The following is a 71,673-nucleotide window of genomic DNA, read 5'->3' on the forward strand; positions in this document are numbered from 1 at the left end:
TGAAAGAAAATGACCCCCAAAGGGAGTGGCACTATTAGGAGGTGTGGCCTTGTTGGAGTAGGTTGTAGGCCTTGCTGAAGGAAGTGTGTCACTGTAGGAGCAGGCCTTGAAGTCTCTTTTGCTCAAGCTTCCCTAAGTGTGACACTCAGACCACTTCCTGTTGCCTGCAAGATGTAGGATTCTCCGCTACTTCTCCAGCACCATGTCTGCCTCAAAGTTGCTGTGTCCCACCACGACAACAGGGAACTGAACCTCTGAACTGTAAATGAGCCACCACAGTGAAATGTTTTCCTTTATAAGAGTTGCTGTGGAGCCGGGTGGTAGTGGTGCATGCCTTTAATCCCAGCACTCAGGAGGCAGAGGCAGGTGGATCTCTGAGTTCGAGGCCTGTCGGAGCTACAGAGTGAGTTCCAGGAAAGGCTCCAAAGCTACACAAAGAAACCCTGTCTCAAAAAAAAAAGAAAAAAAAGTTGTGTGGCGATATTATGTTCCCCCAAAATATTGTGCACCCTAATAAACTTATCTGGGGTCAGAGAACAGAACAGCCATTAGATATAGAGGCCAGAAAATGGTGACACACACACCTTTAATCCTAGCATTCCTAAGGCAGAGATCCATCGAGATCTCTGAGTTCAAAGCCACACTGGAATCTGCCAGGCATGGTGACTCACGCCTTTAATCCCAGGAAGTGATGTCAGAAAGCAAAAAGGTATGTATGGCATGAAAACCAGGAACTAGGGCTGGTTAAGCTTTCAGGCTTTGAGCAGCAGTTCAGCTGAGATCCATTTGGATGAGGACACAGAAGCTTCCAGTCTGAGGAAACGAGATCAGCTGAGGAATTGGCAAGGTGAGGTGGCTGTGGCTTGTTCTGCTTCTCTGATCTTCCAGTATTTACCCCAATACCTGGCCCTGGGTTTGTTTTTTATTAATAAGAACTTTTAAGATTTGTGCTACAGAGTTGCTGTAGTCATGGTGTCTCTTCACAGCAATGGAAACCCTAAGACAGCCTGCCTTTTGAAGTTTCAGAGGGAAGCAAAGACTATCCCAGGTCTTTTGCAGGAAAAATCTTTGGTGTCTGGTCAGCTGGGGATGAAGAATCATCTGTGATTAACAAGGAACCAGAACCACTAAAGTGAAACCTTTGCCTTACTGGGACAATGGATGGTAGCCAGGTAAGACATGATAGGTAGTCAAGAAGAGACCAGCATCGTTGAGGTGAAGTCTTCTGGGAAGTGTTTCCTCGGGGTCAGCACACAGAAGCTGTGTTCCAGAGGCAGCCAAGGTTGCACCTCATCCTGGCAGCTGAACTTGGTCATGTAAGAGTCACCCAGGTGTTACAAGTTTTGAAGGCATGAAGGCGTCATGGAGAACAGCTGAGGATTGGCACTGTGTGGCAGGACTGGAGTCCCTGAAGAGAGCCCAGGAGAGGCTATTGGTGAAAGTGCAGCCCAGTTGCAGCAGAGACCCCAGCATTTTGGAGATGCCAGTACCATGGGATGACCACCAAGAACAGCAGCAGCTGTGGAGTGGAGCCAGCCAGAGCCTAGAAGACAAGCTGTGTGTGCTGCAAAGGGCAGAGCCGGAGAAGTGACCCAGGCCCTTTAGAGAAGCCCAGAAGATGGTGAGTGAATCCCAGACACTACTGAACACTGAGGTTTTACACAGTTGGAGTTTGGTTTTGCTTTGTTCAGATTGTGACTGGTTCTTCCCTCTTAAAATGAGAAAATATTTAATTTACTTTTGATGTTACAGGAGCCCACAGTTGGGAGGGTTTGTAAAAGACTTCGGCCTTTTAAAGAGACTGTTTTTTTTTTTTTTGTTTGTTTGTTTTTTGTTTTTTGGTTTTTTTTTTGAGACAGGGTTTCTCTGTGTAACAGCCCTGGCTGTCCTGGAACTTGCTCTGAAAGACCATGCTGGCCTCAAACTCATAGAGAACTGCCTGCCTCTGCCTCCTGAGTGCTGGAATTAAAGGCATGCACCACCATTACCCGACAAGAGACTGAATTTTTAAGTGTTTGAATTTTTTAAGACTGTGGGACTTTAAAAATTGATATTAATGTGTCATCTTGGGGATGAACAAGAAAGGAAAGGCTGTGGCTTAACAGTGGCATGTTTGTGTGTCAAGTTGACAAGGAGTCAATTATGCTGGCTAGTTTCATATCAACTAGACACAAGCTAGAGTTATATGAAAGGAGGGAACCTCAACTGAGAAAATGCTTCCATAATATCCGCCTGTGGGCAAGCCTGTAGGGCATTTCTTAATCAGTTATTGAGTGGAGGAGATCCCAGCCCATTGTGGGCGGTGCCATCCTCGGGTCCTGGATTCTATAAGAAAGCAGGCTGAGCAAGCCATGGGGAACAAGCCAGTAAGCAGCACCCCTCCATGGCCTCTGCATCAACTCCTGCCTCCAGGTTCCTGCCCTGCTTGAGTTCCCGTCCTGGCTTTCTTGGATGATGATGAACAGTGATGTGGAAGTGTAAGCCAGATAAACCCTTTCCTCCCCAGGTTGTTTTGGTCATGGTGTTTCATCACAGCAATAGAAGCCCTAAGATAGGCACAGCCCTTGCCGGTCAGGGAGATATCGTCCAATTGGGAGGACAGTGCCTATGTCAAGAGTAACAAGAGTCCAGTGGCAGCGTCAGGTGTGTGCATGCCACAGGGTACGAGCATGGCTTACAATCCTGAGGAAGGGGGACAGGACATGGGGCTCTTGGGAAGAGATGTGCTACAGTAATCAGTGTGGTTCTGATGACAGAGATGATAACCACTGGTGACCACTGCAATTCAGCCATGCACCACAAGCCATACTGTTCAGTTTAGCAGAGGGAAATGACAGGGCTCAGCGGGACAAAGCTACTGGCCAGCTGGTCCTGGGACACAAGCCCAGGCCCTGGGATCCCTCGGCCCTGGCCTGCCTCAGCCTCTCAGGATTGCGTGGACTTGGAGCTCAGAGGTGAGTGAGACATGGCCTACCCCACAAACTCACAGAGCAGGGTAAGCAAATAGTGGTGTGACAGAGCAGTGAGTTCTGACTTCCCAAGGAGAGCCCCAGGGAGAAGAGAGAGGTGCACTTCTCACCCTGAAGTGGTTACAGGATGCGGAGGGTAGCAGGGAGAGGGCATCTTGAAGAATATGGCATCTGGATGCTTTTGTTTTAAGACGGGTCCCAGTAGCCCAGGCTAGCTTCAAGCTCAGTGTCTAACTAATGATGACCTTAAACCCCTGACCCTCTTGTCTCTGCTTCCCAAATGCTGGGGTGACAGGCATTCACCTGCAGGCCTGGTTTATGTGCTGCTGGGGATTAAATCCACAGTTTCGTGCATGTCAGACAGATACTCTCCCCATTGAGCCACCAGCCCCCGGGTGAAGGAGGGCACGTGAGGCAGCAGAGGCCCCCTGTGCAGGCAGTCCAGCACACAGCAGTCCTGTATTCATAGGGAGCTTGCAGTGAGTGTGTAGAGGAGGATCTGGACCCACACTAAGCAAGAGGCAGGGCCCTGGGGAGCCTGTGTGAGTGACGGAGTGGGAGGGCAGGTCACAGCCTCAGAAGTTCTCTGGTGTAAAGAGGGATGTGAAGAGGTGAGGTAGCTCTCCAGGGCAATGGGTGTTGAAGTCACAAGTACTGGAGGGGACTCCAGGGGGAACACCCCGGGGTGTCATAGTTGCTAAAGGGGCCTCTCAGCTTTGGGGTTCCGATTGTCTGCCCTGTCCAGAGAGTGTATATATTGGCTTTTAGCACTTCTCCTGCCCGGGGCTGTTTGGCAAACAAACCCTGTGTGTCACAGAAAAGGGCCACCTGGCAGAACTTGTCTCAGTCTGGAGGCTGGCCGTCCTCCCTCCCTCCCGACGCCAGTGGCTCCCTTCTTGCTGTTGGCCTCTAGTGGTAGCTATGGCCCCCAGGTCTTCCCTGTGCAGCAGAATGCCACATCATCCCTGCATCTTGGGGTCTTTTCTCAGTACACCTGTCCCTGGGTTAGAACACACCCCAAACCTCATCTAACCTGGACACACCTGCAAAGACTTGAGTTCCTTAATCAGCCCACACCGTAGGGCCCCAGGGGCCAGACCCATCCATCCCTTTTGGAGGGACACAGTTCCTTCTCATCCTGGAAAGGAAATCTACAGGTTGTCTGCACCTCTGTCCTCAGACACGTCAGCACTCCACTGCTGGAGAGACCCCACGTCCAGGTACCTCTCCTCATAACCTCAGACTGTTTGACCCAGAGCAGCAGCCGGAGCCCACACGGCACTGGGGTAAGGCAGGTCTCCTGGGCACGCCTCTCCCTGGGGCTGCGCTCAGGAAGAAGCGCGCTGATGTCAGCACATGCCTGCCACCTTCCTTCCCAGCAGATCTCAACTGTCAGGGAGACGTCACTCTTAGCTCTCGTCCCAGATTTTATTGGCAGCTCCATTGTCAACCCCCAAATCTTTTTCTCTCCGTTGGCATTTTCATCAGGCGAGTCTGGGTGGGAGGAGGAAGCAGAGCCGCCTTTTGGAAATCAGTGGTGCCGGTGCCCCTGGCCTGGGGTCAACAGAGATAGGGGATCCCACATGGCATCCCCGTCTCCAGGAGCAAAGGAGAACAAAAGGCATGGGGTGGAATGTGCCCTGGGGAGGTCCAGAACCCACAGACCGCCAAGCTCTCCTTCAGCCCTCCTCGCTGATATATAGGAGGCAAGGGGATGGGGTGAGAACATGGGCCATGGCATCAGACCCACCCAGGGGTACTTCTCAGCTTGGTGATGGGCACCTCAGGGAAGATCTTCCCCTGTGGTACCTCAGCATACCCATCTACCAAGAGGGAGCAACCAGTACTTCCACTGGCTGAGGCCAAACCTAGGCCAAGCGCTGTCACCCTGTTCAGGCCCCGAACCTGGGAAGGCTGGTACCATCACGCTCAGTATCTTAGTGATGGTGCAACTGAGGCTCAGAAAAGCTCAGCCTCCTGGTCAGGTGACCAGAGAAGAGACAATAACTGGATTTGAACTCGGGCCGTGACATTCCTGGGTGGTCATAAGCCTGCCCTGTAGGGTCCGTAGGAAGAGGTAAGGTAATAAAGTGTCAGTACACACCAGACACACACACACACACACACACACACACACACACACACACACACGAAGAAAAGCCATCTGCTGGGGTGAGCAGGATGGAGCCAAGCTCCTTGGTGGCCACTCTGTGCTGGGCGCCCAATGGAAATCACTGGGTAGGGTTACAGGATGGCACAGGGGCGCCCTTGGGCATGAGGTGAGGTTGGGGGTTGCTCCAAGGCTGAGGAACCCCCTTAGGGGTCGAGTCCTTCTCTGTAGTGGGATCCCAGCTGTGTGATCAGAAAACAAAGACTCAGGCTGTGGCTGGTTCAGGGCTACCGAGGCAGGGGCGGATGCGGAGAGTCTCAATTTTGCAGTGGCTACTTACTGAGTCCAAGTTTCATGGTCTGTACAGTAGGAAAACCAGAAATTCCTCTCCTGGGGTCAAGAGGCCGCCCTGCCTGGGGAGAGAACCAGGCGGTACCTCGGCATCTAGAAAGTTCCTACAGGCCTCAGACTCCAAACCCCTCTGTGGTACAGACGAGGAAACCGAGGCCCCGGGATGAGAAGGAAGGAGAAATTCCTTCCCCAGCCTCCGGACTCCTGGCTGGGCATCCTCCTCCGAGGCCGCTGCCACCTCTCTGTCTTCCGCCATCCGCCGTCCCCCGTCCTCCGGTCCTCCTGCGCCCCTGACCCCCGTGGCTTCCAGAGCCTGGGCCCCAGGCCTGCGGCGAGGAGTGCCACTCTTCCTCTCCCTGGCACCCTGAAGGTTTTGAAAGTTAAAGTGTTACCGTCGGCTTTGTTGTTGCCTAACTACGACAGACAAATTGAGAACGAGTTGTCAAAATGTCAACGCACAACAAATCAACATGCGAAACGAGTCCCCGCGCTCCGCGGTGTATAATTAAACAAAAAATCCCTTTTAGAAATTTCAGCGAGCGTCGGTTCCACTTTATATTTGTCTGTGTGATTAATAAAGGCAGCTAATTTTCAGACTTTAAAAACAGCTAGAAAATAGCTCCTAATTACATATTAGGTTCCTGGCGGCCCCCGCTGTGCTCCGCCGGCATTGGTGGGCCGAAGAATTTGGCAGGGCCTTAATTGCATTCTGAGCGTCATCTAATTTTAGTTAAATGTAATGTAATCAGCAGCAGATGTCTGAAATAAAATATGAATTATGAATATGATGAAATTTCATTCTTGAATAAAAAAGTAATTTGCTATTTAGTTCATTAACGTCTTCGAGGTTTATTAGAGCAGGTAGATGGGGCCCGGCATGCTTATGGATTAAATCGGGGACACCCCCACCCCGGGACAGGAAACTTCATCTGGACACACCCAGTCGTAGTGAGTGAGTGTGGACCTTGAGTTCACATCCTGGTGAGTCAGGGTTTAGGGGTGAGGGGAAACCTCCAGTGTCTCTTAGTCCTATGACACCCCAGTACCCCACTCTCCCTTCTCCTGAGATGGACAAAGTGGAAGGCCACCTCCAGGTGCCACCACATGGGGCTTGGTGACAATGTGGAGCCAGGATCAGTGTCTCAGTCTCTGTCCGAGGGAGGATCCAGGCTCTGCCTCTCACTGAGGTCCGTGTGATTGTGAGCCAGGACCTCAGGTTCCCTTTCCATAAAATGGGATCATCACAGCATCTGTTGGACATTCCAAAGGCATCCAGCGACTAGCAAAGCCTTTTTGGTGTCACCTGCCCTCGGCGCTGTGTGTGTTAGGCAGGGCAGTGGTAAGACATGGCTGTTAAAATACCTGCTTTGTTTGTTCGTGGGACAGCTCGCAACGCGGGGATTGCAAATTCTGTATTGTCTTCCACCCAAGGCCCAGAGAAGCTAAAGAACCCACCTGTAGATACACAGCTGGACACTGTCAAGATGGGGATTTGGTTCCTATACAGTTTGCCCCAGCGCTTCCTGCCACATCCAGCGGGGTACCCCAGGAGCTAAGTTGACAGGTGACAGGGTTCTGGGTTACGGATTCCGGACAGGCTCATCTGGGTGAGGCAGAGGTGAGGCACAGATCGGTGGGAAGGCCGAGCCAAGGGTGGAGTCTGCCTCCTGAAGCTGCTTGGGGCAGGTTGGGAGACACAGCTGCCTCTCTGCCCTCTGTTCGCACCAACCAATAATTCCCTGCAATTATCTGGAGGAGATTAATTAGCAAAGTGCACCATATTGACTCAAGGTTGGCCTCAGCGATCGATAACTTGGGAGAGTCTCGGGGGGTGGTTGGGGGGGGGAGAAAGCAGCAGAACTGGAAAATGGGGGAGGCGGCTCCACTCCAGACTGCTAAGCCTCTGTCTGAGACTCCCGGCTTCGCCCGGCTACCGGGTAGCTCTGAGCACATCTCTTGACTCAGTTTCCTCATATGTAAAATGGGTAGGCAGCTCTAAGCATCTTAGGGCCCCTCACACCCGATTCCCAAGCCTCACCCAGAGAAACCCGAATTCCTGCCAAGAGGGTCCCTGTGAAGGATTGATTGGATTGGTCGGTTTTGGTTGGGAGACAGGATCTGACTCTCGCCCAGGCTGGCTGGAAATGCTAAAACTCATTGTCCTTCCGCTCCCCAGTGCTCTGACAGGAGAACAGGCTCCTTGGGCACGTCAGGTCCCGGGGGTGCCACCATTATGGAAGAAGCTGAAGCCAGGTCTGGTGGAGCAGAAACAAAGCTGCCAAAGCTAGAAGGAGCCAGAGCCACCAGGGTGGCAGTGCCACGGAGCTGTGGTCTCAAAGGACACATCTACTGCCAGGAATACTACACGGAGACAGTGAATGTGGCAGAGTGGGGCAGGGGTACCCCAACTCCCTCCTCGTACCCCTAGCCTCCCGTCAGGTAACCTGGTGCCTGGAGCCACCGTGAAGGTCAGCCTCCTGGGGTCCAGAGCTGACTGGGAGAAGAGAATGGGCGGGCGGGGTGGTAAGAAGAAACCACCACAGACTGGGACTACAGGGGCCCAGGTGTGTAATCCCTGTGCTCTGCAGCTGACAGGAGGATCATGGGTTTGAGGCTAGCCTGGGCTACATAGTAAGGCCTTGTCTCAAAAAAACAGAACCTAGCCAGGCGGTGGTGGCATACACCTTTAATGCCAGCACTCGGGAGGCAGAGCCAGGCGGATCTCTGTGAGTTCAAGGCCAGCCTGGTCTTCAGAGCGAGATCTAGGACAGGCACCAAAACTACACAGAGAAACCCTGTCTCTAAAAAACCAAAACCAACCAAACAAACAAACAAAAAAAACCAGAACCTAAAGTAAGAAGAAAAAACCCCAAATCCCCTGTTGGCAAGAATTGAGGTATTTTTGTGGGTGAGGCTTCTGAGTGGGCACCGGGGTCCTAAACAGGTCCAGGCTTCACTCTGTGTTGTTGACACTTGGGTCTCTCTAAACAGGCACCTGAGTACCAACCCCGAGCTTGCTTGCTCCTGCCCCAGGCCGCGTAGCCCTGGCTCTGAGATTAAACCAGGCTACCCCGGTGAAATACTGAGCACTGTAGGTCTATGCACAGTGCCGACTCTGCCCTGGCCATACTCTTCCTTAGCCTCTGTCACATGACTCGTCCATCTGACAGTCATGGGCCCTTGTCATAGTCAAGGACTAAACTGTGGGGGAAATTGAGGGTCATTTGTCCAGCTGTGAAAATTATCTAAGCATCTTTGGGCTGGAAAGATGCAAGAGCTGCAAGGCAGAGCAGGACCCTGGGCCTGTGAAAGAGGGTTCCGGTCTCAGCAGAGCTGGACCCTGGGCCTGTGAAGGAGGGTTCCGGTCTCTTGAAGCTTTAGCCAGGAGGTATTCACAAGATGGGGTTTCAGGGTTCCGAGTATCTCTCAGCTGCTCCCAGCAGGGAACCCTCCTACACTCGCAGCCTGGGACCCAGGGAGCTGCCCTCGGGATGGGGTGTTGATGTATAAGACCCCTGTGAGCAAGACCACAGCATCCAAGCAGCCCTCAGCCCAGGTCATGGGGAAGACACAGAGGGGTCTAGGAAGGTGGACTTCCTGAGTCCCTGGCTCTCATCTCTCCTCCCAGGAACACTCCATCCAACCTCACACTCCCACCAGAGCCAGAGGGTGCCTGCCGGCCACCCCTCGGCCACTGCTAGGCCCGGGTCAGCTGCCTGTCCCTGCTCTATTCATCAAGGGCACGACAGCTAAAATTCATTTGAAGATGAAGAAAGTGCCTGCTAATCCGTTCTGCAAGACATTGATAGACTCGCTGCTCGGGGAAACTCACACAGCAGTAATGAAATTAGACTGAAACCGCTGGCGGACCACAGGTAATTGCCCTTGTCTGTCACGAGGAATAACATCTCCCAAATCCAACACAATGATTGTTCCACTTGCAGGGATTTCTGTTTCAAAAGAATAAAAGAAAAGCCAGAGAGGCAAGGCCCATGCGGGGGCTGGAGGAGCTATTGCCTGGACAGCTGCCTGGGGTGAGACAAATGCCTGGCTGCTAACCATTGTACCACCCAGCCTGAGCTGGAGGTACTCGGAGGAGGGAGGAAGCCTGGTGACAGTCCCCAGGGAGCCTGCCCAGGGCTCCACCCCTACCTCAGTCTTGATTGCCCCTAGGATTCTGCCCCTCCCCCCTACCAGGGGTGGTCTTGTGTAGAAAATGGGGAGCAGAGAAGTCTCGGGGGTCAGGGTTGCAGCTTTGACAGCCCTGGGTTTTGACAGGACCGACTCTGAATGCGGGGACTGCGGGGCTTGTATGGGAGTGACATTAGCTTGATATTGAGACATCACTTCTGATATGATAGAAGGGACTGTGTGTGTGTGGGGGGGGTTGACTTATGTCTCCCTGAGTCTCGCCCTGGAGAGCGCATAGGGACCATACGTTTCCCAGGCTGTGGGCATGATGCAAGTACCCGTCTGTGTTCTAGCACATGCGTCCTGGAGTGCTCGATGTCCACGGACACTTGAATGTCAGAATGAGAGCATTTCACGGGTTAGCTGAGGTGCAGATATGATGTCAGTAGCATCGGATGATGTCAGGGAACATCTGAATGTCAGCATCAGGCTGTGCACAGAAAGCTTCCGTGTACCCAGACAGGGAGCGAGAAAGTCAGTATCACAGGCTACTAGAGCGTAATTCAGAGGCTAAAAGGAACAACTTCCTCCTCCTCCTCCTCCTCCTCCTCCTCCTCCTCCTCCTCCTCCTCCTCTTCCTCCTCTTCCTCCTCTTTTTCTTCCTCTTCTTCTCATTCTCCTTCTCCTCCTCCTCTTCCCTTTTAATATACAATACAAATGCTCTGTTTAGCAGAAGCAGCCCTGTGGGCCAAGTGGTGGGTATCCAGGACCAAGCAGGAAGCTCAGTGCAGCCTCTGAGTCTATCTTTCCGACTCTAGTGTGGCGAACACATCACCCTCTCCCATGGGGTCTTTCGCATTGTGGATGATGGTTCAGCTGGTGTCGTCCATGAATTCCATCACACCCATGTGCACTGTCCCTACAAACTGTCCTACCCAGCACTTTGGTTATCTTGGCCAGATTAATGGGTTGGCCTGGGATGTGTGGCTCAGAGCAGAAACTCCCATGAACATCTGGCCTGCCCACCAAGGGGCCATTAGTGCCGTGAATCAGCCCTGCCATATATGGGGGTCTTCATTCCTTTCCACCAACAGGGGGCTGTTGAGGGCTTAGTATACCCCAAAACAGGGTGCTGGCAAGGGGGCCAGGCTGCAAGGAAGATAACAGAGTGAACTTTCTGGCAGTTCATGTTAGGAAAAGGAGACTCCCACTGAGGGAAGGATTCAGCGAGAAGTTGATGCTGTGGGATGTTCTGTATGGCATGTGTTGCTAATTAGTCAATAAATAAAACACTGATTGGCCATTGGCTAGGCAGGAAGTGTAGGCGGGACAAGGAGGAGAATAAAGCTGGGAAGTGGAAGACTGAGTCAGAGAGACACTGCCAGCCACCACGATGAGAAACAGCATGTGAAGATGCCGGTAAGCCATGAGCCACGTGGCAAGGTATAGATTTATAGAAATGGATTAATTTAAGCTGTAAGAACAGTTAGCAAGAAGCCTGCCATGGCCATACAGTTTGTAAGCAATATAAGTCTCTGTGTTTGCTTGGTTGGGTCTGACGGCTGTGGGACTGACAGGTGAGAGAGATTTGTCCTGACTGTGGGCCAGGCAGGGAAACTCTAGCTACAAGTTGGCTTCTGGAACGGCGTCTCAAAGAAATGGAAGTATTTTTCTTAGCAGCCTCAGCGAGTACTGGGTCTGGGATTAGAGACATTTGTCCTGAAGTGGGGAGGAAGCCCAAGTAGGTACCAGACATAATGTAGCTTCTGATGAGGTAGGGACAATTTACGAAGGTCCCTTTATCTATCTAAGTTCATTTACCTTTCCTCACACCCCAACTTTCTGGAAGGCTCAGGGTGGATCAGTGGCTCTCAAAGTGGATCCGCACCCCTCCGGGGTCCCGGTTCCTTCTGTGTGTCTGTGGGGTTAAAGCTGCTTTTGTGATACTGCAAAGACATTATCTGGTCTTCCCATTATGTTGATGTTTGCATCAGTGGTGGGAAAGTGATTGACAGGCAATGCAGCTGGACTCAGGAAGCTGGGGGTCATGGACCACAGAGCACTTGAAGGTCAAGAGACATTAGAATTGAGAGTTTGGAGCCAGCCTGGACTACATAGCAAAACCTGTCTCAGTGGGACACGTTATCCTGCCAGCTTGATAGCAGGAACTGAGTAACGGAGAAGTTACAGGAATCAAGTCTTTTCATCCTGGTTGTCCCGGCTCATTTTATGTCAACTTGATACAAGCTAGAGCCATCTGAGAGAATGGAACCTCCATTGAGAAAATGCCTCCATAAAATCCAGCTGTAAGGCATTTTCTTAATCAGTGATTGATGGGGGAGGGTCCAGCCCATGGTGGGTGGGGCCATCCCCAGGCTGGTGGACCTGGGTTCTATAAGAACACAGGCTGAGCAAGCCATGGGGAGCAAGCCAGTGAGCAGCAGCCCTCCATGGCCTCTGCATCAGCTCCTGCCTCCAGGTTCCTGCCCTGTTGGAGTTCCTGTCCTGGCTTCCCGAATGTTGGATTCCAATGTGGAAGTGTGAGCCGAATAAACCCTTTCCTCCCCAACTTGCTTTTGATCATGGTGTTTCATCGCAGCCATAGAAACCCTAACTCAGACACTAGTCGCTGAAGGAGGCCCCTGGTTGGTGAGAAGTGACCAGTTACACGTTTTAAAAACCGAAGCTTCTGGGTGAACAGCTTTTAAATAATTCCTTGTAGGGGAACAGAAATCCCACTCTGCTGGAGAAAAGGGACGAGCTGTTGAGGCGCCCCAGCCACGGTGCCGTTTTGCCTGAGATGCCATTGATACTCAGAACAACAAACCACCTAGCCTCTCCCCGCTGAGTTTTAGCAAAATGAACAAAGTTGCCAGCGACAGCGTTGGACTTTCACGCCAAATCAGAATCTTGGAGAACTTGTATCTGCCATGGCAGGCTTAGCATTCCTACTCGTTTTCCTAAAGATGTATGTGGTGATGTTAGTGAACGTGGCTTCTTTTTTTTTTTTTTTTTTTTTTTTTTTTTGGTTTTTCGAGACAGGGTTTCTCTGTGTAGCTTTGCGCCTTTTCCTGGGACTCACTTGGTAGCCCAGGCTGGCCTCGAACTCACAGAGATCCGCCTGGCTCTGCCTCCCGAGTGCTGGGATTAAAGGCGTGCGCCACCACCGCCCGGCAGTGAATGTGGCTTCTTAAAACTATTATACTGTGGCCTTGGAAGGTAGGTCAGTGGGAAGAAGCACTTGTCACCAAGCTGGGTGGCCTGGGTTTGATCCCCAGCACCCACATGGTAGAAAGAGAGAAACGACTCCCACAAGTTGTCCTCTGACCTCCACAGGCCCCCTCCATAAATGAAATGTAATTTAAATTTTGAAAACATTACCTGGGGAAATAGATCAACATATGGGAGAGCCATAGGCTTCGGTAGACCCGTGATTTTCCCGATGACCAATGCGACTGTTCCGTTCCATATGCAAAACAGATCCAGGGTTTGAACTGAGCAAGAGGCAGAGGTGAGGGATGTGGCTGCATATGTCACCAGCCATTAAGGAGCGGTGGTTTGTGACCCTTGGGTTTAGCGCCATAGAACCTGAGGTCCTTCCTCTTCAGGCTGCGTACGGGGCTCTGGCCTGGTCTCTTCCCGTCCTCCAGCCACATCAGAGCATCTCTCAGCTCCAGTGGACAGCAGATCCAAGAGTCCAGCTGCGTTCCTTCAAACCAGTCGCTAAAGGGAGAGACAGAGTGTAAACCCGTGAGGGACCGCATCTTGCAGGGGCAGAGACGGGGCTGGGACTCAGATCGGACTCCTCTCGAATCAGAAGGGTGATTGTGTCTCCTACCCAGACATCTGGAGGCAGGTTGTTTGGGAAGCACAAAGCTGTCCCCTGACCTCTTTGGCCCTGGGTGGATGGGGGCCCGATCCGGACAAGGAGCAGTCCCTGGGCCTGGCGGGAGACGACCAGGGCGGTTGGCAGTAATGGATTTCAGGGCAGGCGGGTGGCGGCCAGGTGAAAGAGTTCGCCGGCCCCAGCCCCATAATGCCTCCCGCACCAGGTCTGGCACGGGTAATTTACTGCCGACGACAATAACATATTTCACTTCCCGTCGCCCCAATGGAGATTAGTTGTGTTTGAAAGTGGCTGAGTACACAGTCAATTCCGCTTAAACGTTTACACTCAGCCGAGCACAGATAATGCCCCCTCTGAACATGTGTCCAGCCTCCCGCAGCTCGGGGTGGGGCTGGCAGAGTGGGTAGGGGAGTCCCCACCCCAGGAAGAGGCTGCAGCTGCTACCAGCAGACACAGGCCGTGTGGAGGGGAGGGACTGGGGCCTGGAAGCTGAGCAGGGAGCTGGGGCCTCCTTTACCCTTTAGATTGCATTTAAAAAACCACTCAGGAGACACTTCCCTGAGACTGGCCCTGGGTATCTGTGTCATCTTTGGGTGCAGAGAGAGTTAAAAGCTAAGCTTGCTTTGTTTTAAAAGGTTTATTTTATTTTTAATCCGCCCCTCCCGTGTATGTGTGTGTGTGTGTGTGTGTGTGTGTGTGTGTGTGAGAGAGAGAGAGAGAGAGAGAGAGAGAGAGAGAGAGAGAGAGCGCACTAGCTCACACAGGAGCATACGTGCTCCCACAGGTGGCTTCAGAGACCAGAACTGTAGGAGCGCCCAGAGCTAGAGTTACCGGTGGTGGGTGGTCGTGCGCTGCCTGACCTGGGTGCTGGGGACTGAACTCAGGTCCCTGCAAGAGCAGTCTGTGCTCTTAATGCTGAACTGTCTCTCCAGTCCATTGCTTTTTTTCTTTTCTTTTTCTATATATTTTTTTTTTTGAGGGGGGAGTCTTGAGACAGGGTCTCTGTGTAGCTCTGGCTGTCCTGGAAATGGCTCTGTAGACCAGGCTGGCCTTGAACTCACAGAGATCCGCCTGCCTCTGCCTCCTGAATGCTGGGAATTAAAGGTGTGTGCCCCACCACTGCCTAAAAGTTTTTCGTGTATGAGACAAGGTCTTGCTGCATGGCTCAGGCTAGCCTTGAACTCAGAATCTCCTCCTTCACCCTCTAATTACAGAATTTATGGGTGAGCGGCAACATGCCTGCCTCCGAGGTTGTGTTTGATCTGAGATTCCCCAGGAGACAGATTTCGTTTCCAGCCTTCAGAAGAAAGGGACAGAAGGCTGAGGGAGGTTGAGGAAGTTTCTCGAGGTAACACAGCTGGTACCAGATGGAGCCAGAATTTGAACCTAGGGCTGACAAGATTACGGAGTCTCAGGTGGTTCCTGGTGGCTTTGATTCTGCAGCCTTGTGCCCTGGGCTGAGCTGGGTCATAGGTTCAATTCGGCCATGGCCCCTGGTTCCCAGACAATCTCTAAACCTACACGCCTCAGGCTGTCGCGTTCAATGAATCACCAGCTCACATCACGGGTCCCACAGCAGGGCCAGGATGCTGTAGCCTCAGGCCTGGACTTTCTCTTGCCCCTGACCAGTGGGGAGGAGTGGCTGGAGGTTACAATGTCCCAGACTTTCTTCTCCAGCCTGCCCTTGGTACTCAAAGGCTAAGGACCAGGGTGTAGTCAGATGTCTACCTCCTGACCCCGGCTTCTCCTCCCGCTACCAGCAGTATCTGGGACTGGAAGAGCCTAATGCACACTCATGGGGACACCAGACCACTAGGGTCCACATTCACCCCTCAGAAGACCATCCTTAGACCCATTTGCTGCATCCATAGTAGATCTGTTCCTGGGAGGAGTTGCCTTGGGTGGGCTTCATGAGGGGCCCTCCATACCTTGGGAGCCAGAAAACAGGTTTCTCAACCCCCCACCTCCTGAGTGTGGTCAGTATTACACAGGCCTCTGGGCTCCTCTGAGCCTCCACCTATAGGAAGGGACTCAGAGGGACCTCGAAGATAAATACAGCCCTGGTACAAGGTGTGTGGCCTTGGGCCACCTCCCTCAGAGGACTCCCCTTCTGTGCCATCCCCTACTCCTGAAGTCCCCAAGGGCTTCCTGGCCTTGGAGACCTTGCCAGTCCCTCTATCCAGGGCCTATGGTGGAAACTCAGAAGTCTCTCACAGTCACAGGATGAATGAGGGATTTCCACAGCCCATTGAGCACCCACACCATGCCCACCTGGACTAGGCTCTGCACTAATGCCACCCAGCTGAAGCCTTCGGGACCCTGGTGGCAGTCACTCCTGCTCCCTCCCTTGGGAAAACACCAAGGCCCAGCAGAGAGGAGACATGAGGAGACACACCCAAAGGAGGACACACTGGGATCCAGCCTACATCTGGAGCCCCATGGAAGGTCCCAGTCCTCAACTCTAGGCCCATGGACTGAGAGGGCATGTGTACGACCTTGGACATGGATGTATAGGTAGGGTATCTTTCACTATGTGGGATGGGGACTCTGAGATGGCGTGCCCATGGATGCTACAGGTCAGTGCCCACTAGTCACACAGCATCTACATCCAGAGGACACCGGCAGATGACCCTCGTGTCTGTGTGACACAGGGCCAGTGGGGCACTGCCACTAGACCACAGAAAGCAGATAGAACAGTTTGGCTGTGTGGGGGCCACTGAACAACCAGTGTCCTTCAGATACATTTATTTCACCTGGCACAGGACTCTCTCTGTGACATTTGAAAGGGACTGACTATCCAGGTCTCTGAACAGGAACACTCGTAGGATGCTGTATGTCAGAGTGTGTGACATGTCCCCATGAACTTACACAGTCAGTGTCACACTGTTCATCAGAATCTGCAGATGAGTGGTGTGGGGGTGGGTGGGTAGGTGGATGTGTGTGTCACTGTATCTGTTTCTGTAAACGATTTGCTAGTCTTCAAGACACCATCAGGATGACCCCTGCATGTCTGTGCAGCACAATTTGTTTCCATGACACCATTATGACTTCTCTGTGTGTGTATGGGTGGTGTGTGTGTGTGTGGTACCATTTATCAGTCTCCATGACATCTGGTGACCCATACGCTTCTCTATCTCTGTGACCCTGTCTGGGCGGCCTGTGCATGGCTTTGTAACACTGTTGCTATGTACCCATGACACCATCCAGTGACCTTACGTGCCTAAGTGGACCTCTTCCTTTGTGGACTCTAACTGTGGACCCCAGGCTAGATCTGAGTCCTCACAGAGGCTAGTGACCACTGCCTACCCCTTGAATCTCTGTCCAGGTTCCGAGATAGCCCCTGAAGAGAAGAATCCACCAGAGAGATAGCGTGCCTGGTGACGCGGCGGGGTGGGCACTCTGAGCGGGTTACCCTGCCATCTCTTTCCTACTCTCTCCCTGCAGGGCAGTACCAGGGTCCTCTATCCTGGACTGGACCCCTTCCCTGCCACTCCTAAACCTGATGTCTCTCTGGGGTCCCCTCAGCCTTCTATGTGTCCCTTCACTGCAGTCCTGCAGTGGGTGGTTCCAGCTCTGGGGATCCCGTCCAGCCCAGCTAAGCTCACACCCCAGGTTAAGTCACCCTCAGATCAGGGCCCCATCCCCAGGGCATCCATAATGTAGAGCCCAGTGTCTTAAACTGAGAACTGTGAGCCAATGCAGAACTATATAAGTGGATATGGGGGGCGGGTTCCTGGACATTCAGCAACAATCGAAAGGTTTTGAACACACAACACCGAAAACCAAGTTCAAAGTCAAATGCATAATGAGTCCTAGGCGCTCCTGGCAGCCCTTGCCAATGCATGATGTCACACACTTCTGAGCACCAGACTTGTACCCTCAGCACTAAGCATGCCCTCACACCATCCAGCCCAAGGGATGCTGCCGAAAACGCCTCAGGGCTAGGAGATGGCAAAGTGCCGGCCGTGCAAGTACCAGAAGCTGAGTCTGGATCCCCAGCAACCAAAAGAAAGCCGGACGAGACAGCTGTGCTCCCAATTCCAGCTTGGGGATGTGGAGATGGAAGGAGCTCAGGGACTTTCCTCAGGGTCAGGGAGAGACTCTGGCTGATAATAATATGGTGACGCACGCCTTTAATCCCAGTACTCAGGAGGCAGAGGCAGGTGGTTCTCTATGAGTTCAAGGCCAGCCTGGTCTACTTAGCAAGTTACAGGCCAGCCAGGGCTTTGTTTCGTAAGACCCTGTCTCAAAAAATACCAAAAAGATGGAGAATAGTAGAGGAAGACACTCCACAACAGCTTCCATCTTACACACACACATACACACACACACATACATCAGCCTCCATCCTAACATACACCACACACACACACACACATCAGCCTCCATCCTACACACACACACACACACACACACACACACACACATCAGCCTCCATCCTACACACACACACACATCAGTCTCCATCAGCACTCATCTGGAACCCTTGAGCACACCCACAATCCACTTTACCTCAGATTCCAGATTATTGTATTTTGTAAATTAGATGTTTAAATCTTCTGCCCTTATAGAAACAGAATGGTTTAATTGCAGAAAACTAAATTTTCTCCACTGTCATCCCTCAGCATCATAAGTGTCAGATTATCTTTAGGCTGAATTGTGTTTAAATATTTCATTTTTAAATTTGCTGTTTGTAGCCAAATGTGGTGGTCTGGGCCTGTAATCCCAGCACCGGGGAGGAGGAGACAGGAGGACCGGGATTCAAGGTCATCCTCAGTCACGCAGGTAATTGAAGGTTGGAGGTCTCAGGTCACCTGAGACCTTGTCTCAAGAACACCATAAAACAAAGCTTCAGGTGTGGGATGATTCACACCCTTAATCCCCAAATTTGGGCAGCTGAGGCAGGAGGATCACCACAAGTTTGAGATCAGTCTGGACTACACAGTGAGTTCTAGGTCAAGCTGCATTATATAGTAAATTCTAGACCAGCCTGAGGACAATAGCAAGACCCTGTCTTTAAAAGAAGAAAAAATTAGCCGGGCGGTGGTGGCGCACGCCTTTAATCCCAGCACTCGGGAGGCAGAGCCAGGCGGATCTCTGTGAGTTCGAGGCCAGCCTGGGCTACCAAGTGAGTTCCAGGAAAAAGGCGCAAAGCTACTCAGAGAAACCCTGTCTCGAAAAACCAAAAAAAAAAAAAAAAAAAAAAAGAAGAAAAAATTAAAGAAAACTGCTTTTAAACCATTTACTTGGTTTAAAAAAATCATTTAAAAAATTCAATAAATTTTGGCTTGGAATTAAGACAGAACTGACAATTTCTGAAATGATGCCAAACTCTGAAAAATGTTGAATCTGACTCTAAAGCATCTCGCAGTAGAGGGCAATTAACAGAAACCCTCAACTGGTCAATGTCTGGGAAACTAGACTGTGGTGTGCTCAGCCCTAAATGGGATGTAGTACCACACACACGTCCCTCAACGCTCAGATATCTCTGTGAGTGAAGAGAGGGAAATATTATGAGTCAGTCGGGGTGGACGACTCCAAGGAGCCAGTGTTCCAGACACAACAGGACACATGTACGTATGGACTCAGACTAGGAGGACCTGCCCAGGACCTGCACACGCAAACCTCACAAAATCCCTGTATGGAAGAGGGGGGGTGGGCATGAAGTCCCGCCCCTAGCTGAGGAGCTGTTAGCGTTTCGCTGCTTCAGGGAGAAGGAGTTCTAATGATGTGAAAGCTGATGCATCCACTGCACTCCAGGGAGGGCCCCATGTCCAAGAGCAGTTGCTGGATACGGCTGGACTCAATGGGTTTTTGGTTTTGTTTTGTTTTTCCAAGACGGATTTTCTCTGTGTAGCCCTGGCTGTCCTAGAACTCACTCTGTAGACCAGGCTGGCCTCAGACTCAGAGATCCACCTGCCTCTGCCTCCTGAGTGCTGGAATCAAAGGCGTGCGCCACCAGCACCTGGTTCAATGTTTTTTTGTTTTGTTTTGTTTTAAATAGAGAGTGCAAGTTTGCTTTATTCTTTAATGAAATGATAACATTTATCACAATGCTGAAAATTTTTAAAAATAAATCTCATAGTTTCTCATCAGCAAATATTTGATGTACCTACAGACCTGGGATTGCATGAAAGTTTCTTGGGCAAAAATGGATCTCAAGCCCAAAACGGTTAGGAAGCCCGTTCTAGAAGACTAAGAATCCAGGAGCGGCTCTGGGAGCCTGGCTAAGGACTCCCTTGTCATGTGACCTTAGAAATAGTGCTTGTTGGGGGCTGGAGAGATGGCTCAGAGGTTAAGAGCACTGGCTGCTCTTCCAGAGGTCCTGAGTTCAATTCCCAGCACCCACATGGTGGCTCACAACCGTCTGTAATGAGATCTGGTACCCTCTTCTGGCCTGCAGACATACATGCAGGCAGAACACTGTGTACATAATAAGTAAATAAATCCTAAAAAAAAAAAAAAAAGAAAGAAAGAAAAGAAAGAAAGAAAAAGAAATAGTGCTTGTCTTCTCTGAGTAGAGGCAGGACACGGCCAAGGGAGGGGTCTTGGCATCTTGTCGCGGCATCCGGGACAGTTGTGACTGCTCTGCTGTGGCACCAAGCTCTTTAAAGCTCCTGGGGCTGCAGCACCACTGTGACTGCAATGTGGCGGCAGCTGCCATCTCTAGGCACAGCTCGGAGCTGAGAGCTCTGTGTGACGCTGTTCCTGGGGACAGGCCCTGCTTTGTTTCTCCTTTACAGATGAGGAAATAGCTCCGGGGTGGGGAGTTGGGGGGTGAGGGGGGCACTCAGCAGACATCGAGAGAGCTTGGCCCAATCCCACACTCAGGGTGACCTCCAAGTGCCACACCCTCATCATCAGGGCCGAGGCATGGCAGGAAATCACCTGTTACAGTTGGGGAAACTGAGGCTCCAAGAGGGGGGGTGGGGGACCCCCAAACCAGTGTTCTTACCCACTTGGTCCTGAATCTCGCTCTATCTTGAATGCAAACCACCATGACTGGGGTTATGGGAGGTCTAGGCAGGCAGAGAGAGAGAGCCCTCTGGGGACAAAGGGCCCCTGTAGCCACACAATGGTGGCAACCAAAGCTGGATGACAGGCACTAGGCCTCAGGAGAAGTCCACCTGCTGCTGCTTCTGCACAATAGGAAGCCTGTGCTACCCAGGGGCCACAATGGGCCCCTGTGCTGGGTGCTGTCCATTTCCTACCCCATGCTGGGCAAGAGATGGCCTAGCAGCTGATGCCTGGTCTAGGAGCCAGGGAATGAGATTTGGGGACCAAACTTGGGGTGGGACATAGGCAGCTCACTTGCCTACAAGGTATTATTTAGAAGGTCTTTCTTTCCTGGCCCAAACCCCTCGCCATCAGTGGCCTGTGGCTGTGTCTCAATTAAGCATGCAACTAATTGTCCATTGTCTGGCCTTTGGGCAAGCAATCTAAATTCTCAGAGCCTAAGGTTTTTTTTCCATCTGTAAAATGGGCATGCTAGATCTTACCTGACAAGTGTTTCATGAGAATCTGATGGAGGTGCATGGGTTTGCTTACAGGAATGGCTGAAGGCTATTGGCTCCCTGTTGTTGGGTGTTTTTTTTTTTTTTGTTTGTTTGTTTTTTACTCTTTGGGCTCTTTGCTCTTTGGGGGCTTGCCACTCAGCTCCCAAATAAATCACATGGAGACTCGTTATTACTTATAAATGCCTGGCCTTAGCTTGGCTTGTTGCTAGCCAGCCTTTCTAAACTTAAATTATTCTGTCTATCTTTTGCCTCTGGGCTTTTATCTTTCTCTATTTCTGTATACCTTTTGTTACTCCTTACTCCGTGACTGGCTGTGTCATTGAGTGGCTGGTCCCTGGGTCCTCCTCCTCCTTTTCTTTCTCCTTCTCCTTAATCTCCTCTTCCCAGATTTCTCCTCCTATTTATTCTCTCTGCCTGCCAGCCCCGCCTATCCATCCTTTCTCTGCCCAGCTCTCAGCCATTCAGTTCTTTATTAGACCAATCAGGTGTTTTAGACAGGCAAAGTAACACAGCTTCACAGAGTTAAACAAATGCAGCATAAAAGAATGCAACACATCATTGCATCATTAAATAAATGTTCCACAGCATAAACAAATGTAACACACCTCCAACTAAGATTCTACAACAGCTCCCTTTCAGGTTGCATAGGTGGATAAGTAGGTGGGTGGGTAACAGATGGGTGGGTGGATGAATGAATGGATGGTGAGGCCGTGAATGGATGCATGGCAGGTGGGTGGATGGTGTGTAGACAGATAAGTGAGTGGATGGATGTTAGCAGCTAAGGTCTGGGTAGCCAATGGAATGAATGGATGTTGGCAGCTAAGGTCTGGGTAGCCAATGGAATGGATGGATGTTGGTAGCTAAGGTCTGGGTAGCCAATGGAATGGATGGGTGTGGCAGCTGAGGTCTGGGTAGCCAATGGAAGAGGAATGAGAGATCAGAGGGTGGAGGTCAGGGAAGTCGCCCAGGGTGAGGTAATGTGAGGTGAGTAGGAAAAGGTTTGGCTGAGATTCTTGAAGACAGGCAGCGGACATCTCTTAGGTCTGAGCCCCTGTTCCTGGGCTGGGCCTCCACTCAGAGCAAAGACTCTGAGCTCCTTGGAATAATGCCCAGGTGTGCTGCCACAGATCAAGATGGGGTGCTGAGCCTGCATCCCTTGTCTCTGCCAACCATGGCCCTGAGTGTCCATCTCCACCAGGCCTGAAGGAACGTCTCACAATTTAAAGACAGTGAACAAGAGACTCTCAAACCATAGCTACCATGCTGAGTGGAATTACCAAAAAGTGCTTTCTAATTAAAAACAAGAAGCTGGGGACAGGTTCATATCCATAACTCAGCGCCCTGCTGCTGTAACTACCCACAGTTTCATTGCCCTCGGGGTGGGTCTCCCTGATCTGTGTTGTTAAAATCCACCAGGGAAAGGGGCCCAGCTCTTCCGGTGCAACCATTAACACTTACTGTCTTGACTCTCGTCCCCCTGACATGGCAAGTTTAGAGGCTTTAAAATACAATTTAGTCCAGGTAGTAGTGGCATACACCTTTAGTCCCAGCACTTGGGAGGCAGAGGCAGGCAGATCTCTGTGAGTTCGAGGCCAGCCTGGTCTACAGAGCGAGTTCCAGGACAGCCAGAGCTACACAGAGAAACCCTGCCTCAAACAAACAAACAAACAAACAAACAAACAAACACAAAAAAACAACTTAAAATATTCCCGAGATGCTTGTTACAATCTGGTCTGGCCTCTTTTGCTGCTGTAGATAGCAGTTACAGTGTGTAATAGAGGCACTGGGCATGTGGCAAGGTGGTGGTGGAGGCTGGGTCATGGGACCTCAGTTTGGGGTCCTAGATGGTGGAGGCTGGGTCATGGGTCCTCAGTTTGGGGTCCTAGATACACTCCTACAATTTTGAGAGCCCATCATTTTGGGTAAGTCAAGGCAGAAGCTCAAGCAGCCACAGTCAAGATTGAAGAGAGAGTAAAGTCAACCTTGCTGCTGGCCTGCTCTCAGGTAGCCACCTTCTCCCCTCTTATAGTATTCGGGACTCCTGGCTAGGGAATGGTGCCACCCACAGTGGGCTGGGTCTTTCTACATCAGTTAGACAATGCCCACCGGGCATGCCCACAGGCCAACCTGATCTAGACAATTCCTTACGAAGACGCTCTTCCTTGCCAGGCGTGTTGGCACACACTGCCGCCAGCTCTTGCATCCTCAGCTGTTGGCATCCTGGAAGTCAGAGCTTTTCTTGCTTTCTGCTGTGTCCCCAGCAGTGGTACAGAGCCTGGACCATTGTAGACTCTGAGCAAAGGGACAGGCATGAGCATGGAGTGATGAAGAGCACTCAGAGCTATTCCTCAAGGTCCTCTGTGGTAGGTTCATTATTGCTTCCTTACTAGGCCACATAGCCTACTTGGCTTTGGTGGGGCCATTTGAGATCTGGGATTACCCCAGGTAGGCTGCAGGGTGTGAATTAGAGACTGGGCAGGGAACTACCTACTCAAATAGTCTGGGATGTGTTGGATAGTTTTATGTCAACTTGCCACAAGCTAAAGTCATCAGAGAGGAGGGACCCCTAATTTTAAAAGATACTTCTGTAAGATGGGGCTGTAGGCAAGCCTGTAGGGCATTTTCTTAATTAGTGACTGATGGGGGAGGGGCCAACCCTTTGTGGGTGGGGCCATCACTGGCTTGGTGGTCCTGGGTTCTATAAGAAAGCAGGCTGAGCAAGCCATGGGGAGCAAGCCAGTAAGCAGTAGCCCTCCATGATCTCTGCATCAGGAAGTTGGTACCAAGGTAGTGGGATATTGCTGTGTTAGACCTGACCATGTTACTTTGGGGAGGATTGTGGAACGACTTTGGAACTCTGGGCTGGAAAAGCCATTGAGTGTTGAGAGCTCAGTGAGCTGTTCTGAGGAGCTTGGAAGATAAGAATGTTGAGAGCAGTGCAGATGATGGAGGCCTGGCTCGTGAAGTTTCTGAGGGAAGCAAAGACTCTGCTGGGCCATTTGTGTGAAGAATCTGTGGTGTCTGGTCAGCTGGGGCTGAAGAATCAGCTGTGATTAACAGGAGACCAGAACCACTGAAGTGAAACCTTTGCTTTGCTGGGACAATGGATGCTGCTCAGCTGGGGCTGAAGAATCAGCAGTGATTGAGAAGACCAGCATCACTGAGGTGAAGTCTTCTGGGAAGGGTTTCCTCAGGGTCAGCACACAGAAGCTGTGTTCCAGAGGCAGCCACGGCTGCACCTCATGCTGGCAGCTGAACTTGGTCATGGAAGAGTCACCCAGGTGTTACTGGTTTTGAAGGCATGAAGAGATGATGGAGAGCAGCTGAGGCTTGGCACTGTATGGCAGGGCTGGAGTCCCTGAAGAGAGCCCAGGAGCGGTTGTTGGTAAAGATTCAGTCCAGTTACGGCAGAGACCGCAGCATTTTGGAGATGCCAGCGCCATGGGACGACCACCAAGAACAGCAGCAGCCATGGAATGGAGCCAGCCAGAGCCTAGAAGACAAGCTGTGTGTGCTGCGGAGGACGGAGCCGGAGAAGTGACCCAGGCCCTTTGGAGGAGCCCAGAAGATGGTGAGTGAATCCCAGACACTACTGAACACTGAGGTTTTACACAGTTGGAGTTTGGTTTTGCTTTGTTCAGACTGTGACTGTGCCCTGGCTCTTCCCTTTCCAAGTAAGAAAGCTCCTATTTGACAGGAGCCTATAGATGAGAGACTTTGGATTTTAAAAGACACTTTGTTTAAGAGACTGCATTTTTGAAGTGTTTGAATTTGTAGGACTGTGACACTTATTTTTTTTGGCCCTAACTTTTATTTATGAATTAATAAGCATTGCAGACCATTGTGTCTTAACCCTCCTCCTCCTCCTCTTTGTCCTGGTTAATCTGGAAGTAATGCAGCTCGTAGCTCTCTTTGCTGTTGGCGACAACACATGACCAGTCTCAGAGACTGTTCTTCAAATATTTTTTGGTGAGATATTTCAAATACCTTTTGGAGAAAGGCACCTTGGAGCTGACGGTGATCTTGCTCTTGCTCCGTTCGATGGTCACAACCCCGCCACCAAGGTTCCCAGCTTTCCCGCCGTTCACTTGATTCTCTCCTAGAGGAGCTGATCGAAATTGGCGGCATCCATGATTCCATCTTCTACAGGGTGGGTGCAGTCAAGGACGAACTTCAAAACCTCCTCCTCCTCCTCCTCCTCCTCCTCCTCCTCCTCCTCCTCCTCCTCCTCCTTTTTTGGTCCCCCTTCGCCACAAGCTTTTTCACGGGCGCCATGGCGGCGGAGAGGACTGTGACACTTCTAAGTTGAAAGTATTTTATATTGTGATGTCAGTATTAATGTGAGATCTTGGAGATGAACAATAAAGGAAAGGTGGTGGGTTAACAGTGATGTGTCTGTATGTCAAGTTGACAAGGGGTCAGTTGTGTTGGATAGTTTTATATCAACTTGACACAAGCTAGAGTCATTTGAGAGGAGGGGACCTTAACTGAGAAAACGTCTCCATAACATGGGCTTTTAGGCAGGCCTATAGGATCATTAATTAGTGATCAGTGGGGGAGGGCCCAGCCCATTGTGGGTGGAGCCATCCCTGGGCTGGTGGTCCTGGGTTTTATAAGAAAGCAGGCTGAGCAAGCCATGGGGAACAAGCCAGTAAGCAGAACCCCTCCATGGCCTCTGCATCAGCTCCTGCCTCCAGGTTCCTGCCCTGCTTGAGTTCCTGTCCTGACTTCATTCCGTGATGAACAGTGGTGTGGAGGTATAAGCTGGATTAACCCTTTCCTCCCCAGGTTGTTTTGGTCATGGTATGTCATCACAGTGATCATAACCCTGACTGAGATACGGGATTTACTTTTGTGGAATGAGTTTTCTCTTTCTACCTTTATGTGGGTTCTAGGGATGAAGTCAGGCCACCTGGCGTTTATGACAAGTACCTTTACCTACCGAGCCATCTAGAAGTCGCCCCACACCGACCCCGTGTTTGCTGTGGCTTTATTAAGACATTCACACACCATAGAGTGCACACTGGTAAACAATAGCACCAGTCTTCATGAAAATCAGGGTTTTGTGAGGGGATATATTCTTTGTGTGTCTGTTTGGTTTGGTTTTGACAAGGTCTCACTATGTATCCTTGGCTGGCCTGGAACTTGCTATGTAGACTAGGCTGGCCTTAAACTCACAGGGATCCACCTCCTTCAGTCTCCTGGGTACTGGGATTAAAGGTGTAATCAGGAGGCAGAGGCAGGCCGATCTCTGTGAATTTGAGGCCAACTTGGTCTACATAGGGGGCTCCAGATCAGCCAGGGCTGCAGAGAAAGACCTTGTCTCAAAAACAAAACAAAACAAAAACACAACAGTAAATAAATAGATGGCATGTGTTACCACACCCAACTGTTTCTTTTGAGTCAGGCTGTCTTTGAATTCACTATGTAGCTCAGGCTAGCCTGGAACCTATAGCAAGTCTCCTGAGTTGTCTATGTAAATGCTGGTACTAAAAGTACACACCCCCATGCCCAGCTAATATATTTAGTTTTGCAACTAGAACCGTGTTAATTTCAGAGCAATTTTATAATCTCCCCCACCAGGAATCCATTTACACACACGTGTGTGTATACACAGAGCCCATGGCTCCCTCCCGTTTTTCTGTGGATTTGCCTGTCCTTGGCGTCTCCTGGTAAGGACACAACACATGTGGCCATGTGTGACTAGTATCTTCCAGATCGTGACATCTAAAGAGTCACTGTGTCTCTCTCTGTTTCAGTACTCCTGTCTGTGGCTGTATCGTGTCCATATGGTGTAGCTCTGCCATGTTTTGCTTGCCTGTTCCTCCACAGGTCAACATATGGGTTCTGGCCACGTTTCTGCTCTCATGAGTGATGCTACTGAGAGCATCCTATGCCAGTCAGGGTGTGAACAAGACTCAGTTTCTCCCAGGTAGATTCTGAGGGGTAGAACTGCTGGGTTTTGGACTTGGGCTCTGTGACAGCATCTTGCCAGCTCAGGTGGTGAGGGGTGTGCCCTGGCTGGGAGATCTGATCATCAATAGAGGCCTGGGGGTCACTTACTGCCTTAGAGTTTTCTGTTGCTGTGATGAGACACCATGGCCACAGATGCTCTTAGAAAGGAAAACATTCAATTGGGGCTGGCTTACAGATTCAGAGGTTTAGTCCATTATCATCATGGCGGGAAGCATGGCGGTGCTCAGGCAGACAGGGTGCTGGAGAAGGAGCCGAGATTTGTACATCTGGATGGACAGGCAGCAAGAAGAGTGACACTAGGCCTGGTTTGAGTATTTGAAACTTCAAAGCCCACTCCCAGTGACAGACTCCTTCCAACAAGGTCACATTTTCTAATAGTGCCGTTCCCTATGGGCCTATGAGGCCATTTTCACCCAAACGGCCACACTTGTATGCTGCCTTAGCAAGTCTGTTCACCTCTGCACTTCAACTTCCTCGCCTGCTGAACATACAGACGGTCAAGGTTCCATCCCAGAGCTGCTGGAAGACAACCAAGGCAGGAGGGAGAAGGCTCTCCAGGACCCATTGGCTTCCACCATGTGTGGGAAGAGCCTTGAGAAGGCTGGGCTAGTCAGGGATGGGTTGAGGTGCTCCCTGAGCACTGTCTGGTGGCCCTAGACGGGAAGTATCACCGTGATACCTCATCTTCTGCCGAGGGATCTAAGGTTCAAGGATGTGAAGTCCGTTACCAAGGTCATGAACCAGGTCCCCAGTCTGCAGGATCAAGGCCCTTCCTTGGACTGCTCAGAGCCCGGCCCTCCTGGTGGCCAGGCCTCTCTGCAGCTGTGAGTCCCTGTGTGAGAAATGTGGTTTTCCTTTTTTTCCTATCAAAAGTGGCGAGCCTGCCAAGGACCAAAGTTCTATAGATCTCCCTCACCTTGTAAAACTTTCATACAGAGGGGTTCAAATCTTTTCATCTCCCCGACGTGGTGAAACGTTTGTTTACACAGAGGCCCTGCTGTAAGAGATCCAGGTGACCTTAACAAATCCCCCCACTTTGTGAGCTCTCCCTCCTGCTGCTGCTGCTGAGCCCGGCCCCCTGCTCTGCCCCCTACAGCGGGTGAGCTGGGGCCACCCTTCGGGCATCATCTGTGACGTGGGAGGATAATGGAGCACACTCCCGGTGCTGTGATGGGGGGCAGTTCTGGGGTCACACAGGCATCCTTGACACAGCCATCTACACATGGGACCTCAGAGCTGCAGCAGGGCACCTGGCCATGGCAAGGTGGGGGTGTAGGTTTGGAAGAGATGGGCAGACCAGCCTCTCATGTGTCCTCCAGCTTGGCCAGAAACTTGACCAAGGCAGAGACCAGGCCCTCAAGGTGAGGCTGTGTGGGGCTGCTCTCCTCTGTCTCCGCTCCCAAAGGGCTCCTTGTCCATGGCAGTCTCACAGGTAGGAATGTGAGCAGAATGGTCACCAGGGCTTCAGCTGAAGTGGATCGCCCGCCATTTGTGTCGCTCTCCAATCCACCACAGGGCGTCAAAGGCTCTGACGACCATTAATGCTGGTTCTCAAGGGGATCATCAGACAACTTCAGTGTGACTCTGTGACAATGGCCGTAATTAAGGTGTCGGCGCGTCGTTTCCCCTCTCATCGTGAAGCCCTAGACAGGCATAGATCTTCCGCCTCTTCCGTGAGCTGGGGAGAGAGAGCAAAGGGTGTAAATCAGAGGGGCACATGCCCTACAGGGGTGCAGCCCTCCTGGATCCAGACGACTGGTTCTCTCGGCAGCCTTGGCTGACCCAAGCAGACAGACTCCTCTAGAGGGCAAATGAGTGTCTGAGCCCTGAAGGCCATGGTTACGGAGCTGGCGGGAGAGACATTCAAGTTGTGCTGCTGGGGGGTTTCTTTTCCTTTTGAGATTATCGTGTAATTACAACATATAATTACAATATGTAATAACTGTAGACCCTACTTTCCTTCAAATTCAGGCCCTTTTTTTTTAAAAAAAAAAAACTAATTGTTACTGCCTTTTAATTTTTTATTTTATTTTATTTTTGGTTTTTCGAGATAGGTTTTCTCTGTGTAGTTTTGGTACCTGTCCTGGATCTCACTCTGTAGACCAGGCTGGCCTTGAACTCACAGAGATCTGCTTGCCTCTGCCTCCCGAGTGCTGGGATTAAAGGTATGCACCACCACTACCCAGCTTATTGCTTTTATATATGTGTATGTGCATATCTTCCTAAAGTAACCTGCTCAGTCTGTATAATGTTACTTGTGTGTGTTTTCAGAGCTGACTGGCGCAGGACAGCCAATTGGTGTGCTCGCCCACTCCCAGCCTTCCTCAGGTGCCTGTAGTTCTCTGTGTAGGGTCAAGGCCCCATGGGCTTCTCTCCATCCAGTTTGGCACGCTCGTCACTGTCTTCCTTGTCCGGCTCACACTTGGGCAGTCACGATGATGAGACTTTACGGGGGTAGCTTCTGATGTGACTAGGACACGACCTCACAGCAAACTCCCTGAGCCTCCGGCTCTTACAGTCTTTCTGCTGCTCTTCTGCGATGTTCTCTGAGCCTTAGGTGTAGGGGTGTTTTGTAGATGTATCCGCAGGGACTGGGCTCCACAACTCTGCATTTGGATGGGTTGTGGTTTTCTGTCATGGTCTCTTGTCTGTTGTAAAGAGAAGTTTCCTTGATGAGGGGTAAAACTGCCCTTCTCTGTGGTATAAGGAGAAACGTTTATAGATTGTTGTTAAGTACTGGTTAGTGCTTGTCAGCTTGACATGAACTTGTCACCTACCTGGCAGGAAGGAGCCCCAGGTGGCAGAGTTGCCTCCATGCCACTGGCATGTCTATGGAGCCTTTTCTTGATTGTTAATTTGATACAGGAGAACCCGGCCCACTGAGTGGTGCCACTCCTGGGCAGGTGGTTCTGGGTTGCATTAAAAAAAAAAATGGACCTGAGCAAGCCATGAAAACAAGCCAGTAAGTGATGTTTCTCTAGGGTCTCTGCTTCCGTTCCTGCCTCCAGGTTCCTGCCTCCAGGTTCCTGCCTCCAGGTTCCTGCCTCCAGGTTCCTGCCTCCAGGTTCCTGCCTCGGCTTCCTTCAATGGTGCACTGTAATCTGTAAGCCAAATAGTTCCGTTTATCTACCCATTGCCTTTTCTCAGTGTTATATCCTGGGAAGAGGGAACCTCCGTGGAGGAATTGTCTCCATCAGATTGGCCCGTGGGCATGTCTGTGGGGCAATTCTTGATAATGATTGGTGTAGGGGGGTGAACAGTATGACCCCTGAGCGTCCTAGACAAGAAAGCAGACTGGGTGCACCACAGGGAGCAAGCCGGTGAGGAGTCTTCCTGTATGCTCTCTGCTTCAGTTTCTGCCTCAGGTTCCTGCCCTGAGCTCCTGACAGACTGAAACCTGAAAGATAAAATAGATACGTTCCTCTTCACTTTGCTTTTGGTCACAGTTCGCTTACACAGCAACAGAAAGCAAACTAGTTCAGAGGTGTAAAGGGACAGAGAGGCCCAAGCGCAGGTGGCCCCAGCAGGAACACAGAGCCCCCCAGTCAGGACGCCATCAAACCATAGTGAGACTGTTTCTTTCGTGCTGTGTTCAGGCCCCAAACACAAGATCCTTAACAGTAGGGATGTGGGGGCTCGAGAGACAGCTCAGTGATTAGAGCACTTGCTGCCCTTGCAAGAGGACTGGGGTTCAGTTCTCAGCTTCACATGGTGACTCATAACCATCCATAACTCCAGTTCCAGGGGTCCAATGTCCTCTTCTGTCCTCCATGGACACTGTATGCCTGTGATGCACAGACACATGTGTGCACACACCCACTCACACACACACATACTCAATGCACACTCACACACATTCATTCCCTCACATACACACACACACACATGCTCTCTCTCACACACACCCATGCACACTCACACATTCATTCACTTACACACACAGACACCCACACACTCTCACACACACACTCATGCACACTCATACACATCCATTCATTCACATACACACTCATGCACACTCACACACATTTATTCACACACAGAGACACCCACACACTCTCTCTCACACACACATACACATACTCATGCACACGGGTAGGGGTGCGGTTGCCCCCACTCTGGGTCTCAGTACCCCAGCTCAGAGTCTGATGAATGACGAGCCTTGGCACATGCTGAAAGGGAACAGGCAGAAGGGAAGGAGGGAAGGAGGAGGAAAGAGATGGGAAAGGAGGAAGAGGACAAGAGGGCATAGTGTCTCAGATATCTGAGGCTTTTAGCGCATCATTGCCAAATATCAAACTGACAGACTCTTAACACAGAAAGCAAGACCGCCCCACCACCACCATCACCATCACCATCACCACACCATCACCAAATCATCACCACCCTGATCACCATCACTACCACCCTGATCAACATCACCACCATCACCATGACCACCATGACCACCACCATCACTATCACCACCATTATCACCATCACCACCACCCTGATCACCATCATCACCACCATCACCACCACCCTGATCACCATCATCACCACCATCACCATCACCATGACCACCATGACCACCACCATCACTATCACCACCATTATCACCATCACCACCACTATCATCATGACCATGATCACCATTACCGCCACCCCATCACCACCACCACGACTCTCATGGCCACTGGGTTAGTCTGCTAGTGAGTCACAGGACCACAGAGAAGATGTTTAAAACCAGCTCCTTACACTGTGGTCCTGACCCCAGGCGTGGTCACATACCTAAATGTAGGAGCTGCAAAAAACTTTTGTCAACAGGTAAAAGTTTCTGAAAGCGTAACTTCAAGTTCTGACGTGTAACGGATCTGCCATGCCTCTGGCAGCTCCCACCCGCGCTGCGTCACGCAGCTGCACCGCAGCCTTGGTTGTGAACATACACCACTAGCACTTGGCTTTGTGGATGTCATCCTGCTGCACACCAACAAACACTGCCCCAAATACCTCAGCTCAGACTGAGACTTGAGAGCACTGCGTGTTGTGAGTTAGTGTTCGTACTGTGCACACAAAGGCTTTTATTTGTATGTGAACAGACACCGTGGTTTAATTACAGAAAACAGAGACTGCGCGTTTTCCAACCAGCATTCTTCAGTGTGTAAGTATCAAATTAGTCTGTCTTTGGATTAGCTCGTGTTAGAATGTGCGGTTTTTAAAAAACTACTATTTGAGTTGCTGACTTGAGTCTCACTTAAAATAAACACATTAACTGAGTTTTGGCTTGGGATGAGGACAGAATTTCCAACAATTTCTGCAATGAGACTGAACGTGCTGATGCCATTTTGTACTACATATGTATGTGAAGCAGAGTTCTCAGTGTTGACGATTGTAAAGCCAAAGCAGTGGGCCGGAGAGATGGCTGAGTGCATAAAGGTGCTTGCCACTGAGCCTGGGAACGTGAGTTTGATCCCCAGGATCCACACGATAGAAGGACAAGTCCACAGTTGTCCTTGGATTACCTCATAAGTACTGGGACACACACGTGCCCCCACACACGTGCCCCCACACACGTGCCCCCACACACGTGCCCCCACACACGTGCCCCCACACACGTGCTCCCACACATGTGCCCACACACATACCCATACAGCTGCCCTGTCTTAGGGTTTCTATTACTGTGATGAGACACCATGACTCTGGTGGTTTGACAGAAAATGGCCCCCATAGGGAGTGACACTATTAGGAGCTGTGGCTTTGTTGGAGGAAGTGTGTCACTGTGGAGCGGGCTTTGAGGTCTCCTGTGCTCAAGATACACCCAGGGCCAGTTCACTTCCTATTGCCTGAGGATCCAGATGTAGACTCTCAGCTCCTTCTCCAGCACCATGTCTGCCTGCACGCCACCATGTCCCGCCATGGTGATAATGGATTGAACCTCTCAAACTGTAAGTCAGTCCAATTAAATGTTTTCCTTTGTAAAAGTTGTCATGGTCATGGTGTCCCTTCACAGCAATAGAAACCTTGACTAAGACCAAAGGCTAATTGGAGAGGAAAGGGTTTGTTTACACTTCCATCTTACTGTTCATCACTGAAGTAAATCAGGGCAGGAACTCAAGCAGGGCAGGGACCTGGAGACAGGAGCTGAAGCAGAGGCCATGGAGGAGTGCTGCTTACTATGGCTTGCTCAGCTTGCTTTCTTATAGAACCCAGGACCACCAGCCCAGGGGCGGCCCCACCCACAATGGGCTGGGCCCGCCCCATCCATCACTAAGAAAATGCCTACAGTCTCACCTACAGCTTGATTTTATGGAGACATTTTCTCAAGTGAGGCTTCCTTCTCTCTGGTGATTCTAGCTCGTGTCAGGTTACATAAAACTATCCAGCTCACCCCCAATTTTTTAATTAAAAAATATTGATTAACTCTGAAAAATATTGAAGATCCTGCAGTATCAAATATTCAGCCAATAATTCTTTATATAAAAATCAGTACATCCATCTCATGAGAATGCAAATCTGCTCTCATCATTAATAAATAGGAAATTATATATAGTGGCGTATATATGCATATCTATATATACCAAAGAATTGTTTTGCTTTTCTTTGAGACAGTCTTACTATATAATCCAAGCTGCCCTTGAATTCACAGATCTACCTTTCTCTGCCTCCAAAGTGCTGGGACTAATTAGAGGCCTGTGCCACCACACTTGGCCCTGTAAATTTCCTTCTGATGTACCATCGGTTAATGTTGGTTTTTTATTCCTATTGTATGCACCTGTATACCCTAGGTCCTATAGAGAGTTCCTGGACAGATGAGGGTCATGAATGGGAGGAGTTTAAGATGTAGAAGTCTGTAAAATACCTCAACAGGACTCCCCACACCTCTTTTTTGGGAGGATGTGGGGTGTGAGGCAAGGTCTCTTTATATAGCCCAGAATAGCTTTGAACTCATAATCCTGCCTCTAACCTCTCATGGGCTGGGATCACAGGTGTGTGCTGCCACACCAGTCTCCAGCCCCCAGGCATTGCTCCTGGTTTCTGATGGTTTTGTTAATCCTTGAAGTTCTTTGGTGGCAGCTGAACCCGTGAAATCCATGTCTGTCATCACAGGGAGCAGTCCTCTGTGTCTAAATCTCTATTTTACTTTTTTGAGGCAGAGTCTCACAGTGTACCTCTGGCTAGCAACGAACTCGCTCTGTAGACTAGACTGGCCCTGAACTCACAAAGATCCACCTGCCTCTGCCTCCCAGGTGCTGGGATTCCAGGTGTGTGTGTCATGCCTGGCTTCCCTCCGCTTTTTAGGATGCTAGTCACTGGGCCTTATTAGTTTTGTTCCATCTACACAGACCACAGCCATGCACGTGTGTCATTATGACAAAGCAGTACAGACTAGGGGATTGACAGGGAAGGGACAGAAAGGTGAGCCCTTGTAGCTAGAGTTTTTCTTGCCTGGCCCACGGTCAGGGCAAATCTCTCTCACCTGCCAGTCCCACAGCCTCAGACCCAATCAAGTAAACACAGAGACTTATATTGGTTACAAACTGTATGGCCGTGGCAGGCTTCTTGCTAACTGTTCTTACAGCTTAAATTAATCCATTTCCTTTAATCTATACTTTGCCACATGGCTCGTGGCTTACCGGCATCTTCACAAGCTGTTTCTCATCGTGGTGGCTGGCAGTGTCTCTCTGACTCAGCCTTCCACTTCCCAGCTTTATTCTCCTCCTTGCCCCGCCTATACTTCCTGCCTAGCCAACGGCCAATCAGTGTTTTATTGATTAATCAGCAACACGTTTGCCATACATCCCACAGCAAGCCCTACAGTTCTAAGGCTGGGTAATCTGAGATCAAGGTACAGCCGTGGTGGTCCAGTGACGGCCATTCTCTGTGTGCGGGATAGTGACGTGGTATGTCCTCTGAAGGGGGAGAACACTGTGTCCCTGTGTGGCAGAAGGACAGAAGGACAAACAAGCCTGGCTTTGACCCCGAGATCTTTTAAAGGGGTGCTGATCCTGTTCCTGAGTCAGGGTCCTCACTCCCAAAGGCCTCCCCATCACTGAAACCGTGGGCAGTTGCATCTCCAAATAAGGTCCCGCTCACTGAGCTATGGACTTTATCAAATGCTTCTGGCGACTCAGTTCTGCCCACTGGAGTGGAGGGTGGGCTGTCACACTTCCTAGAAGCACTGAGGAAACTCACTAATTGCCCTGTCCATCCCCTACCTGAGCAGGGGTTCTGTTCCCAGGTTACCTGCCCTCTGTGACTCCAAGTTTGGGGAAGCAAGAGCTAGGGCTCAGGGAAGGAGCTGTGAGGGCAAGTGCTGGGTACACCATGGTCTGCTGGACTCCTCAGAACTGGACGAGGGAGGGGGAGAAGCTGGAGAGAGGGCCTCAGCCTCAGCCCTCCCCCTCTCTCCCTTGGCATTCAGATAAATCCGCCCAGGATCCCTGGCATCTGGAGCGGTGTAAATGAAGCATAAATTAACTTTAACAATCACAGCTATAGCTACACTCTGTCACTCACTTCCGCTGAGCCCTGGGGTGGGCAGGGTGGCCAAACTATAGTCCTGAAATCCCCACTGCTCCCATGGCTTTATCTCTAGAAGCTTCTGCAATAAAATGTGGCTGAGCTCCTGGAGTGCAGCTCACTGAAGTCAGGTAACTCCCTGGATGGTGGACACGGGATGCTCTGACACAGGGTCGGGGAGGGGCAAAATTTGGAGAGAGGCAGGAGGGCAGGAGAGGGGAGTTAGGACAGGACCGGAGACCTGGTGGCTGCTTAGAGGGTGCAGAGAGAGCCAAGTGTGGCCTCATGCATTTCCAGGTTCTTCCTATGGTGTTTGGAGTCTCTGAACCAGCCAAGATGGGCAAGGAAGGAAGGGCCACTGTGGCCATGCCCAGACATCACCTGGCCCTCTTGACCATACCTGTCTGAGGGTGCTTTATAACACCCCCATTTTATAGATGAGAAAACTGAGGGCTGGGAGTCAGGACCTGAGCTTTCGGTGGTCTTCATTTTGTCTTGCCTGGAGCCTACCAAAAGAGGCCGTGCGCTGTGGAAGCGGTGGGATGCGTTACCTGGCAGCATGAAGCCCTGGACTTCATCCCTTGTGGTGTCAGCTGCCTTCCTCTTGCTGGGATAAAACACCATGACCCATTTAACTTACAGAAGAGTTCCTTTGGGTCTGAGGTTCCAGAGGGTTAGAGCCCATGCTGTTGGAGCAAGGGCAGCAGGCGGCAGGCGTGGCGCCTGGAGCGGAAGCTGAGCGCTCCCATCACGAGCCACGAGCCCAAAGCAGAGGGAGAGAGAGAGAGAGAGAGAGAGAGAGAGAGAGAGAGAGAGAGAGAGAGAGAGAGAAACGGCTTTAAACTCTCAAAGCCCACCACAGTGGCACACTTCCCCCAACAAGGCCACACCTCCTAGGACTCCACAAACGGCATGGTCCCCAACTGGGGACCAAGCATCCTTCTTCTGTGTGTTCAACTGCCCTCTCTGGTCTCCCATTTCTTTTCCCATCCCAGTCGCAGTTCCAGGATTGTGTATCTATCTGGTTACCCAGTGTCTCCCAGTACAGGCATTACCAGCTTGCCCTGACCCTGCTCCCTGCCAGTGCTCCTCCTCTTGGTCACTAGTGCTCCATCATCCGTGCTCCATCAATCATCCGTGCTCCATCACTAGTGCTTCATCATCTGTGCCCTCTGTTCCTCTGTGTTCTTCCACCATAGGGCCACCTAATCTGCAGTTTATCGGCACCACCCCCTGCCAACATCCAAACTCCAGCCACCTACCACCACCACCACCATCAGGGTCATCCACCTGCATCCGGCCCACCTCCTGGCAGCCTGGCCTCACTGTCCTCTCTGCTTCAGTCCGTCTAATCTCAACACAAATGCCAGAGGGAAGGTTTTCAGAGAAGGGGAGCATGTCCCCTCTGCTCAAAACCTTCGCTGTATAGCGATTTCTCGGAAGTACTTTCTTCTGTACGGAGTAGGGGAGATTCACATGACTCCCTAGAAAGTCACAGGAAAGTTAAAAGACCCAGAAGGCCCCTTTCCTATGTTATACAGACAGCAAACAGTTGCTAGGGGAGAGGAGACTCTCAGGAAGAGCTGCCTACAAGCTAGGCAAGGGCTCCAGTGAGCTTCGGGTAACTTCAATAAACCCATCGATTCACCAAGGTCGACTCAGACTCATCTCTTTGCTTCATTGTTGGCTTCCTGTGCAGGGTAAACAGACATATATTCAACTCTCTCCCTCCACCAAAAAGGTCAAATAAAACTGTGGTGGTATTGTGTTCCCCAAAATATTATGTACCTTAATAAACTTATCTGGGGTCAGAGAACAGAAAAGCCACAAGATACTTAGGCTAGAAAATGGTGGCACACACGCCTTTAATCCTAGCATTCCAGAGACAGAAATCCTTCTGGATCTCTGAGTTCAAGGCCACATTGGAAACAGCCAGGCATGGTGACTCACGCCTTTAATCCCAGAAAGCGAGCCTTTAATCCCAGGGAGTAGTGGTAGAAAGCAGAAAGGTTTATAAGGCGTGAGGACCAGAAACTAGAAGCATTTGGCTGGTTAGGCATTTGGCTGGTTAAGCTTTCAGGCTTTGGAGCAACACAGTTCAGCTGAGATTCTTTCTGGATGAGGACTCAGAGGCTTCCAGTCTGAGGAAACAGGACCAGCTGAGGAACAGATGAGGTAGCTGTGGCTTGTTCTGTCTCTCTGATCTACCAGCATTGACCCCAATAAATGGCCTCAGGATTGATTTTTATTAATAAGACTCTCTAAGATTCATGCTACATAAAACAGTTGACTGACACCCAAGGGCTGGGGCTGTAGGTCAGTGGTAGAGCACTTGTCTAGCAAGTGTGAGTGCCTGGGTTTGATTCCTGGTGCTGTCAGGGAAAACTAAATAAAGGAAGCAATGGACACCCAAACACAGACCAAAAGAACCAAAGGTAAGTGTGGGCAGAGTGGTGGCCCCGGGCCCTGCGATGGGGACAAGATGGGTAGATAAGAACGATCCTTGTGATGCAGAGTGTCTGTGGGAGCAATTCTGATGTGGCTATGTGGGGCAGGATGGCGTGTGGCAGTGGTGGTTGTGGACCCCCTGCTGTGGGTGATAAGACATATAACTGAGCATGTGAGATTGGGGGCCCCTTTGCGGGGAATCCCAGGGTGGCTGTCTTCCTCTGTGTGATGTGGGATAGCATACCTCCCTGAAGAATGGAGTCTGCCATGTGAGCGTAGGGATGCCTGCACCTGCCATGGCGGATGGGCTAGACACACTGCTGTCCCTGACAGCAGGAGACCGTTAGCAGGCATTGTAGTTGTGGGATTGTAGCTGTGGGATTATATCTGTGGCTGCTAAGGGATGCAGCTGGGCTGCTTTGTCTTCCCCGACAGAACTCACCTGTGTCAGAACAGGAAGGAAATAGCAATATGTGGCCTTTAGTGTCTGTGTTCTTTCCCTATTTTCGAGCTCCGTTCCTACCAGCCTGTGACATTTCTGCCTTTATTTACCTTGTGTGTGCCTCCCCTTTGGCATGCCTTCAACTTGGGGGACCACTGAGCTCCAGCCCAAGATGGAACCAAACATGGCTGGGACTCCATGTGCTGAGAGATGGGGCAAAGGAAGCTTGACTTTCTCATGGGGCTCCCCCCATATCCAGAACTCAGTGTATGCCTGAAGCCACCCTGCTTCAGACCCGCACAAACTCACCTCCTTTCCTGGGGTGTCTTTCATATATATTGCTTCCCAGGACTCTGGGTCACTTGACCTCTATTGGGACCCTTCAGGGTGCCCTAAGCTACCCATCCTGGAGGCCCTTAGAGGCCTCCACAGGGCCATGTCTGACTTCTGTTCACTCTTGCCCTGGGGGTGCAGGGCACAAAGGGTAAGTTTAAACATGACAAGGCTCCTCCCTCCTACACACAAAGGACTGGTGGAGGGGACCTTCAGGTACCTAGCAAGGCTCCTCTTCCCTCCCATACTACCTAGGATCAGCCAGCAGGTCTATGGAGTGCCCCCAGAAAGCTCCATGGAAAACATGGAGAGTGGTAGGCAGAGGCCTGGGTAAGCCCCTTGAGCCTAGGCGGACAACCGCAGCAGACATTGCTCCTGCTCCTGTGCTACTGATTGGGAAACTGAGGTCTTTTGTGGCAAAAGGTCTCGACAGGATTGACTTGTCAAAGAGCACCCGGTGTGTCTCAGAGGACCTGTTTCCCGTCACTGCCACCCAAGGGAAAGCAGCTGCCATCTTGGTGAGATCAACTGGGCTCCCTTGTAAAGGATTGGCCCAGCTCGCTTTCGGACTATTTACACACGCCCCCGTGGAGTGGAGGGGAGGAGGGTCACGAGACCTTCGTCTGAGTGTCCAGCCACTCTCGACCGCGTGCTGTGTCCAACTCCGCCTTAATTACACATGGCCTTGGGGAGGACTAGAGTGTATGTAGGCTGGGGAAGGCTATAGGAAGGGACCTCATCAGTGCATATACAGGGAAGCCCAGACCCTGCCGGACAAAGGCTTTCCAGCTCTTTCAGCCTTTTCTACCTTTTGAGGGACATGAGCACCCCTGTAGAAACCTCTCACATACACTCTGTAAGGAAGCTCAATAATTCCTAGTTCACCAGAGCAAATTTAGTCCGAACTGTGCCTCAGTTTGTTGTTGGGAGGAAGGGTAGACTTGGTTATGTATCCTGGGGAGGAATTTTAGCAACAGGGTCCCGGGCTCACACTCAGGGAGGGTCTGACCTCCTCAGGTATTAACCCTCCTGTGTTCTCTGGGGGAACCCACTCCGGAAGGCCTCCCCCAGGAGACACTGTTTCTGAGGATTCAGGTTGGAGCCCAGCACTCTGGCCTTCTGCTTCTGACCCTCTCATAGTGAGACCTGTGGGGCCCCCGCCTGAGAAATGAGCAAGAGCAAGGCAGGCTCAGGACCCAGAAGTTGCGGAAGCCCGTCCAACCCAGTGTGTCTGCTTCCCAAGGTGGCCTACCCCTGCCTCTGCCCCTCCCTCTGTGGGGGATGCTGCCAGCACACACAGTTCTGCTGGTAAAGTCTTTATCGGGAATGTCGCCTAATGCATTCATATCAAACAATAGCGCCTCATACATCATCCCTGCCAGAGGCCACCTCTGCTAGGACAAGCACAGTCCATTACCCTGACGGGCGCAAGCCGTGTGCAAAACAGATAACAGGTCCTGGCTACGCGGGAGCACATGGGGTTGGGGAATTGTCACAGGCCTCTAAGAGCAGTGAAGGAGCCCTGGACAGGTGCCACCTGGGCAGTTGGGACACGGGACTCCTGAGGTTCTGATATCATAAGGCAGTATGATAGATGCTTATGGAGACCTAGCTGCGCATCCTTAGGCCCAACCTCTCTGAGCCGTGTTATCCCCATTCATTAAACAAGGTTGGAAATGGTCCTTGCTTCCTACGGGGCTGGTGGGGGCCCTGAGAGGAGAAGAGTGTTGGAAAGAGGCATGGACTGGGGCGCAAAGACCCTGTCAACACACAGTAGTGATGGCTGAAGTCTTGGACCAAGTTGCCCCCTTCTTGACTTCTTTAGCGATAGTGCTCCACAGTGTCCCATTTCCTCCAGACTTCCCAGTTGTCCCTGGAGAGGGACAACTAAACCACAAGGATGGAGACGCGCTGGGAAAACACTGTTTGCACACCCCGGGGACGTGTCTGTCCTCCCCAGCAAGATTAAAGCCATACATAAGTCTTCAGCTTGCAAGTTTGTCCACGTCTGCCTCTGCCAGGAAGGGGCACACAGTGAAGTTCAGGGTCAGCAAGCCCGTCTCCCCTGGGTCGGGCCATGGGATCTGGGTGTCTGCTGGCTCCAGGCCCTAGTAAGCACTTTTTATTGTGAACTCACAATCTTTTTTTTGCACATGTGTGTGTATGTGTGCACACGTGTGTGTAGAAGCCAGAGGTTGGCCGTGGGTATCTTCCTTGCCTGCTTTCCACTTTGCTTACTGAGGCAGGGTCTCTCTGGACAGTTCAGCTAGCCTGGCAGCCAGCTTGCTCCGGGGAGCCTGTTTCTACCTCTGAGCACTGAGCTTACATGCAAGACTTGACGGCCTCGGGGCCTGTCTGGCTTGTACATGGGTGCTGGGGAACCCCAACTCCAGTCCTCACGATGGCACGGCAAGGGTCTTATCCACTGAACCAACTCCCCAACTCACTGAGTCTTTACCACAGCTCTGCCACACTGTCTAGGTGGCAGCTCCTGTCGGGACTCTGGTGCCCTGTCTTACAGGCACAAGTCCCAGCCCTGAAACTCGCTGGCCATGTGTGTTCTTTGTGCAAGTGAGAGGTTCCATGCTTCAGCCATTTGTCTGTGAAGGTACTGTTGGGGTTCTGGGGTGCTTGTCTCAAGGGCGGAATGTCACACCTGATGGTGTGGGGTTTAACATGATATACGTGGGTCCCTAGAAATCCCTGCATTCCCTTGACACTGTATGTGACCTTGTATCAAATGTGGTTGAAAATGTGGGGCCTGTGTTTAATATCTTGTAGGGGCTTATGCCCCATAAAACCCTCAACATGCTATGGTGGTAGCTGTCTCTTGTTCTGGTGACAGAGCCGGCAGCTGGTAGAAGCCTCGCATCAGGACAGGGCATTTTGGTGGCCCTGAAATGTGCTAACAGCACCAGTCTGATTGACTGGCCCTTCCGGGTGGCTGCTGGGCCCCAGTGCTCCAGAGCCTCACTCCATGTTGTGTTCCCCGCTGGGCTATTCTGGGCCTTCTCCCTCTGAGCCAACCCTGTGGGGTTCCTGAGCCCCAGAAGACCCAAGAGGACAGCTCTAGAGCAGACAGTTGGGGGCTAGGGTTTGGGGGGAAGTGGAAGAGGTTCCCAAAGCCTGTAATTAAAGACTCCCGTAATGGCATCCGACAGGGACTCCTCCCCAGGGCCGGGCAGGAGGAGAGCCCATCGCCCAGCTGTGGTGCAGGGTCAGGGGCTGCTGGGGTGGAAACACCCCTCGGAGCTCAGCACCAGCGCCATACATCACTCGGCATGCCTTTCTGTGGGACTGCTTCTGACAGGCGCCATTTATCTGAATGTCATGGCAGTAAACTGGAGGGGGGCGGGGAGGGGCGCGAGCAAGGGGTTGGGTGTGGGGGCTCCTCGGGGAGTTTCCCACAGGCCTCGGTCTGGAGCAGGGTGCGGAGAGGTGGTGAAGTGGGGTGCAAAGGTGACCATGTTACCCTCCTTCTTGGGAACACAGAGCGGGAGTGAAGGAGGCCGGAGAACTCAGTGCTGAACGGGAGGTGCTGGCCGTGGGGATGGGGGCTAGAGGGCACAACCTCTCGCGGTTACCGGATGGATCTGAACTTGGGAGTCAAAGTCTGCTGTTTTCCTTCATTTAAAGCAGTGGGGTCTCAACCTGTGGGTCACAACCCCTTCATAAGGGGGTCTACCAATCCTTTCATAGGGGTCGCCTATAGCCATAGGAAAACATATTATATTTCTTTTTTTTTTTTTTTTTTTTTGGTTTTCGAGACAGGGTTTCTCTGTGTAGCTTTGCGCCTTTCCTGGATCTCGCTTTGTAGCCCAGGCTGGCCTCGAACTCACAAAGATCTGCCTGCCTCTGCCTCCCGAGTGCTGGGATTAAAGGCGTGCGCCACCACCGCCCGGCTACATATTACATTTCTTAACAGTAGCAAAATTATAGTTATAAAGCAGCAAGGCAAATAATGTTATGGTTGGTGTCACCACAACATGAGGAACTGTATTAAAGGGCTGCAGCATCAGGAAGGTTGAGAACCACTGATACAAGGAACCCACTTCTCAAGACGTGGTTCCTGCAGGTGTGGCTCACACACTCACAGGACTCTTGGTAAACAGTTCACCATTAGCTGTGTGTCACTGGGCAAGTGTTGTGACCTCTCTGTGCCTCAAAGTCCTGTCCGTAAAGTGCGGCGCTAGCCCTCAGAGCCACTCCGCAAGGCTGTGGGAGGTGAAGACGTGAATTAGTTGGGCTGGCTCACGAGAGTTCTCCCCGAGTCTCTGCTCCCCGAGTCTCTGCTCCCCGAGTCTCTGCTCCCCAAGTCTCTGCTCCCCAAGTCTATCCGATGCTTCAGCCCATGGGAGACCTGGAAAGCATGACCTAGAGGATGATTAAGGCTTTCTCAGAGGAGGATGTGAAGTTTTCTAGCCAAAGGCTATAGCATAGGCAAAGTTCTCAGGGAGCACAAAGTTCTCAGGGAGCACAAGAGGACACCATCCAGGAGCTAAAAGGAAGCCAGAGGGGCCGGGCTCTAAGCACATGCCCTTTGGGCAAGTCCCCAGGCTGTTTCTTAATCTGTTAAAAGGGTGTATGAGCAGAATCTCCCCTTTTTTTGAGTCTATGAGGATTGGATAAGATTATATTTAGAGTTCCCTGCTCAGACTCAGAGTCTCAGTCGCACTGGAATGTAAGCCCGTTGGTCGAATTCCCAGTTCCCGCCCCAGGGAAGCCTGATTCAGTTGGCAACTCTTCCACCATCAAGCCAGAAAAGCTCTCGGGGCCACGCATTTTACAGATCGGGGTGGTGAGCCTTTTCAAGACTCACTGGGAAGTCGGGTAGCTTTGGGAGATATGTGTGCAGAAAAAGCAGAAGCCATGGGGACCCCAAAGGGGGTTGAATCCAGAGTCTGCAGGTAAAATTTACCTGTTGTAAGAGATGCTGTGAAGGAGGTGACCTTCATCCCTCTGTCTTCCTACGCATGAGCAGGATTGTGACAGCTGCCCAGAAGGCAGGTGTGAACGAGGGGCCCACACAGACCTCAGAAGGTGCTAAAAGGCCTAGTGGAGACTAAGACCCCACCTGAAGGGGGAGACACATCCCCACCCCCACCCCATATACAGGCATTTGCAGAATGGGGCAGACTGATTTCTCAAGTGCTGGTTGTAGGCCGCATCTCCCTGTTAGAAAGACTTAGCAGGGTTTCTCTGTGTAGCCCTGGCTGTCCTGGAACTCTCTCTGTAGACCAGGCTGGCCTCGAACTCAGAGATCCACCTGCCTCTGCCTCTGAGTGCTGGGATTAAAGGTGTGCGCCACCACTGCCCGGCCACTTTGCAGCTTTTAAAAAAACATAAAGTGATGGAAGTGTAGCCAGCCATGCACTGTGCCCACAGCACTTCCTGACAGAGAGGGCTGTGGCATCCTGCTGACTGGAGGAGCTGTGAGAACCCATGAAAGACTGGAGAACGGCCTCGTCTGTAGCTCAGGCTGGTCTTGAACTCCCCATCCTTCTGCCTCAGCTTCCCTACTAGGATCATAGAGATCACCCGAAAGTGAGAGTGTCGGGGTATCCAGATCGACGGCATACATATAGACTAGCATCACTGTAAAATGTCAATTCTGAGGCATAACATAAATCATGGATTTTATTCAGGAAAGCACACGCATGAAGGCAGAGTGCGCAGGCTCTGGGGAAGCAACACATTGAGCAGGCACACAGAGAATGAGGTGCTTTTTCCTTGGGGACCCCTCTCGCCGCCTACACCCTCCTGATCTGCCTGCTTCCACCTGCTGACTGGATGTCACACCTTCCTAGATAGCTTGGGACCCACTGAGATGATGCAGAAACCTCTGGTTCAGGAGGGAGTGAGCCCTCCCCACAACCAGGATCAGAAGCCTGGGTGGCTGGCGTAGGAAGCATGTGTCACAGCCTTGTTATTGCCGCAGCCTCCTGCTCGCTGGCGCACGCTCTCTCTCTCCCCTTGGCATCAGGAAACCCTGGGAACCCAGTGACACAGTTCCCTGGGGGTCTGCACCTGCCTGGGGGGCGGGGGCGGGGGGAAGGCAGCTGTGACTCAAAGGTGGGGCCAGGATCACATGACAGCAGATAGACTTCTAAAACAAGCGAACAAGGAGTGATCCAAGGCCAGTCTGACTGGATTCATCAGGGGAAACCAAGGCCAGGAGAGAAGGCACACCATAAAGTGGTGTGGGATCCACGTGAGCTAGCTCGTGATGTGGCTTCCGTGATGTTCTCCTAACCATGGCAGAGATAGGACAGCTGGAGGAGAGGTGTCCTCCTCCCCGCTCCCCCTGACCCTCACCCCCCACACACACCCAGGATAGGGAAGAGGGCTCTGCAGGCCTGTGGACTACGTTCCCACCTTGGCCTCACCTCTGTGTGTCCTTGGACAAGTCTCCAAGCCTTTCTGGGGCTCAGTCTTAGCGTCGTAAAATGTGATGTCATGCCTGGCCAATAGGAACTCTCTAAAAAATGTTTTTACGGATTGTGGTGGTTTGAAAGAAAATGGCCCCCAAAGGGAGTGGCACTATTAGAGGTTGTGGCTTTGTTGGAGTAGGCGTGGCCTTGTTAGAGGAAGTGTGTCACTGTGGGGGCGGGCTTTGAGGTCTCATATGCTCAAGCCATGCCTTGTGTCTCGGTTCACTTCCTGTCGCCTGTGCAAAATGTAGAACCTTTGGCTACCTCTCCAGCACCATGTCTGCCTGCACACCACCATGTCCCACCAGGATGATAATGAACTGAACCTATGAACTGTAAGCCAGCCACTCCCATTAGATGTTTTCCTTTATAAGGGTTGCCATGGTTATGGTGTTTCTTCATAGCAATAGAAACCCTAACTAAGACACATATTCATGTAGAGTGTGTGCACATGCACAGAAGGACATATGCTCATGTGTGGAGGTCAGAGGACAATTTGGGAGAGTCAGTTGTCTCCTCCTACAATGTGGGTTCCAGGGGTCAAATCCAGGTCATCAGGCTTCAGGACAAACACCTTTACCTGCTGAGCAGTCTCACTGGCCCATACTTTTTTTTTTTTTTTAAAGCCATTTATAACTGAACTCATTTCAGAAAGGCTCCAGCCAGATGTGGTAGCACACAGCTTTAATCCCAGCACTTGGGAGGTGGAGGCAGGTGGATCTCTGAGTTCGAAGCCAGCCTGGGCTACAGAGTGAGATCCAGGCCAGGCAGGGCTACAAAAGTGGGAGACACTTGGATGAGAGGACGGAATGAGAAGATGACGGCCGTATGTGGGGGGAGAGTTTCCTTGAAGCCAAGGCAGAGGAAATGTGACCATCATACATACAAGTTCTAGAGTCTATCAGCTGAGAGACCATCATGACCTTGAGGAAAATTGACACTTTCCCAACAGACCGAGGTGTAAGCAGTGTCTCACGTGAGTCTCAAACAAATGAACCCCAACCCTGATGGTGCCCAGGCTCTAGCAATCTCCTCCGCTCAGCCTCAGTTTCCCTCCCTAAAACAAGAAGGAATTACAGTAAAGTGCATCACCTGCTTGTCTTGCCCTTCCAGGGGGCAGCTTCTGTAAACTGCTTGCGGAAGTGCCTGGCATACAGTAAGTGCTCAATAAATGGATGCTGGTCTTACAGCTCACTAAACATCCTGTGGGTGAGTATGTGGGAACAGCCAAAGCTTTTTATCTCCGAGCCGTTCACCTCAGTGCTTCTCAGCAGCAGGCCTTCTCCAGCGCCCAAATGGAAACCATGTGTGTTTTAATCAATTCCATGGTTTGTGGAAGCCAAAAGCCCAGGTTAATGGAACCGAGACCGTTCCCGGTGACTCCCCACCCCTCCCTCAAAGCCTTTGCTTTTCCTGCTCAGCCCCGGGGAAGCCACCGCCTGCACTCGGGAGGAGAGATTGAATAATTGATGCAATTTGAATAACACTAGGATTTGTAATGATATTGAAATGTAAAGATAAAAAGGGGCGTGAACAGGGGCTGAGAGCGGAAGGGAAAAGTTGTTAATAGGCTCTTAGGGGCTGGTGTGGGGGGCTCTGCTGGAAGCAGGAGCTGAAAAGGCATTTAAAAGAGGAGGCGCCCAGCAAGAGGCGGGCTGGGAAACCTCCACCCCATGAGGGGGAAAAACCATATTCATAAATAAGATGCGGAAATTTCTCCCGACTCAGCAGCACTAACAGTTAGAGAGTGGATAATTATTTAAATGCCAAATCACTCCGTTCATTAGAATCCCAAATTATATCTGAAGAAATTGATTGCTCTGGGCAGGATGGAGGAAGGGTGGGGAGGAAGAGAAGAACTGGGTATTTATGGGAGCATGGGAGGGTCCCCCAACCTTTCTCTAGGCCAGGCAGGAAGAACAGGATGGAGGAAGGCAAGCCAGAGAGACAGGGAGTTTGGGAGGCTGAGGCAGGAGGATGAGGGGAGGCTTAGTGTCATGCCTGGGTCCCAGCAGCTCCACCAAGCTAGGCTCAACCATCTACCCCAGTAAGCCAATCCCTGAACAAGCAATGGTGAAGAGGATTCCTTCAGTGTGGCCACAGTGGGAAGAGGGGTTGTAAAGGGGTCAGTGACCCTCAACTCCATCTTTATGATGCTGATGTGAGCCTTAGGTTTAAAAAGAATTGGAGTTCAAGGGGACAAGCAGACCCTTAATAATTAAGCAGCCCAGACCTAGGTGTGGTTTCCCTGACCATTGACTTAGCTCTGGTCCAGCAAGGTCTGAAGAAGTCCTGATCCATGAGGGGGCAAAGCGGTTCTCTGAAGATGATGACTTCGGTCTGGGGGTATCATCTCATGGATAACTGACTTCATCTGGAGGGTAGTCTGTCCTGTGAGGTGTGGCTCTTCCTGGAAACCCAAGATGATCGGGTTTAGGTCAAGGACTTAGCCCCAACTGTACTTTGTGAACCCAAACAATCTTTGTGAAGATTAGATGGTTTTTGTTGTTGTTGTTGTTGTTGTTTTGTTTTGAGTTTGTTTGGGTGTTTGGTTTGAGTGTGGATTTGCTGGCTTCTCAGTACTGGGGGTGGGGGCTGTCAAAGCCGGAGATCTCAAGTCGCAGGCCAGTCTGGGCTACATAGTGAGACCCTGCCTGTCTCAAACAACAAATGAAAAGCGGCTGGGGAGGTGGTTCAGTCAGTAAAGGGCTTGCAGTGTAAAAAGGCAGGAGTGTAGTACTCCAGAGATGTCATCCCGGTGCTAGGGAGATGGACATGGGAGGATCCCTGGGGCTTTCTGGCCAGACAGTCTAGCTGGATAGACGAATGTCAGGTTGAGTGAGAGACCCTGCTTCAAAATATAAGATGGAGAACAGTTGAGGAAGACACTGAGGCTGACCTCCACACACAAGCCAGGCAGACCTGGGCTCAATCCTGGGTCTGATTCTTCCTTCCTGTGGACATATTTCTTACCTCCCTTCTTTGAGCCTCAGTTTATCCAGCCGAGCAGTGTAATACAAGGATCTCTTTCTGTAGGCAGGATGTAGTCATAGCTCCTTGACTTAGCAATGGAGCTACAGTCCTGATAAATCGATCATAGGATGAAAACATCATAAGTCAAAAACGCATTCAATTCCCACCAACACTGACATTGTAGCTTAGCCTTGCCGACCTTAAATGTGCTCAGAACATTGACATCAGCCTACAGTGGGTGACATCATCTAATGCAGTACCTATTTTTATGATAAAGCGTGAAGCTGGCCGTGGTGATGCATGTCTGGAACCTTAGCACTTGGGAGGCTGAAGAAGCAGGAGGGTTAAGTTCAAAGCCAGCCTGAGACACATGGTGAGATCCTGTGGTGGTTAGGGTTGGTTGTCAGAATCTGGAATCACCTGGGACAAGGACCTCTGGGCAGTGAGTGGGTATCATCCTTCCCTGGCTAGGATCTATGGCTGTGACTGGGTGGCGTGAATGAATAGCTGAGCAGCCGCAAGTATCCATTGCGCTCTGCTGAGAATGGATACATTGTAACCACCTGCTTCAAGTTCCTGATTCCCTGGTGTCTCTGCCCGGATGGAGCCTGTCCTGAACTCTGAGCTAGAAAAAAAGAAACCTTTCTCCCTTAAATTGCTATATTAGTTACTTTTCTATTACTATGATAAAACACCCTGACCAAGGCAACTTCCAGAAGAGAAAGGTTATCTGGGCTTCCAGTTCCAGAGGGTGTAGAGTCCATGACCGCAGGCATGGCAGCCGGAGCAGGAAGCTGAGGGCTTGAATCTGACAGCATGAAGCAGAAAGAGTGAACAAGAACTAGCTCAAATCTTTAAACTCTCAAAGCCCGCCTCCAGTGACATACTTCCTCCAACAAGGCCACGCCTCCTAACCCTCCCCAAACAGCCCCCACAACTGGGACCAAGTATTCAAATGCTCAAGACTGTGGGGGACATTTCATTCAAAACTACCACAGCTGCTTTTGTCAGGGTATTTTATCACAGCCACAGGGAAAGAAACAAAAACAGGGCCTGAGAGGGAAAAAGGGAGGAGGGGAGGGGAGGGGGGGAGGGAGGACTGTTGAGTATCTCCTTCAGCCTGTCAAATACAGTCCTGAAGGCAGTAACTCTACCATCATAAAGTCAAACGTTCCAGCTTCCCAAGTGGAGCCATCAAAGTTGGGGGCTGAGATGTGCGCGCGCACACATACACACACATACACACACACACACACACACACACACACACACACAAACACACGATACAGGCCTGCAGGACTAACTCTGGGTCAAGAACGCAGCAGCTGGGACTAGGAGAGGTAGGAGAGAAGTCTCAGGGAGCCCCATTGAACCCCTTTCTCCCTCCTTGCTTCCCTTCCCCCAGTCACAGGAGATGAACTAAGAGGTAGAGACGGAGGTCCCGAGTGAGAGACTTGCTGAGGCCAGCTGGGGACAGAGCCAGGGATCCTAGATACACAGGCCTCCCCAGACCCTTTACAAGGCTGCAGTCCCCAGCCTCCTGACCTCTGGTGCCTGGTGTCTTCATCCTGGCCAGCAGGCAGTGGCATTATCACACCTGCAGCTTGGAGTCACAGGACAGGTCGGTCAGTGACATTGGATTACGGAAGGGACCCTGGGCTGCTTGGCACCCCTTCCCAGGTCGGTGACCAGGTGTCCCTCAGGCACAAGCAGATGGAAGTCTTCGGAACTCCCCAAACGTGTGTATAGCATGTACTGTGAACCCTCCACCAGACAAACTGGAATGCCTCTGGGTGGCATATTGGATTGTCGTCTGTGACAGGCCTGTGCTCCGCTTTTTATGTGACCTAATTGTCCTGACAGGACTGTGAGCATCGACGAAGGTCAAACTGAGGCCCAGAGAGGCAAGGCCAACCCTTGGCTCTGGGTCATGTAGCCCCAGCGCTCTGAGACCAATATTTATAGCCAAGTCGGCTTGCATCCCAGGTAGGCCAGCGTCCACCTCTAGTACCTATTTACTGGCAAGACCCTACATGAATCCCCCCACAGAGAAAGAGAAAGGGCTGATTCTTTCCCAGTTCTGTGCACCTTTCTGTACACACACACACACACACACACACACACACACACACACACACACCCCTCCCTCAGGAGCCTCCAACTCCCCCACTTCCCTCCTCTATGCTGAGCACCCCATCTTGTCCCACCATTGCCCGACTATGCGATTTCCTGGTCACCAGAGGAAGCTACCAAGCGATGCTTCCCCTCTTCCTTGTAATGGAACAGCAGGTGGCTACTTACCAGACCCAAGGAACCAGCCACGGAAGGTTGGTGGGCTCCCTTGCTTGCCAGAGGCTACCGGAGACGCACAGTCCCCGAGGTCAGAGGTCAGAGCCAGGCCTACCCAGGTGTCTGATGGTAGTGGAAATGCTGACTCAGAAGAGATCTGGACTTAGTCCTCGGTGGCTCCTAAAGATACAGGCTGGGCCACTTCCACCCATGGTCCACAGGAAGAAGCTGGAAAGTGCTGGACGATTCGGGCTAGGATTCACCTCCACTGCTATGTAGCCTTGATGAACTCGCTTCCCCTCTAGGCCTCAATGGAGACATCTGTCCTTCCTGCTTTATAGGTACTATGACTGAGATCATGGTGGGCCCTGGAATACAACAGGTGCTGAATAAATGCTTGATGTTAACACAGACAACCTTATTTTGGTGGTAATGGTGGTGGGGGGAATAACTACATCTCATGGACCAGCCTGCCTCCGTTTTAGGCTTAAACGCCATCTTAAGGTAAAAAGAAACTAGGTTCGTTTCCTGTTAATGATTAAGCCGCACCTGTAACCTTAACTACCAAGTGGCTCTGTACCGCTCGTTCCCAGAATGGGCAACCATGACCTTGTTTCCAAAAGTTATTCGTCCCCGTCTTAACCAGCCGTTATGACTACCTTGTTTCGAGCACCTTGCAATCACGTCTTGTTTTAGGAGGTTGTCGTGGCTAATTTGTTATGCTTACGTTCTGCTCCTGTAGCCCCTATGTTGCCCACCAAATCCCCCATTTGAAAACCCCCAACCTTGAGCTATAAAAGCCTTGTCTTCCTCGCATCCAATGCTGACCTCTCGAACCCCGTCTCAGGGGGAGGCAGCCCGTGTACATGAATACACAAGCTTGCTTTAATGAGTTTGGCCACGATGGTTTGGGTCCAGGATCTTTCTCCTCCCATCTTTGGGGTCAACACTTCTGCCACAGAGGCATGCCTGGTGTATTTGTTTCAATATTACTACTCTGGGTCCCAGCTGGACCAGAAGAACCGGCAGATCTATTGTGTAGCAGCACCCTGGAGTGACAGGACACAGGGGCCAGCTGACTCCTCAGCTGACACTGGCTGGGTGCCCTTGCTTCCTGGAAAAAGAGTGGAGCCTAGGCTTCGGAGTAGGCGCCAGAGCCTCGTTTTCCCTCATATGTCCCCAGGCAGACTCCTTTCTCAGGGGTCCTGGGAGAAGCCGAGGGAATGAATATAGGGCTTGGCTCCCATAAGGGTCCCCTTCCAGCATCCCTGCCCTACAGTAGGAGAAGGAGCATCAACCCCTGAATGGAGGCATCGGGGTCTCTAGCCCCTTGGGAGCCTCGTCAGCAGGGCCCGCTCTAAATCGATCTTTTCTCCCCCATTTTTGTAGTGCATGTCAGCATCTCTTGGGATGGGTGGAGAAACTGTCCGCGTCAGCACACCGTGCCCGCCAGACACGGCGGTTCTTTATTAATTAACCGCCAGATGTTAGCTTTGCATCTTTTATCAGAGGGAGCCTTGTCACCAGGACCTTGGATGTCAAGTCATTAGGGACAGGCGGAAAAGCATCCCTAGAGGACACTGAAGTTGGCAACATGGCTCCCTCCTCCTTGGGGCACACAGACACCCACCGAGAGCCCCGGCTGCCCTGCCTGGGCTTTGGGCTGCCCTGGAGGTACACAGCTTTTGGTCCAGGAAGATACTGCTCCCTGCAGTCACCTTGCTGAACAGAACCTGTCCTGGCTCTGTTTCCTTCTGCTGGAAAGAGACCTACAAGCCAGTTAACCCAAATAAACGGCCCTGTGACAAACGGGGGTCTGTGTCACCAAGGAAACTGACAAGGTTCTCAGAGAGGGCAAATGGCGGGCAGAGAACCTAATTTAGATGGAGCATTTTTTTCCCCTGGGGAGATGACAAGTAAGTATAGAATCACAAGAAGAGCAGGGGGGCAGAAGTTCCAGGCAGAAGGCACAGTAAAGGCAAAGCACCTGGGGCAGGAGTGAGTGGGACACACTCAAAGGACTGAGCCAGGATCCGAGAGGCTGAGTGTGTGAGAGGCAAAGGCTGATGGAGCCACAGAGTTCAGGCCATGCTCTCTCAGGGGACACAGGAGAGATGTGAGTTTCTTATCTGGAGGGCACTACAGAGCCACGGCAGACTTTTGGGCAGAGAAAAGATGTCTTTGGAGTACAGGGTAGGCTGGTTTCAAAGTGGCCAGCGTGTCATGTGGTTGGACAAGGACATAGCACTTAGAGGGTGTTCACATGGGTGTCAGACAGCGTTCACGGTCAAGAACTACTTAGGAGGTGGAGAGCAGGTTCACCTCCTTCCAGACGGGAATCGGCAGAGGGGAAGGGCCCACCTGGACCTTAAGTTCCTCGCTCCAGCCACACTCAGAACTGTGGTTTTCATTTGACTGATGAGGAAATGGAGACCTGGTACAGCGGCCAGCGGCAAGGTCAGGGTCATACAGGGAGAAGCGGCAGGTGGAGCCTTTGAACCAGGCTAGCCACAGTCTTTCCTGGGAACTACTGTCCGGGATAACCTGCAGCAGACCGCAGAGACCTTTCCCTGCAGTTTCCCATGGCCCGCATCCTCATACCCCAGGCACACAAGGAAGGCCACTGGGCAGAGCATGCCCTGTGCTCTCCAGGCAGGAAGCAGTAAGCCCCAGTCCCAGGCTGCCCCAGCCTACTGGACCCCAGCCTATGATTGGTCCAGAGCTCTGTGGATGCAGATGCAAACCCGTGGCATCCGGATAGATGCGGCACGGTCACCTTGGGTTATTATTTTCCACCCGATCCACATGCCATCTGAAAAACAAGTGATTACTTCGGATTTGCATATAATAAATATCACCCCCAGGAAGGGTGCGCGCGTGCACGAGGGTGGGAGTGTGGAGCCGGGGCTCATGTCTTATTTATGAGAATAAACAAGAGCAGAAGCTGGAATAATCAACACGTATTTAATCTTAGTCACCCTTGACTCTAATCAGGCAGGGTCTCACAGTGCTGTGTATGCGCGGGTTGTGGGGGACATCCCCGCCAGTCTTCATCCCGCTCAGAGAAGGCATGTAGCTGGAGCATAGACTACCCAAAAGGGCTACTTAGCTTTTTATTACTATTTATCATTTTATTATTTTAATTTTTATTATTTTCTTTTTATTCCCTCCTTCCTTCCTTTCTGCTCTTTTCTTTAAAAACAAAAACACTCATGCAGTGATGGAGCTATGTCATACCCAAAGCTCACACCTACCGAGTATTTCCTCAGCATCTTACAGAAAACACTAAACAAAAATGCCATTTTAAAAGAGGTGTATTGTTTTTTCTTTTAGAATGTAAGCTCCTCAAGAGCAGGGATGATGTTTTCTGTATGTTCTCTTGCGCCTAGTATGCCGTAAATGCTTAACAAATATTGATCATGGGAAAAAAAAAACAAAAACAAAGTCACATATAGTCTGGGCTGACCTCAAAATTGCTGTGTCGCCAAGGCTAGCCTTGAACTTCTGATCCTCCTGCTTCCACATCCCAAGGGCTAGGACTATATACATATGTCATCATGCACAACACTGCTTTTAGTTAAATTTTTCATATATACATATAATATATAGGTGTAAATATATGTGTGTGTATGTATATATCCATGTGTATGTATATATATTTGGGGGAAGGGCTTGCCATACAGAAGATAGGTACAGAGGTCAGCGTTGGTTTTTTTTCCTTCTACCACGTGGTCTCAGGCTGGGGACGAAACTCAGGACATTAGGCTTCACAGCTTACCTCACTAAGCCATCTCTCCCATCCTTTGGGATGTGTGTGTGTGTGTGTGTGTGTGTGTGTGTGTGTGTGTGTGTGCGCGCGCGCGCGCGCGCACACGCGTACATGTGTCCACATGATGTACGTGTTTGGCACCAAGACACGGTGTGTGTAGAGGTCGGGGGACATGTGGGTTCCGGGCATCAAACTCAGGTCATCAAAACTGCACAACCGTGTGGGCTCCAGGGACGGATTCAGATTGCCGGGTTTGACAGCAAGTGCCTTTACCCGCTGAGCCATCTCGCTGGCCCATAGCAGCCGCTGCCCCCACCCCCCAAGACCCAGTGTTGCCAAAATATGTCTGAACCATCAAAAGTACTTGAAGACAGCAACGTAAATTGCAGCGTTTGCCACAGTTCTGTCTGTGGTGACATCTACCATCACACATTTTCAGTGCCACAGGAAAGCAAAGTTGAAGAAGGAGAAACGTCGAACGCTGTACTGGAAACCAAGTCATGTGTTTACACATGCCAAAGCTGAGACTCGAACCTGGGACTCAGACTCTGAAACCCAGTACCCCTTCGCCACACCATTTTCCTAATGTGGCAGGAAAGAAACCTGGGAGAAGCTCTCACTCCACATTCTCCAGCTTCTAATCCGCTGTTAGAGAAACTGAGGCGTATTAAAGGGAAGGGATTTGCCCACATTCGTGCACAGAACTATGTCAGATCCAGCTATTATCCATGCATGCAGTGTTTAAGCGAAGGCTCTCTTTTTAAAATTTACTTATTTTTTTATATTATGTGCCTTGGTGTTTTGCAATGGGTGTTGGGACCCTGGAACTGGAGTCACAGACAGCTGTGAGCTGCCATGTGGGTGCTGGGGATTGAACCCAGGTCCTCTGGAAGAGCAATCAGTGCTCTTAACCACTGGGTCATCTCTCCAGCCCCAAGCAAAGGCTCCTTGATTGCCCTTAGCATTCCTTGGGGTAGGAACGAAGACAGACGTAGCAGATTGAGCTGTCCTCCACAGGGAGCTGAGGAAGCCCTGAGTGAATATGTGCTGTTGACATGGGCACGGCCATATCAAGGACCGCAGAGCCTCAGACCCAGAGGGAATTGGCAAAGCTCTCCTTTCTGGTCCGTGTGTGGATGTTGATAGTGTGTGCAGAAATGCCCACCTCAGTGCTCTGGATATTTTCAGCCCGAAGACTGCTCCTACCAAGATGAACCGAAGATGACTCCCTGTTGAGCTGGACACCATATACCTGCCTCTTGTTTATCTGTTTGCAATAGCCCTGCCTCTCTGTTCAGCTCTCTAGAATGAACACGCTGAACTGCTGGGGTGCTGTGGTTTCCTCACCAGAGAGCCCAGACTAACCAATCCCAGATTTTTCTGTGTCCACATGACTCCATGTGCTTATCTTTTCTTCATTTCCTCACTGGCCCAGTCAGGTCCAAGTCCCTGGAACCATGCGAGGACACAGCAGTCTTCTTTGCTCTATGATGACTACATCCCAATTTGGGGATCTAAGTGACTTGAAATACACCTGAGCTCCCTGTCTGCCTGTCCAATGGATTCCTTGGATCTATCCAAGTTGCATGTACCTGGGCTGACATGCCCAGGGTGGCCCTTTCACTCATCCATCTAGTGCCCAGGTCCTGTGGCGAGGGTGGCTGCCGCAGCACATGCCCCTCCTCTCCTCACAGCCTCCTCACTTAACCAGTTTGGGCTTCCTCACAACGTGGCGGTTGCCATGGCATCCCACATCATACGTGGTAGCTGTCCTCCACCAGAGGAGTTGACATTCTAAAATTTTGGCTGTTTTCGCCTTCTGTGTTTGCTGTTTATGGGTGCAATGTTTTATGCTAGCACAAATGGCAGCTGTATGGTCTTAAATTTCAAGCATCCCAGAAAGTACACAGATTACAGCAAACCCAGAGATTATGCAAAATTCCAACACATAGAAGAAATCTGCTCGGCCGCCATGACTGAAGCCAGCTAGTTACAGAGTCCAGCTCCTGACTGGATGCTGGACATTCTGGAAACAGGCCTCTTCCGACCGGTGAACTCCTGAAGAGAAGGTCATCGGGAGGCAGATTCCAGACACTCACACACAGGACAGGCGCCTCTCAGTGGGCCTCTACTAGTCACCTGCCTGAGTCTCCTAGACCCCAAACTGTCTTCTCTCCCTGATCTTTGGGGGGAGGCACTCCTCTGCTCCTCTATGGGGCCCAAGCTACTGGTACTCCCACTGTCCCCACCACCACGGTTCATCATAAGTGTTACTACTGTTACTACGGTTACCATCAGCATTATTACTCCCATAAGGACAGTTACGGCCCCTACTGTTAATAGCTAACAATTACATCATTATCACCACTGCCAATGTTTGTCACCACTATTGCCACCACCACTGTGCCACTACTGCCATTGCCACGAGTACACTACTGCTGCTACCACTCCTGCCAATGCTACACGTTGTTACACCACTTAGCTGCTGCTGATCTTCCTTTCTCTCTTTCTACAGTAAGTGTGTGTGTGTGTGTGTGTGTGTGTGTGTGTGTATGCACATCTGTATGACTGAGTATGGGCATGAGTGCCCGTGTGTGTGTGTGTGTGTGTGTGTGTGTGTGTGTGTGTATGCACATCTGTATGACTGAGTATGGGCATGAGTGCCCGTGTGTGTGTGTGTGTGTGTGTGTGTGTGTGTGTGTATGCACATCTGTATGACTGAGTATGGGCATGAGTGCCCGTGTGTGTGTGTGTGTGTGTGTGTGTCTGCACACGCTCACATCTGTATGACTGAGTATGGGCATGAGTGCCCGTGTGTGTGTGTGTGTGTGTGTGTGTGTGTGTGTGTGTGTGTGTATGCACATCTGTATGACTGAGTATGGGCATGAGTGCCCGTGTGTGTGTGTGTGTGTGTGTGTGTGTGTGTGTGTGCGCACACGCTCACATCTGTATGACTGAGTATGGGCATGAGTGCACCATGGCATTCATATGAAAGTCAAAGTCAGCACGGAGTGGGCAGCCTTGGATGTTGCCCCTCACCTTCAACCTTGTTTTGGGACAAAGTCTCTGGGGTTTTTTTTGTTTGTTTTTTATTTTTTTTACCACGCCTCTGCCAGCCCCGCTGGCCTGCAAGCTCCTGGAGTCTCCTGTCCCGGCCTCTCAATTCCTCATGTGAACAAGGAGACTACAGAGGTACTCTGCTGCTCCCAGCTTTAACACGACTTCTGGGGATTTGAACTCAGGTCCTTGTTCGCAGCAAGTGCCTTGCCCACCGATCCATCTCCCTAGCCCCCTCCATAGTGATTGTTATTGCTACTTTTAAATTCTCATTACAAAGGTAACTGATTTTCATTATGTAAAAATTAAGAAATTATAGGTAATTTCAAAGAAGAAAATAAAACCCGTTCTCCAATGCCACCATGCAGAGGCATTGGTCCCCACTCCGTCCCCATCCTCAGCGGAATCTTCAAGGCCTTCCACGGTGGGCATCAACTGCCCTGCCCTCCTCCTGCTGCTCTGATGGACTTCGGGCAGAGCAAGCCTGTGGCATCTCAGAACTCTGCCCCCCAGTCCTCACCTCTGGACCTTTGTACACGCTGCCCGTCTGTGTAGCATACCCCTTCACAGCCTCTGTCTAGCTGACCCCCATGATCTCTGGGGACATCATGCCTTTGAGGGTGACTTCCCTCAGTGCCCAGGATCCTTACGCTGGGTTGAGGGTCCTGAAGGTCCCCACAGCCCCAAGGATCCATCTTGATTAATTTCTACTCCTACCGTCTTCCCCACCGTAGAAAGCAGAGGCCATGGTTGAGCCACCTCTGTATGCCCGGCACAGAAATGCCCTCCAGCCGAGGCCTCCATATGTGTTTGTTGAATGAATACACAAACCCAGGAGTGTTCCCTGGAAGAGGCAAGTTCAAGCCAGCTCTCCTAAGGGGTTCCGTTCCAGTAACAGGTCTTTTGTACTGCCCCTGACCTAGGCTCTGTGCCCCCTTCCTCCTTTTCTCTGTCTTTCTCCCTTCCCCCACCTCCCCCTTTTCTTCCTCTCCCTCCTCCTCTCCTCTCCCTCCTCTCCTTCATCTTCCTCCTCCTCCCCCTCCTCCCTCCTCTTTCTTCTCCTTCCCTCCTCCCCCTCCTCCCTCTCCTCTCCCTCCTCCTTCTCTCCTCCCTCCTCTCTCCCTCTCCTCCCTCCCCTCTCCCTCTTCTCCCTCCTCCCTCCCCTCTCCCTCCTCCCTCTCCTTCCTCCCCTCTCCCTCCTCCCTCTCCTTTTCTCTCTCCTCCCTCTCCTCCTCCCCCACTTCCTTCTCTCCCTTCTTCCTTCTTTTCAGGCAGCCAGACAGAGACTCTACCACCGAGCCACACCCTCAGCCCATGTTTCTCTCTTTAAATCTAAGTGGCCAATGAGTAGATGATTTGGGTTTGGAAGAAAATTAAAAGCAACAGGAAAGTCACTTACATTAACTACATATGTCGCTTCTGACAAAATCCTGGGAGACAGGAACTCTCCAGCCCTCGGTTCAGTCCTGGGCCTTAGAGAGTTGTATTGGGTCGCTAGGGAAGAGTTGGGCCCTTCAATGGCGCCACTTCTTGGCAGGACAGCCCCCTCTGTCCCTCTCACCTCTCCCGCCCCTCTCCCGGCCTCCCCTCCCCCTCCCAGGCCTCCATTTGATCTCCCCAGTCCCTCCGGTGTACTGCACCCAGAGGTAATTTATGAAGCAGATGTTTACTGCGGGGTTTTACATGTGCTTGGTGTCTTGCCAAACGTTATAGTAATTGGAGGCTGTGTTTAATTACTGATCAATGTAAAGTTAGGACGAGGCAGGCCTGGAAATGCCTTTGGTCTGGACTCTCCGTCTCGGAGACGGCAGGGGTTCCTGGCGTTCCAGGCTCTGCCCATGCCAAGCAAGGCCTGGCAGGGGCAAGCATGGGCAGAGCGGCTTCTGCTCGGGTCCTTCCTCGTCACACCACCTCACTGTGGATGCCTTCTCTGTGCCAGGCACTGGGCCACCTTGGTGACTTGTTGCTCAGGGCCTGGGAGAGGTGATTTACATACATGACCAGTACAGGAGATCCATGATAGCTGGGTGCCGCAAACGCAACCATCTGTGACTTCCGAGGCTGGGTCATTAGAACCACCTTGGCCGCTGCTCTGCTTCCCTAGGCCACACGTTCCTGGGGAGCCGGCACGTCATGAGGATGAGGCAGCGCCATGATGGATCGGATGGGGGAGGATTGAAGGATGCTGTGGAAGCCACATCCTGCAGCACCATGTGGGCTCACGGATGTCTGGGTCTTAGTGAATGAGAGCACCATGGCTGTGTCCTCACGAGACACTCAGCCAGAGCCACCAGGAAAGCCAGTCCTAGGCTCCTGTCCACAAACTGAGGGACAAAATGCTCATGTTGTCACCATGTTTTAGAGCTCCGTGGTTAAGAAGGAAACACAGGAAGTCTGACAAATAAAAAGACAGCACATGTGAGAAGGGAGTGTCCAGTGACCGCACAGCTGTGTAGATGCAAATGACAGATTAGTAGAGATTTACCTTTTAAAATGTGGATTTAGTGTGTGTGTGTGTGTCTGTCTGTCTGTGTCTGTGTGTGTCTGTCTGAGAGTGTGCCTGTGTATCTCTGTGTTTGTGTGTGTGTTTGTCTGAGAGTGTGCCTGCGTGTCTGTGTGTGTCTGTGTGTGTCTGTCTGAGAGTGTGCCTGCGTGTCTGTGTGTGTGTGTGTGTCTGTGTGTCTGTGTGTCTGTGTGTGTGTCTATGTGGCACACGTACCCAGAGGCCGGAAGAGGATGTCAGACTTGCTCCTCCATCACTCTCCACCTGTTCTTTTTGGAGCAGGGTCTCTCTCTGAACCCGGAGGCTTGTGGTTTCTGATCTTGGCTGGAACCCAGTAAAGCCCATCACTGCTCTCTTCTGCCTCGCTCAGAGGTGGGGTTACGTAGGTGCTGGGATCCAAACTCTGTCCTTATGACTGTGCAGCAAGTGCTCCTAACTACTGGTTCATCATCTCTGCAACCTAGATATTGATATTTGATGTGCAATATTATAATACCATCATCACAATAAGTGTGAATGAGTTAAATTTACCAATTAAAATGGCAAATATTATTTCCTTCTTCACAAAAACTTCATGAGATAGACACTACTGTATCCACTTCACAGATGAAGAAGCCAAGGCTCAGAGTAGGGAAGAAACTTACCTAAGATCACCCAGCTCAGGGATGGTTAGGTTGGGATTTGAACCCAGGCCCTCCTAACTACAAAACCCGGTGCTTATAACACTATACTGTATTGTTATTTCCTTTGGATGGAAGAGGAAACTGAAATCCAGAAAGGGTCTGTCTCCCAAGGTCCACAGCAGATCATTTCAAAGCTGGAGCAGAAACCAGGAATCTCACCCACGGTCTGGCTGCTACTGACAGAAGAAACTCTGCTATCAAAGCATAGTAAAGATATCGAAGGCAGCTGGGTCCCTTGGCCATGGCCATGAGACCCTGTGGGGTCAGGTGGTGGGAGCTCCTCAGGAAAGGGAGTCATAAGCACAAAGCCATGTGCAGGGGTGCAGGGCGAGATGGCTCGATGCATTGAGCCAAGCTCCTGTAATTACATCAGCCGGAGAGTAATTTGTATCTGGGTGATGAATGTTTGCATTTTCAGGCCTGATTGCCCTCTTTACGTTTGGGATTTGCCAAACTATTATTAATGGGTTCTGGAGGCCTGGGCAAAGGACGACTAGGGAGCCCCCTTTCTCCAGAGCTCAGGAATATGAGTCTCTACCCCTTCACATCTGACCCAGGCTTTCTCAGAGTTCTCTTGGACTAAGCGACCGCAAATCTGAGCTGAGATTTTCCAACCTCTTGGAAACCTGTGTACACACTGAAGTGTGCACATACCCAGGCATGGCCGTTGCATCCAGATGCATGCTCACAGACTTACGCACCAGCACGCATACACAGGAGATGAACATGAGTAAGCAGAAATGCCCATGTGTGTGCCCATCCAAGTGTATATGCATGTAGACAGGTGCACTGTGCGCACACTCCCTCGTGGGTGCCTACTGTGCCATGGGCAGCACAGTAGACTGCCTGGGCCTCCTGAACCCGGACTGATGACTGTTGAATAGATGAGCCACTTGTCCAGATGGCATCTCCCAGCCCTGCGAATCTCACCAGCTGTGTGACCTTGAGCAGGTCACCTCACCTCTCTGAGCATCTCATAGGGTTATTGTGAAGATTAAATGAATGACCAGAACTTACTATTCATATGCTTGAAATGTAGGCGATGAGCTGTTTTTTCGAGGGAAAATAAAACATATTCGCTCACACCCATGGACTCAGAACACACACAAAAGCCTGCATACACATGCACGTGCACGAGCACACGCGCACACACACACACACACACACACACACACACGCACACACGCATGTACACACGCATGTGCCTCCTGCCCCTTCCTCTGCCATCTCTGCCTGCTCCTTCTCCTCCTGGAACAAGGGCCATCTCTCCAGACTGCAGATGATAAGCAATGTGACCAGATCCCGCTACTGAGGATGAGAACTCACCAGAGCTCAGCTCAGCCACCTGCTGACCCAGGAGCCGGGCCTGGCAACAGATGAAACACCCTGCAGAACCACCCCACTGGTGGTGACTGGTGCTATAGACTGAGCGAGGGCCCGATCTGCTTGTTTCCTAACAGGGTGGTAGAGGAGGAAGTGATTTCAGTCCCATGCAAATGGGAATGAAAATTATGTTAATTCTTTACGTGTGGAAGCCAGAGCCTCTCCCAGCCAAAAAAGTTCTCTTCTCCAACCAGATGTTTGCTCCGAGGCACAAGGGCAGGGAGGACACTGACTGGAGTCAGGAGATGTGACACAGCCGGGTCACATGCACACATGCACACATACATGCAGATATCCCCATTCTTAAAGAAGCACCTTCATATAAACATGAGAATACATGTGAACAGTCAGACACCCGTGGTCCAGCTGCACGGGGGGACCTGGAACAAGTCGGGGACTGGGTACCTCAGTGCATCTGCTCTTGTCCTATGTAGAATGTAATGAGCCACAGCTGGCCCACATCTGGGCATGGTGGACCCGACTGAGACAGTGGATGGTGTGATGGTTGGGAAACCCACCTTGAAGGTGGACAGGACTGTTCTGACCTCTGCGGGCATCAGGCATGCAGATACCCCATGTGTGCATTCATCTGTACAGTCAAAACATGGGGAGGGCAGCTGAGCACCAGCATGCATCTCTCCTTGCTTCCTGACCGTGGTGCAATGCGACCCGCCGCCTCAGGCTCCTGCCATCATATGATTTCCTCACGGAAAAGGGCCATGCTCTCATGACGCTGCCATCAAGTACTTCGTCCCAGAAAGAAAAGTGACTAGAAACAGCGGCGAGACGTGATGGCGGCATGCGGTACGCAGAGGTACTAGTACGTGGCAGCCATGCTGGAGCTTCTCCACTGGTGAAGTTCAAGGCTGGAAGAGGCATTCCAAGGTTCCTGGTAGCTTCAAGGCCCTGTGGCTCTGTGGTTCTCCACACAGTCTACCAGCCACCTAGATTGGGGGTGAGCTTTGTGATGCTCCTAGAAATTGCACTCCCTCCCCCCACCAAAAAAAATGGTGATGCTGCAATTCTTCACCTGTGCCAGCCTCTGGCCTTGACTACAGCGACACATGAGGAAGCCGAGCCAGTGTTATCCAGAGTCACCCAGACCACGCCAGAGCTGGCGGTGCTGCTGTACCTGCTGCGGAGGGGTGATGGTACAGCGGGGTGGTACTGGGAGCTGTGGTCCTTCCAGGCCGGGCTCCTGCCCACCGTGTGTCCTTCAGCTTCTGTGGCTCTCTGCAGAAGCAGGGCTTGGGGGGTCTCCTGGGTGTCCTAATGAAGCGATGACTTCTCCAGAGTGACCAGGACCCAAGCAGTGCCCCGGAATAAAATCAAGTGAAGTTGTGTGTGAACATGGTAACAGGTGTGTGCACGCACCAACACATACAAAATGTCCATTCTCATCCCATTTCACGGTCTGAAGCAGGAAGCAGATAACCCCAGGGTCAAGGTCACCCGGTGCAGAAACAGTAGGCGGGACTCACTTGGATCTTTTGGAATCCAACTCCTTAACTGCGGAGCTCTGGGGCTTGCCCTGTAGGGGGAAGCAGGCTTGCAAATTGTACCAGCCAGATGCCCAGCACAGAGGCCTCCATAGCCTCCTGGAGACAGGGGAAGTGGCATGGGGTCCCAGGTGCCCATAAGGATCCCCTGCTTCACCCTCTAGGATGTACCACCTCCCTGCAGTGCGGGGAAGGTCGGCAGCGAACACATTAAATGAGGCCATGAATTTATCATGAAGGCCTGGAAATGAGCAGGCTTATCATTTATGGATGGAATAATTAAGCCCTGCTCTCCACAGGTTCACCGAGGCAAGGCACCCGGTTGCCAGGCGCTGCTGAACCGGGAACCAATCTGAGGCCTTCATTATCATCCCCAACACAGCCATCTCGCCCTACCGTGATGCCCCAGACATCTGGGTAGGCTCCACCCTGTGACGTCATAGAAACTGGCCAAAGGCAATCCAGGGACACTCCTTTCGGAAGTGCTGCCGTATGGGGCCACGCCCACCTCCTTAGATGGGCGTGGTGGCCCCAGCTTCTTGGGCAAAAGAGATTCCTAATGTGACAGCTGGAGGAAGTTGGTCAGACCTATGCTTGAATTTTGACTCTGCCATGTCCCAGCTGTTTTTCTGGACTCATCGCCTCCCTTCTCTGAGCCTCAAAACAGTGGGTGAGTAAGATATGGGGCAGGTTGGTGGAGTGCTCGCCTACCAAGCACAGAGCCCTAGATTTGATGTCCACTCCAGGTGTGGTGCTGGAGGCAGGAAGATCAGAAATGCAAGGTCATCCTTGGCTACATGGGGAATTTGAGGCTAGCCAAGGCAACATGAAGCTTGTCTCAGAAAATAAAAATAAAAAAGATAAAACCTGAAGCACAACAACAACAACAACCCACCAGGGGAGCCAGGCGGTGGTAGCGCACGCCTTTAATCCCAGCACTTGCGAGGCAGAGGCAGGCGGATCTCTGAGTTCGAGGCCAGCCTGGTCTACAGAGTGAGATCTAGGACAGGCACCAAAGCTACACAGAGAAACCCTGCCTGGGAAAACAACAACAAACAAACAAAGCAGGAGCATGTTCAACACCGATGTGTACTTAGTTGTATCAAAATTAAAATCAGGGGCAAGGGAGCCGGCTCAGCAGGTAAGGGCACCTGCCCCACAAGCTTGGCAGCCTGGGTTCTACATAGTGAGCCGCAGAAAGGTGGGTGGAGCCAATTCCACAGGGTTGTTCTCTGACCTCTACTTACAGACCATGACATGCTTGCCCATGCACATACCAGTACAGAGAGAGAGAGACAGAGAGAGAGAGAGAGAGAGAGAGAGAGAGAGAGAGAGAGAGAGAGAGAGAAGTTAATTTTTTAATAAGTTAAATTAAAACAAAACAAGAAAGGGCAAAATGCAGTTTCGCGGCTCCTGGGTGACATAAAGCACCCAGCGAGGACACAGCTCAGCACACGCGCCTCATAGACTCCATATTCCATTGCTTCTCCCGATGGTCGGGAATCAAAGGCTCAGAGAGGCCGTGGAACCTGACCAAGGACGCACAATGCGTGAGCGAGACCTTCCCTCCCTCCCTGTCATCTATCTGTCCTTCATGGGAGGACTCAGCCCATTCACCAAAAGAGGCGGCCCCTCCCCCAGCCCTCCAGGTCCCCGGAGAGAAAGACTGTGGGAAGGCGACTGGCCAGGCACCTCTGGTTCTGCCCTCCATGCTCGTCAATGACTTCGTTTTGTTCTGTGAACTTTTCTTACAAGCCAGTGCCACATTATTCCCTGTTCTATTTCTCTGTGTGTGTGTGTGTGGGGGGGGTGTGCACACCTGTGCCACAGTGTACACACGGAGGTCAGAGGATGACCTTGGATGTTGGCCCTCACCGCCTACCTCTCTCTTGTCCACTGCTCCTAAGCTTTTAGAGATTCTCCTGTCTCAGCGTTCCATCTCTCCATAGAGCGTTGGGGTTACAGAGGCAAGCTACTGAGCCGGCTCCGTCTGATCCCTGGGGGTCTGAACCCAGCAAGTGTACCCACTGAGTGTCTCCCTAGCCCTATTCTTTCCATTTTAAAGGAGGGGAAACCAAGGCCAGCGCTCCGTCCCTTATCCGACGCCATACAGCCAGCAAGTGGGCTCACGCGAGTCCCAGAATCCTATCTTCTAGGCTGCGTTTTTCTTGAATGGGCCCAAGCCCTCAGTTTACAGATGGGAAGACTGAGGCCCCACCGCAGAGCTTTTGCCCAGCCTGGTCATTGGTGGATGACACCAAGGCAGATGGGATCAGAGGGTCTGCTGGCACCTGCTTTGGGGAAGGGTCTTCTTGCCTTCCCACCCCACCCACCCTCCGTTGTCAAGGTAACCATGCAGGTGAGGCTCGTCATCACGGCTAATCCTCTAATTACCAGCCACCTCTTCAATCGGCGGTAATTACTTTGGGGACACAGTTAACCTCTCATTAGGAACGCACGGCCGCTTTCTCCAAAAGCGCAGCGGTGACATGCCTAGTAATTTACCGCCCCGGCTCACGGGCCGCTTTGTGTTTAACTCGGCACCATCACATCCCTGTCATTACTCCAGCCCGGTTGTCATGACGATTAATCATTCAATCCCTCATCAGCAACTTTTGCCAAATGTCACCCTGCTCTTGATCAAAATCCATCCTGCAGCCCGACACTGGGGGACTAATGACTTGGAAATCGGCTTCTCTGCTCCTGAGGGCTTCTTCCCACAAGATGCTTGGAATCCCCTCCAGGAGAGGAAGAAGAGCGTTGGGGGGCAGGGCGTGAGGCAGGGAAGCGGGGGGGGGGGGGGGGGGGGCATACTGAGCTGTGTGTTAGACACCTGAGGGACAGGATGTGTTTAACTCTGATGACGATCCATTTTCGGGAAGGGGAAACTGAGGCTCTGGGAGCCGAGTCGCTCGCCAGTGAGCAAAGGATGGAGACATCCTTACTCAGTCTGTCTGGATCCAACGCCGAGCTCCTTCCTCCTGAGACAGAGAACACGAGGCACGTCAGGACGAAAGGCGTGAAGAGACAACAGAGAGCAGCTTAGGGAAGGACTGTTAGGAGCACTGAGGTCCGAGCAACAGGCCACAGCCTCTACACACCTCAGAGCCCGGGCCAGAAACCAGCAGGAACACACCAGCACCAAGATCACAAAATCATGTGAACTAAGGCCACCAGGGTCAGAGTAGCCCAGGCTGGACCCAAACGTTCCATCTTCCTGCCTCAGCCCCCGGGTGCTGGAATTCCAGTCATGGGCCACCATACCCCACTTAGAGTCAGAACCTGACCCTGAGAGCTTGGGGCCTCACCGTGGACGCCAGTAAGCCTGAGCCCCAATAAATAGTGCAGAGTACATTCAGACGGGATGTAAATTGCTGCTTAACCTAACTCACGCCACCCTGCCCCCAACCTCCTTTTACTAAAGGAGAAACTGAGGCCCAGAGAGGAGCCAGAACAATTCAGAGTGAGGAGCACAGGCATGAGCAGGGAGTGAGCTCTTTCTCGGATGCCAGGGCAGCGAGGTAGGGTGGAGCAGGCTGGACGATGCACAACTCCCGGGCACCATCCGTGAGGGCACCGATGTATATGGTACCCTCTCTTGGAGTTAGATGAGAGGAGGATTTTGTTGTCCTACCCAACAGCTCCAAGTCCACCCTGGTCCCCAGCCTCCTGGGAAAACCCAGCCCCCGTCTCTGCTGAAGGAATCTTTCCTCAGCCCCTCCTAGGGAATGTTCCTGCTGGCTGAGCCCGCCAGCATGTGTGAGACATAATTACAGCACGTTGTAAATGGCATTAACAGACTGTCACAGCAGCCACATGGTATTAGCAAATGGCTCTGTCTTCATCACGCAGTCCCCACAGCCCTGGCTGGAGCACTTCCCAAGGGGTCTTCTTCCAAGTCTGGGTTAGGGGGATCTCCTTGTGGGGGGTCAAGGTGGGGGTGCATGATGCCACTCACAGAGCCCCCCTCCCACACACACACACCACAGCCCACACTCACCCCGATCCCTGGGCTTTCTGAAGTTCCCCCGCAAAGAGCTGATTGGAAAGTTAGGAAGCCTGAAATGCCAACCTGGTTCAGCCATGTTTCCATGCAGGAGGGGTAACCCTTTCTCAGGCCAGCACACACCAATGCCATCTTGTTAAGCGTTATGACTGTGCCAGAGATGGCCCTCTTCGCTGGGCCATCCTGTGACTTAGAGGAGGAAGGTGATGGGCCCAGTTTCTTTCAGCTAATGAGGGAGGGATTTGCTTGGGAACTTCATTGATCAGTTACAATAGATACTGTAGCCGGGAAGGTAACTCCCCGCAGTGACAGACCCACCAAAAAGTTACCACCTGAAAGACGGCTGTTGGAATAAGTGCCTGTTTCTGCCTAATTTCGCCCATGATTTTTTGCAACAAACCCACCAGGGAAAAAGGAACGACTTGTCAGTTTTGAGGGGGTTGAGAACCACGACGACGGCCCAGAGGGGGACAGGAACTTGCCTCAGGCTGCCCAGCAGTCTGTGGTAGAGCCCTGTCTTTGAATTCCTGCCAGCCAGCCAGACCGGGAAATGGGGGTGTCCTCACGCCTGTGCTAGAGACCTAGAGGCCCAAAGGGGGCCTTCCCACTTCCGGCTTTACTGTGGGCACTGTGGGCACAGTGATTGCTGCTGCGTGGGGGCGGGCCTCCCGGAGGCCAGTGGCAAGGGAGGATGGACTGCCTTTGAGTGGTAAGCAAATGTCCCGCTGAGCAGGTCATATTTTATCCGGGCCACCACCTGTCAGCTCATTTGCTTACAGACACAGGTGCTCATGGGGAGGAATTATCCAGGACTTAGCTCAGAGACCCTGGCAGACAGAGAGACAGCCAAGACCAAGGCTAGGTGGGAGCCAGGGACCTGACCTTGAGATCCCCATTCCCCTGCCTCTCACTTAGCTCTTACAACCGCTTGAAAGAGTTGAGGGCACAGAAGAGTTGAGTCTCCCTGCTTTGGGGGAAGCTAGACCTGACTCAGCACTCTCCAAATTCCTCCGTTTTCCACGGCTTGGCGCCTGGATCTCTGCTCTCTGAGGCCTTCCAAGATCTCCCCTTCCTCTGGGAAATTATTCAGTGACAGGAACTATCCCAGAAAGCATCGGTGTCTGGCACTTTATATACACCGCCTCATTTTATCAAGACCAGTAACGCAGGTTGACTGGCCCCCCAGAACACGCTCTGTAGACCAGGATAGCCTAGAACTCATAGAGATCTGCCTGCCTCTGCCTCCCGAGTGCTGGGATTAAATGTGTGCAACCACCACTGCCTGGCGAAAGCAGGGGTTTTTACATCCCTGTCTTTCTACATGAGGAGTATGACCCTCGAAAGCCGGAAGCCAGTCACACAGTGAGTGCAGGCAGGACCTGGCCCCTCTTTCCTCCTAGATATTCCAGGACACACCACCTAGCCGGGTTCCCTCTAACACCTGCCCTTTGTGTTTTCCAGGCTTTCTTGACTGTACTCACTTTCCGTTTGTCTGTCTGTCTGTCTGTTTTTTCGCTGAGACAGGCTTTCACTCTATAGGCTCAGATGACTTGGATTTGAACTTCAACTTCCTGGGTGCTGGGGCTGAGGGTTTGCCCCCGTGCCCAGCTCCAAAGCAATGGTCAGGGTCGTATTTACAGGAAAAATGCTTTAGATGTACAGAAACGTCATGTAGCCAGGACAGACAGGTCCCCTATACCTCTGTACCACTTCCCCTCATATTAGCCTCTTACGTACAACACGTCACAATGGATGAGCCAACATCATCACATCTCTATTAACTGGAGCACAGAGCCTTAGTTTGGACCCACAGTCCCTTTTCTTTCCTATTTACCACTTAACAGTTCCTTAGTATCTTCTTAATTGGGACAGTTTCTGGAAATTTCCTTGGTTTTGTTTGTTAGGTGGGGGGCATGTGTTGTGTGCCCGTGTGTGTGTGTGTGTGTGTGTGTGTGTGTGTGTGTGTGTGTGTGTGCAGGCATGTGGACATGCATGTGCCTGTAGAGGCCAGAGGTCGACATCAGGTTTCCTCTACCACTCTCCACCTTGGTTTTTGAAGCAAGGTCTCTCGCTGAACCCTGAGCTCACTAGTTGACTGGGCTAACTGGAAGAGACCCCCTAAGGCTCCTCCTGTGTCCACCTCCTCCGCTCTGGGATTCCAGGTGAGGGCCGACATGCCTGGATTTTTATGTAGGTGCTGGGGATCTGAATTTGGGTCTTCACGCTTGTGCATGCTCAACTGAACCATCTCCCCAGCCACACGTGTCCTTGTTTTGGTGGCCACATGGGTCATGTGGGGCTGGGAGCAGATAGGATAACCCCCAGGAGGGTGCGGTGAGATGGCATCCTCCAGTTATGTTGGGGAGGAAGACCACAGAGGCAACATGCTGTTCACAAAGGACCCAGGGACCCTGTCTTAGTTAGGGTTTCTATTGCTGTGCAGAGACACCATGACCAAATGTTATAAAGAAAACATTTCATTGCTTACAGTTTCAGAGGTTCAGTCCATTATCATCATGATGGGGAGCGTGGTGGCATGCAGGCAGACCTGGTGCTGGAGAGGTAGCTGAGAGTCCTACATCTTGTAGGCAACAGGAAGTCACCTGAAACACTGGGTGGCGTCCTGAGCATAGGAAACCTCAAAGCCCGCCCCCACAGTGACACACTTCCTCCAACAAGACCACACCCACTCCAACAAAGCCACACCTCTTAATAGTGCCACTCCCTATGAAATTATGGGGGCCAATTACACCCAAACCACCACAGACCCTGTCTCTCACATTGATCGGAACCTTCACCATGAAGCCCAGGGAATGTTCCTGAGGCTTCTCTGTGTGAAGTCTCCCTGTCCTTTTCATTCTGTGTCCTTCAACAGGAAGCCACCTGTACAGACTTACAGATAGGACTACTCAGCACTTCCTCCTCAGGGAAGAAGGTCCAGAGGAACACCCAGGATCGCTCTGCCAAGGAGACCACGGCCTTTACTCATGGCAGGCTGCCTTTGTGCCAGCGTGTTCTAATGCTCGATGTTTTAGACCTCCCGCCCTAGCACTCTATTCTCTCCAAGCTCTTTGAATGACACTTGCTGCTTTTCCCCTGGGCTGATCAGTACCTGCCCCCCCTCCCCAAATCTGCTCTGAGGCAATCTCATTCCACGGGGTTTTAGCAGGCAATCCTCTTAAAATAGTTTCTGGAGGCAAAGTCATCCAAGGTCTCAGCACAAGAACAGAGACCTCGGTTGCAGGACTTGTCAGGTCTCTTATGTGCTGATATCATGAGTAGCGAGCCTCTCACAGGAGGACCTGGGAGACCGCCCTCCCCACTGTTCCTCCAACCCTGGTCTGGAAGAAGGACAGCAGACACTAAGAAATCATTCACTGCATGTGGGAGGGGGGAGGTGAAAAATTTGGCAACAGTAAAAGGTATGTGAGTGCAGGGGCCAAAAGTTAACTCAAAATCAAACATATAATAGAGCCAAGGGGCGTCCGGCTGCCCCTGCCGGTGTTGCCTCTCGGCATCCCAGTGGTATTGGTTAGAACTGCGCATGAGCTTAGTGCTACGCTTGGGCGCGTGCCACACAACGCCAACCAATACGGCCTGATGCCCCTCGGCTCAGCGTTGAGACTGTATGAGATCAACTGCATTGTTTCTACTACAAAATTGTCTGCCCTTGTAAAAACATCACGGTCTAATTATGGGAAACAAAGACTGCTAATATTTTTCTGCCATCATTCTCAGCATGTGTCAAATTAATATTCTTGGATTGTATTGTGTTAGAATGTCTAAGGTTTTTCTAAAACTTGAGTTATTGTATATGTGTGGGTGTTTTGCCTACATATATGTACCGTGTGTGCCTAATGCCCACAGAAGCCAGAAGAGGGCGTCTGACTCCCCGGAACTGAAGTTACAGGTGGTTGTGAGCCTCCTTGTGGGTGCTGGGAATTGAACCTGGGTCCTCTAGAAGAACAGCCAGAGCTCTTAACCACTGAGCCATCTCTCCAGCTTCTAGAATCAGTTTCCCTATGGCTTGCCAGGGGTAGGCGGTTTGTCCATCTATTTCATTCCCCGGATGCCTGGGGTTGTGGGAAGTTCCTGCCATGGGGGGATGTGAAGAAGGCCCAGGGTGGTCTACTGAGAAGGTGTGAAGTACGGAAAAGCAGGTATAGAAGAGAGAAGATGGATGGGTGGACAGGTGCCTGGGAGATGAGGAAGTGGGTATCACACAGATGGGTGGATACGAAGATAAACAGAAGGTTTTGTGATTAATAGATGAGTGTGAACGGATGATTTGAAAGGTGGGGGGATCGATAACAGGGGGTGTGCTGATTAGTTTCTGTCACATTGACACAAACTGGAGAGAAGAGAACCTTAACGGAGGAAAGGCCCCCATCCGACCAGCCGGTGGCATGTCTGTGGAGCCCTTCCTGGATGGATGATTGACGTGGGAGGAGCCAGTC

At 51.5% G+C, this 71,673-nt stretch overlaps 1 pseudogene; it reads right to left on the reverse strand.

Moving 5' to 3' along the window:
- Window positions 1-24,730: 24,730 nt before the first annotated feature.
- On the reverse strand, window positions 24,731-36,024 carry LOC131898543 (large ribosomal subunit protein eL22-like; annotated as a pseudogene).
- Between the last annotated feature and the right edge of the window lie 35,649 nt (window positions 36,025-71,673).

Source organism: Peromyscus eremicus, chromosome 23 (assembly GCF_949786415.1).
Source record: "Peromyscus eremicus chromosome 23, PerEre_H2_v1, whole genome shotgun sequence".
Lineage (NCBI taxonomy): Eukaryota > Metazoa > Chordata > Mammalia > Rodentia > Cricetidae > Peromyscus > Peromyscus eremicus.